General features: G+C 30.4%; 1 protein-coding gene across 1 annotated transcript; it reads left to right on the forward strand.

The window, feature by feature from the left end:
* Positions 1-31,679: 31,679 nt before the first annotated feature.
* On the forward strand, positions 31,680-32,195 carry LOC139841740 (uncharacterized). The gene has a single exon (XM_071831946.1). The coding sequence runs from the start codon at positions 31,680-31,682 to the stop codon at positions 32,193-32,195; it is 516 nt and encodes a 171-aa protein (XP_071688047.1).
* The last annotated feature ends 39,894 nt before the right edge of the window (positions 32,196-72,089 follow it).

The following is a 72,089-nucleotide window of genomic DNA, read 5'->3' on the forward strand; positions in this document are numbered from 1 at the left end:
ATGTAAATTACGATAATTAAATTGGGATAAATAAAATGTAATAAGTTAGCTAGGAACAATTAGCTAGGAACAGTTAGCGTGGATTCTTAACAAAATTTCTCATAGTTAATTTGTTTGTTTCTAACAAATTATTATTTTGTCAAATGTTTTCTTCATTATGCCACTTGTTAGATTCTGATAAATCAAAATCCAAATATGAAATTGGATGAATATGGTTATTCTATGGTGAACGCATACGTGTATCGGTGGATATAAATAGGATAGTAAATGATTGTTGAATCAGATTTGAAAGAATGTACAGTGTAACTTATTAATGTGAAATCTAAATATTCCTCGGGTATTACCTACCCGTTAAAATATTTTCACCATTAACAGTTTGTACAAAAGAATTTTTAATTACAATATTTATGAAAATATAGTTACATATATATTTTCTTCAGATGTAATCATGAATTTAATGAGTTAATATGATATTAATCTCATTTGATTTACCGTCAAAACTAGAATACATAATCTCTAAAACATTAGAGATTACATAATTGCCATGAAGAACGAAGATAATTGATGTAGGACGATACGTAGAACAATGATTATACTCGAGGTACAAAATGAGATGTTGAGGCAAGGGTTGTTGATGGTACTGGTGCTGTTACTGATGGTACTGCTGGTGTCGGTGATGTTGTTAAAGCTAGTAAATTTTTCACCATATTCTCCAAATTGATTACTCGAGGGCGAAGTTCGTTGGCTTCTTCTATTATTCTGGGATGATTGTCGGTTGGAACGAGCGGATGAATAAGGTTTAGAATTTTAGATAGAATATAATTGTGACGAGATACTCTGGAAATGAGAGAGAAAATGGTGTCTCGAACAGGTTCGCCGGTAAGTGCTTCAGGTTCATCGTCAAGAGGGTAATTTGGTTGGTGGAAAAGATCACCTTCTTTGCGTCTTCATTGATTAAGTCAACTACGAACTCATCAAATGAATTGGGGATGGATGATTGGTTGATTCATTCTGGTGACGCTGCTTTCGGAGCTTAGGTGAACATCATGTCGGAATAGCTGTCGGAATCCGAGGAATGCGAACTGGTGGAGGAATCCATCTCGTACGATCAGATGAAAGATTTTTGATAAGAATTAGATTATAGGATGTAGATTAGTACCCTGCAATACATAATTTACATATGCATATATAATACTAAAATCCCATAAGTTACGGAGGAATCTATGGAAGCTGTCAGGCAAAGGTAACAATATCAGATACGCTAATATATGAATTTATCTATACACTGTCTATGCAATAGAGGCAGTAAGACGTGTCTAGACTTTAAGGATGATAAGAAAGTAATTTTTGACACGAAATGATAAGCATAAACTTTTGACATGCAGACACGGTCGAAGTCCAGACTCACTAATGCATCCTAACAACCATCAGCTAGACACACTAATGCAAGACCTGGTTCGCTAAGACCACCGTTCTGATACCAACTAAAATGCCCCATCCTAATCCATCTGGACGAATACATTACATTTGGTTACATCGCGAGGTACTTGACCTCTATATGATACATTTTACAAACATTGCATTCGTTTTTAAAAGACAAACTTTCATTACATCGAAAGTTGACAGACATGCATACCATTTCATAATATATCAAACTATCACTGACTTAATAATAATCTTGATGAACTCAATGACTCGAATGCAACGTCTTTTGAAATATGTCATGAATGACTCCAAGTAATATCTCTAAAATGAGCAAATGCACACCGGAAGATTTCTTTCATACCTGAGAATAAACATGCTTTAAAGTGTCAACCAAAAGGTTGGTGAGTTCATAGGTTTAACATAAAATAATAAAATTCAACATTTTGATAGACCACAAGATTTAAATGCTGCATGGTACAAATGGGCCCGAATCCTATACCCACCTGTAATGTACATGCGATATCTTTTAAATACAGTACACCTTTCTCGTGTGCGAAATCCTTTTTCATAAATCTTAATAACCGTACACATGTCTCGTGCACAAAAATAACATACACATAACCTGTGTATAAAATCATTCTCTCGATACATAACATTCATATCACTTGGTGGCAATTATCCTGTCCACATAATTCAATGGTGGCAATTATCATGTCCACATAATTCACTGGTGGCAATTATCATGTCCACATAATTCAATAATAATCCGCAGAACTTCTGTCTACATAATAATTCATTCGAGGAATGTTTTGCTTGTGTCTATCTCGTCAAACATTTATAAAAGCATTTCGTGTATTCGCAGTTCAAAATATATTTCAAAAGCATTTAGTAAAGCAGTTGTAAAAACAGCGCATGTATTCTCAGTCCCAAAAATGTAAAGAGTAAAAGGGAGCAAATGAACTTACGCATATTGTAGTGACCCGAACTTTTCCATGTTTATATATATTAATTTAGATTGATATTTAAATGATTAAATGTTTCCAACATGTTAAGCAATCAAACTTGTTAAGACTTGATTAATTGAAATATGTTTCATATAGACAATTGACCACCCAAGTTGACCGGTGATTCACGAATGTTAAAACTTGTAAAAACTATATGATGACATATATATGGATATATATATATAGTTAACATGATACTATGATAAGTAAACATATCATTAAGTATATTAACAATGAACTACATATGTAAAAACAAGACTACTAACTTAATAATTTTTAAACGAGACATATATGTAACGATTATCGTTGTAAAGACATTTAATGTATATATATCATATTAAGAGATATTCATACATGATAATATCATGATAATATAATAATTTAAAATCTCATTTGATATTATAAACATTGGGTTAACAACATTTAACAAGATCGTTAACCTAAAGGTTTCAAAACAACACTTACATGTAACGACTAACTATGACTTAACGACTCAGTTAAAATGTATATACATGTAGTGTTTTAATATGTATTTATACGCTTTTGAAAGACTTCAATACACTTATAAAAATACTTCTACTTAACAAAAATGCTTGCAATTACATCTTCGTTCAGTTTCATCAACAATTCTACTCGTATGCACCCGTATTCGTACTCGTACAATACACAGCTTTTAGATGTATGTACTATTGGTATATACACTCCAATGATCAGCTTTTAGCAGCCCATGTGAGTCACCTAACACATGTGGGAACCATCATTTGGCAACTAGCATGAAATATCTCATAAAATTACAAAAATATGAGTAATCATTCATGACTTATTTACATGGAAATAAAATTACATATCCTTTATATCTAATCCATACACCAACGACCAAAAATACCTACAAACACTTTCATTCTTTAATTTTCTTCATCTAATTGATCTCTCTCAAGTTCTATCTTCAAGTTCTAAGTGTTCTTCATAAATTCTACAAGTTCTAGTTACATAAAATCAAGAATACTTTCAAGTTTGCTAGCTCACTTCCAATCTTGTAAGGTGATCATCCAACCTCAAGAAATCTTTGTTTCTTACAGTAGGTTATCATTCTAATATAAGGTAATAATCATATTCAAACTTTGGTCCAATTTCTATAAGTATAACAATCTTATTTCAAGTGATGATCTTACTTGAACTTGTTTTCGTGTCATGATTCTGCTTCAAGAACTTCGAGCCATCCAAGGATCCGTTGAAGCTAGATCCATTTTTCTCTTTTCCAGTAGGTTTATCCAAGGAGCTTAAGGTAGTAATGATGTTCATAACATCATTCGATCCATACATATAAAGCTATCTTATTCGAAGGTTTAAACTTGTAATCACTAGAATATAGTTTAGTTAATTCTAAACTTGTTCGCAAACAAAAGTTAATCCTTCTAACTTGACTTTTAAAATAAACTAAACGCATGTTCTATATCTATATGATATGCTAACTTAATGATTTAAAACCTGGAAACACGAAAAACACCGTAAAACCGGATTTACCGTCGTAGTAACACCGCAGGCTGTTTTGGGTTAGTTAATTAAAAACTATGATAAACTTTTATTTAAAAGTTGTTATTCTGAGAAAATGATTTTTATTATGAATATGAAACTATATCCAAAAATTATGGTTAAACTCAAAGTGGAAGTATGTTTTCTAAAATGGTCATCTAGACGTCGTTCTTTCGACTGAAATGACTACCTTTACAAAAACGACTTGTAACTTATTTTTCTGACTATAAACCTATACTTTTTCTATTTATATTCATAAAATATAGTTCAATATGAAACCATAGCAATTTGATTCACTCAAAACGGATTTAAAATGAAGAAGTTATGGGTAAAACAAGATTGGATAATTTTTCTCATTTTAGCTACGTGAAAATTGGTAACAAATCTATTCCAACCATAACTTAATCAACTTGTATTGTATATTATGTAATCTTGAGATACCATAGACACGTATACAATGTTTCGACCTATCATGTCGACACATCTATATATATTTCGGAACAACCATAGACACTCTATATGTGAATGTTGGAGTTAGCTATACAGGGTTGAGGTTGATTCCAAAATATATATAGTTTGAGTTGTGATCAATACTGAGATACGTATACACTGGGTCGTGGATTGATTCAAGATAATATTTATCGATTTATTTCTGTACATCTAACTGTGGACAAATAGTTGTAGGTTACTAACGAGGACAGCTGACTTAATAAACTTAAAACATCAAAATATATTAAAAGTGTTGTAAATATATTTTAAACATACTTTGATATATATGTATATATTGTTATAGGTTCGTGAATCAACCAGTGGCCAAGTCTTACTTCCCGACGAAGTAAAAATCTGTGAAAGTGAGTTATAGTCCCACTTTTAAAATCTAATATTTTTGGGATGAGAATACATGCAGGTTTTATAAATGATTTACAAAATAGACACAAGTACGTGAAACTACATTCTATGGTTGAATTATCGAAATCAAATATGCCCCTTTTTATTAAGTCTGGTAATCTAAGAATTAGGGAACAGACACCCTAATTGACGCGAATCCTAAAGATAGATCTATTGGGCCTAACAAACCCCATCCAAAGTACTGGATGCTTTAGTACTTCGAAATTTATATCATATCCGAAGGGTGTCCAGGAATGATGGGGATATTCTTATATATGCATCTTGTTAATTTCGGTTACCAGGTGTTCACCATATGAATGATTTTTATCTCTATGTATGGGATGTGTATTGAAATATGAAATCTTGTGGTCTATTATTATGATTTGATATATATAGGTTAAACCTATAACTCACCAACATTTTTGTTGACGTTTTATGCATTTTATTCTCAGGTGATTATTAAGAGCTTCTGCTTTCGCATACTTAAATAAGGAGGAGATTTGGAGTCCATGCTTGTATGATATTGTGTAAAGACTGCATTCAAGAAACTTATTTTGTTGTAACATATTTGTATTGTAAAACAATTATGTAATGGTCGTGTGTAAACAGGATATTTTAGATTATCATTATTTGATAATCTACGTAAAGCTTTTTAAACCTTTATTGATGAAATAAAGGTTATGGTTTGTTTTAAAATGAATGCAGTCTTTGAAAAACGTCTCATATAGAGGTCAAAACCTCGCAACGAAATCAATTAATATGGAATGTTTTTAATCAATAAGAACGGGACATTTCAGTTGGTATCCGAGCGTTGGTCTTAGAGAACCAGAATTTTGCATTAGTGTGTCTTATCGAGTTTGTTAGGATGCATTAGTGAGTCTGGACTTCGACTGTGTTTACTTGAAAAATGATTGCTTAACAAATTTTGTTGAAAACTATATATTTTTAACATGTGAATATTATGTGATATATTAATCTCTTAACGCGTTTGATATTATGTGATAGATGTCTACCTCTAAAACAAGTCCCATTGACTCACCTAGTAATAATGAAGAGTCAAATGTAAATTGGAATGATTCGTGGACTGATTCACAAGTTCCCGAAGAGGAACCGGAAGAAGAGTCGGAACCGGAAGAAGAATCGGAACCGGAAGAAGAATCGGAAACGGATAAAGAAATAGAACCGGTGGGGGAAATAATAAAACGGTTAAGTAAAAGAAAATTCTCAACCAACCGACCAAGGTTAATTATGGTCAATGGTGTTTCCGCCAAGGAAGCAAAATATTGGGAGGATTACCAATTCTTCGATGAATCGGATTCCGACGAGAATTCCAATGATGTTATAGAAATTACCCCAACTGAATTTAAAAAGGCAAAAGAAAATAATAAGGGAAAGGACATAAAAATAGAGAAATCTAATTCCAACCCCGATGAACTTTATATGTATCGTCAACCCCCAAAGTCCTTAAGTTGTAACAATGACCCGGGAACCTCTAAACCACCAGGTTTTTCTAAACTAATGTGGAAAACGACGGCTCGTATTAGGGGAACATCATATATCCCTAGAAACTTGGCAAAACGAACCAAAACTGAAGAAGAAGAAACAAGCGAGTCGGAATAAGATAGTTGTATTGTGGTGTAATATATGTAATATAGTGTGCTTATGCTTTATGATATATGTAAAAATTGCTTGTATTAATAAGTATTTTTTTATGAATCTAACTCTTGTCTATTTTACAGTATAAAAACACAAAATGGATAGACAACCCAATATTTTAAGAGATCTACCCGGAGACATGATTGATGAAATCTTGTCTAGAGTCGGTCAGAATTCTTCGGCACAACTATTTAAGGCGAGATCAGTTTGTAAGACATTCGAAGAACGTTCCAAGAATGCCTTGGTTTATAAAAGGATTTTGTTCGAAAGATGGGGGATATCACATTGGGAAATCCATAAGTTACGATGTGTTTACTTTGACGCATATATTGCGGGGAACCCAAATGCTATTTTACGCAATGGGTTAAGAAATTATTTTGACTCAATATATCCGAATATTGGACTTCGTGATTTAGAAAAAGCGGCTAACATGCAACATAAAGAAGCATGTTATGCTTACGGATTAGTAATGTTCGCTTCTCACCAAAGTGAGAACAAGAACATCGGGCTACAACTATTAAACAAAACGTTCCCACAAGTGACGGAGTCAGTAATTGGGGTAAGAAATGAGGTTTTTAGATTGTTACGGGATTGTTGGACATTACGTAACCCTCGTCCCTTTGACGACGTTACAACACGCTGTCTTATCAACGGCCATAACGGTTATGTTCCACAAGACCAAGGATGGGAAGTAATCCTAGTAAAAGCAGAATGCATGACTTGTTTCTGGATGTAAGAAATACGTGTCTTTATTGCCTTTGCTGAACGACTTGTGTACTAGCTAGAATTATCTTCACAACCATCTTGTATCAAATTTATTGTGTGCTATATTTCATGCTATATGTAAAATAAGCGGTATTGTAAGTTTGTAAAATATTGTGTAAAAGTTTGAACGCGAAATATTATTATAATCAGTTTTCCATATAGAATTGTAGTAGTTGAATTGTATATTAGCTACTAAGTATGAACTTAACGGGTAGGTACTACCCGAATTTAAACTTATAAAACGCTAATATGAAGAAAAAGCTTTTATAAATGAGTTCATATTATGCTACGAAATACTATTAACTACTCTTAATATTCTGTATGATTAACTTGTTCCATTTGACTATTTTGAAAGAAATGGCACCGACTACTCGACACACCGTGAATATGAATGAAGAGGAATTCCGTACTTTTCTAGCTTCAAACATAGCCGCAGTACAGGCTGCGCTACATACCAACAATAACCTTGGATCTAGCAGTACAGGAAATCGTGTAGGATGCACCTACAAAGAATTCACTGCCTGCAAACCTTTGGAATTTGATGGAACCGAAGGACCGATCGGATTGAAACGGTGGACCGAGAAGGTCGAATCGGTGTTTGCCATAAGTAAGTGTACTGAAGAGGACAAAGTGAAGTACGCTACGCATACCTTCACAGGTTCTGCGTTAACATGGTGGAATACCTATCTAGAGCAAGTGGGACAAGACGATGCGTACGTACTACCGTGGTCAGCATTCAAGCACTTGATGAACGAGAAGTACCGTCCCAGAACCGAGGTCAATAAGCTCAAGACAGAACTTAGAGGGTTACGAACCCAAGGATTTGATATTACCACGTACGAAAGACAATTCACAAAATTGTGCCTATTGTGTCCGGGAGCATTCGAAGATGAGGAAGAGAAGATCGACGCATTTATGAAAGGATTACCGGAAAGAATCTAAGAAGATATAAGTTCACACGAGCCCGCCTCCATACAACAGGCATGTAGAATGGCTCACAAACTAGTGAACCAGATTGAAGAAAGAATTAAAGAACAGACTGCTGAAGAGGCTAATATGAAGCAAGTCAAAAGAAAGTGGGAGGAAAACGGTGATAAGAATCACCAATACAACAACAACAGCAATTGCAACAATAATCGCAACAATTATCCCAACAATCGCAACATCAATCGCAACTACAACAAACGGCCCAACAACAACAACAACAACAACAACAACAGCAACTACAACAATCATCCCAACAACAATAATAACCGCAACAACAACAACAATCAGAAGCAGCTATATCAAAGGTGTGAAAAGTATCACTCGGGGTTCTGCACCAAATTTTGCAACAAGTGTAAAAGAAATGGTCATAGCGCGGCGAAGTGTGAGGTCTACGGACCAGGGGTTAATAGAACGAAAGGAACAAATGGTGTCGGAACGAGTAATGGCGGAGCAAGTAGTGTCGGAGCAAGTTATGCCAATGTAGTTTGTTATAAATGTGGAAAACCGGGCCACATTATTAGAAATTGCCCGAACCAGGAGAACACGAATGGACAAGGCCGCGGAAGAGTTTTCAATATTAATGCGGCAGAGGCACAGGAAGACCCGGAGCTTGTTACGGGTACGTTTCTTATTGACAATAAATCTGCTTACGTTTTATTTGATTCGGGTGCGGATAGAAGCTATATGAGTAGAGATTTTTGTGCTAAATTAATTTGTCCATTGACGCCTTTGGATAGTAAATTTTTACTCGAATTAGCAAATGGTAAATTAATTTCAGCAGATAATATATGTCAGAATCGAGAAATTAAACTGGTTAGCGAAACATTTAAGATTGATTTGATACCAGTAGAGTTAGGGAGTTTTGATGTGATAATCGGTATGGACTGGTTGAAAGAAGTGAAAGCAGAGATCGTTTGTTACAAAAATGCAATTCGCATTATACGAGAAAAAGGAAAACCCTTAATGGTGTACGGAGAAAAGGGCAACACGAAGCTACATCTTATTAGTAATTTGAAGGCACAAAAACTAATAAGAAAAGGTTGCTATGCTGTTCTAGCACACGTCGAGAAAGTACAAACTGAAGAAAAGAGCATCAATGATGTTCCCATTGCAAAAGAATTTCCCGATGTATTTTCGAAAGAATTACCGGGATTACCCCCACATCGATCCGTTGAATTTCAAATAGATCTTGTACCAGGAGCTGCACCAATAGCTCGTGCTCCTTACAGACTCGCACCCAGCGAGATGAAAGAGCTGCAAAGCCAATTACAAGAACTTTTAGAGCGTGGTTTCATTCGACCAAGCACATCACCGTGGGGAGCTCCTGTTTTGTTTGTCAAGAAGAAAGATGGTACATTCAGGTTGTGTATCGACTATCGAGAGTTGAACAAACTTACTATCAAGAACCGCTACCCACTACCGAGAATCGACGACTTATTTGATCAACTACAAGGCTAGTCTGTTTATTCAAATATTGACTTACGTTCCGGGTATCATCAAATGCGGGTGAAAGAAGATGATATTCCAAAGACTGCTTTTAGAACACGTTACGGTCATTACGAGTTTATGGTCATGCCGTTTGGTTTAACTAATGCACCAGCTGTGTTCATGGACCTTATGAACCGAGTGTGCCGACCATACCTTGACAAGTTTGTCATTGTTTTCATTGATGACATACTTATTTACTCAAAGAATGACCAAGAACACGGTGAACATTTGAGAAAGGTGTTAGAAGTATTGAGGAAGGAAGAATTGTACGCTAAGTTTTCAAAGTGTGCATTTTGGTTGGAAGAAGTTCAATTCCTCGGTCACATAGTGAACAAAGAAGGTATTAAGGTGGATCCGGCAAAGATAGAAACTGTTGAAAAGTGGGAAACCCCGAAAACTCCAAAACACATACGCCAGTTTTTAGGACTAGCTGGTTACTACAGAAGGTTCATCCAAGACTTTTCCAGAATAGAAAAACCCTTGACTGCATTAACGCATAAAGGGAAGAAATTTGAATGGAATGATGAACAAGAGAAAGCGTTTCAGTTATTGAAGAAAAAGCTAACTACGACACCTATATTGTCATTGCCTGAAGGGAATGATGATTTTGTGATTTATTGTGACACATCAAAGCAAGGTCTCGGTTGTGTATTAATTCAACGAACGAAGGTGATTACTTATGCGTCTAGACAATTGAAGATTCACGAACAAAATTATACGACGCATGATTTGGAATTAGGCGCGGTTGTTTTTGCATTAAAGACTTGGAGGCACTACTTATATGGGGTCAAAAGTATTATATATACCGACCACAAAAGTCTTCAACGCATATTTAATCAGAAACAACTGAATATGAGGCAGCGTAGGTGGATTGAATTGTTGAATGATTACGACTTTGAGATTCGTTACCACCCGGGGAAGGCAAATGTGGTAGCCGATGCCTTGAGCAGGAAGGACAGAGAACTCATTCGAGTAAAATCTATGAATATAATGATTCATAATAACCTTACTACTCAAATAAAGGAGGCGTAACAAGGAGTTCTAAAAGAGGGAAATTTAAAGGATGAAATACCCAAAGGATCGGAGAAGCATCTTAATATTCGGGAAGACGGAACCCGGTATAGGGCTGAAAGGATTTGGGTACCAAAATTTGGAGATATGAAAGAAATGGTACTTAGAGAAGCTCATAAAACCAGATACTCAATACATCCTGGAACGGGGAAGATGTACAAGGATCTCAAGAAACATTTTTGGTGGCCGGGTATGAAAGCTGATGTTGCTAAATATGTAGGAGAATGTTTGACGTGTTCTAAGGTCAAAGCTGAGCATCAGAAACCATCAGGTCTACTTCAACAACCCGAAATCCCGGAATGGAAATGGGAAAACATTACCATGGATTTCATCACTAAATTGCCAAGGACTGCAAGTGGTTTTGATACTATTTGGGTAATAGTTGATCTTCTCACTAAATCAGCACACTTCCTACCAATAAGAGAAGATGACAAGATGGAGAAGTTAGCACGACTGTATTTGAAGGAAGTTGTCTCCAGACATGGAATACCAATCTCTATTATCTCTGATAGGGATGGCAGATTTATTTCAAGATTCTGGCAGACATTACAGCAAGCATTAGGAACTCGTCTAGACATGAGTACTACCTATCATCCACAAACTGATGGGCAGAGCGAAAGGACGATACAAACACTTGAAGACATGCTACGAGCATGTGTTATTGATTTCGGAAACAGTTGGGATCGACATCTACCGTTAGCAGAATTTTCCTACAACAACAGCTACCATTCAAGCATTGAGATGGCGCCGTTTAAAGCACTTTATGGTAGAAAGTGCAGGTCTCCGATTTGTTGGAGTGAAGTGGGGGATAGACAGGTTACGGGTCCGGGGATTATACAAGAAACTACCGAGAAGATCATCCAAATTCAACAACGGTTGAAAACCGCCCAAAGTCGACAAAAGAGCTACGCTGACATTAAAAGAAAAGTTATAGAATTTGAAATTAGAGAGATGGTCATGCTTAAAGTTGCACCTTGGAAAGGCGTTGTTCGATTTGGTAAACGAGGGAAATTAAATCCAAGGTATATTGGACCATTCAAGATTATTGATCGTGTCGGACCAGTAGCTTACCGACTTGAGTTACCTCAACAACTCGCGGCTGTACATAACACTTTCCACGTCTCGAATTTGAAGAAATGTTTTTCTAAAGAAGATCTCACTATTCCGTTAGATGAAATCCAAATCAACGAAAAACTTCAATTCATCGAAGAACCCGTCGAAATAATGGATCGTGAGGTTAAAAGACTTAAGCAAAACAAGATACCAATTGTTAAGGTTCGATGGAATGCTCGTAGAGGACCTGAGTTCACCTGGGAGCGTGAAGATCATATGAAGAAGAAATACCCGGATCTATTTCCAGAAGATTCGTCAACACCTTCAACAGCTTAAAATTTCGGGACGAAATTTATTTAACGGGTAGGTACTGTAGTGACCCGAACTTTTCCATGTTTATATATATTAATTTAGATTGATATTTACATGATTAAATGTTTCCAACATGTTAAGCAATCAAACTTGTTAAGACTTGATTAATTGAAATATGTTTCATATAGACAATTGACCATCCAAGTTGACCGGTGATTCACGAACGTTAAAACTTGTAAAAACTATATGATGACATATATATGGATATATATATAGTTAACATGATACTATGATAAGTAAACATATCATTAAGTATATTAACAATGAACTACATATGTAAAAACAAGACTACTAACTTAATGATTTTTAAACGAGACATATATGTAACGATTATCGTTGTAAAGACATTTAATGTATATATATCATATTAAGAGATATTCATACATGATAATATCATGATAATATAAAAATTTAAAATCTCATTTGATATTATAAACATTGGGTTAACAACATTTAACAAGATCGTTAACCTAAAGGTTTCAAAACAACACTTACATGTAACGACTAACGATGACTTAACGACTCAGTTAAAATGTATATACATGTAGTGTTTTAATATGTATTTATACGCTTTTGAAAGACTTCAATACACTTATCAAAATACTTCTACTTAACAAAAATGCTTACAATTACATCCTCATTCAGTTTCATCAACAATTCTACTCGTATGCACCCGTATTCGTACTCGTACAATACACAGCTTTTAGATGTATGTACTATTGGTATATACACTCCAATGATCAGCTCTTAGCAGCCCATGTGAGTCACCTAACATATGTGGGAACCATCATTTGGCAACTAGCATGAAATATCTCATAAAATTACAAAAATATGAGTAATCATTCATGACTTATTTACATGAAAATAAAATTACATATCCTTTATATCTAATCCATACACCAACGACCAAAAACACCTAAAAACACTTTCATTCTTTAATTTTATTCATCTAATTGATCTCTCTCAAGTTCTATCTTCAAGTTCTAAGTGTTCTTCATAAATTCTACATGTTCTAGTTACATAAAATCAAGAATACTTTCAAGTTTGCTAGCTCACTTCCAATCTTGTAAGGTGATCATCCAACCTCAAGAAATCTTTGTTTCTTACAGTAGGTTATCATTCTAATACAAGGTAATAATCATATTCAAACTTTGGTTCAATTTCTATAACTATAACAATCTTATTTCAAGTGATGATCTTACTTGAACTTGTTTTCGTGTCATGATTCTGCTTCAAGAACTTCGAGCCATCCAAGGATCCGTTGAAGCTAGATCCATTTTTCTCTTTTCCAGTAGGTTTATCCAAGGAACTTAAGGTAGTAATGATGTTCATAACATCATTCGATCCATACATATAAAGCTATCTTATTCGAAGGTTTAAACTTGTAATCACTAGAACATAGTTTAGTTAATTCTAAACTTGTTCGCAAACAAAAGTTAATCCTTCTAACTTGACTTTTAAAATAAACTAAATACATGTTCTATATCTATATGATATGCTAAATTAATGATTTAAAACCTGGAAACACGAAAAACACCGTAAAACCGGATTTACCGCCGTAGTAACACCGCGGGCTGTTTTGGGTTAGTTAATTAAAAACTATGATAAACTTTGATTTAAAAGTTGTTATTCTGAGAAAATGATTTTTATTATGAATATGAAACTATATCCAAAAATTATAGTTAAACTCAAAGTGGAAGTATGTTTTCTAAAATGGTCATCTAGACGTCGTTCTTTCGACTGAAATGACTACCTTTACAAAAACGACTTGTAACTTATTTTTCTGACTATAAACCTATACTTTTCCTGTTTAGATTCATAAAATAAAGTTCAATATGAAACCATAGCAATTTGATTCACTCAAAACGGATTTAAAATGAAGAAGTTATGGGTAAAACAAGATTGGATAATTTTTCTCATTTTAGCTACGTGAAAATTGGTAACAAATCTATTCCAACCATAACTTAATCAACTTGTATTGTATATTATGTAATCTTGAGATACCATAGACACGTATAAAATGTTTCGACCTATCATGTCGACACATCTATATATATTTCGGAACAACCATAGACACTCTATATGTGAATGTTGGAGTTAGCTATACAGTGTTGAGGTTGATTCCAAAATATATATAGTTTGAGTTGTGATCAATACTGAGATACGTATACACTAGGTCGTGGATTGATTCAAGATAATATTTATCGATTTATTTCTGTACATCTAACTGTGGACAAATAGTTGTAGGTTACTAACGAGGACAGCTGACTTAATAAACTTAAAACATCAAAATATATTAAAAGTGTTGTAAATATATTTTGAACATACTTTGATATATATGTATATATTGTTATAGGTTCGTGAATCAACCAGTGGCCAAGTCTTACTTCCCGACGAAGTAAAAATCTGTAAAAGTAAGTTATAGTCCCACTTTTAAAATCTAATATTTTTGGGATGAGAATACATGCAGGTTTTATAAATGATTTACAAAATAGACACAAGTACGTGAAACTACATTCTATGGTTGAATTATCGAAATCGAATATGCCCCTTTTTATTAAGTCTGGTAATCTAAGAATTAGGGAACAGACACCCTAATTGACGCGAATCCTAAAGATAGATCTATTGGGCCTAACAAACCCCATCCAAAGTACCGGATGCTTTAGTACTTCGAAATTTATATCATATCCAAAGGGTGTCCCGGAATGATGGGGATATTCTTATATATGCATCTTGTTAATTTCGGTTTCCAGGTGTTCACCATATGAATGATTTTTATCTCTATGTATGGGATGTGTATTGAAATATGAAATCTTGTGGTCTATTATTATGATTTGATATATAGGTTAAACCTATAACTCACCAACATTTTTGTTGACGTTTTAAGCATGTTTATTCTCATGTGATTATTAAGAGCTTTCGCTGTCGCATACTTAAATAAGGACGAGATTTGGAGTCCATGCTTGTATGATATTGTGTAAAAACTGCATTCAAGAAACTTATTTTGTTGTAACATATTTGTATTGTAAACCATTATGTAATGGTCGTGTGTAAACAGGATATTTTAGATTATCATTATTTGATAATCTACGTAAAGCTTTTTAAACCTTTATTGATGAAATAAAGGTTATGGTTTGTTTTAAAATGAATGCAGTCTTTGAAAAACGTCTCATATAGAGGTCAAAACCTCGCAACGAAATCAATTAATATGGAACGTTTTTAATCAATAAGAACGGGACATTTCACATATAAATATTGAAAAACAGTTAATAAAGGATTTGCATGTATTCTCAGCCGAAAAATGTAAAGAGTAAAAGGGAGCAAATGAAACTCACGCATATAAATATTGAAAAACAGTTAATAAAGCATTTTCATGTATTCTCAGTCCAAAAATATAAAGAGTAAAAGGGAGCAAATGAAACTCACCATACTGTATTTTGTAGTAAAAATACATATTACGACATTAAACAAGTGTAGGGTTGGCCTCGGATTCACGAACCTATATCAATTGTATATCTTATTAAAATCTATAGTCGTAATCGAACAAATATATATTTATTATTATTAGTGATGTAATTTATATATATATATATATATATATATATATATATATATATATATATATATATATATATATATATATATATATATATATATATATATATAAATTAATAAGTTTCATTATATATATATTTTTTTCATTTTTATATGTAAAAATATTATTATAGTTAGGTTATATGTAGTGAATATGGGTTATTTATAACTAATAGTCATTTGATAAGATAATATTGGTAGTAATAAATAAAAGTCGTTTCATCCTATAATAATAATAATAATACTAGTACTAGTTATAATAATAAAAATGGTAAGTTTTATAAAAATGATACTTTTAATAATAATGAATGCTAATAATAATAACTATAAGATATAAAATAATGCTTTTACTAAAAATGATAATTTTTAACAATCTTGATAATTTTTATATTTCTACAAATGATAATATTGATGATAATAATAATAATACTCATATTAATAATAATGATAATAATATAATTCGTATAAATGATAATAATAATAATAATAATAATAATAATAATCATGTTATTAGTATTAGTAATAATAATAAGTAATCTAAAATAATAACAACAACAATAATAATAAGAAGAATGCTACCTCAAAAGGACTGGTCAAAAAAAAAAATTATGCCACTGCCCGGGCTAGAACCCAAGACCTCTCGCTTAAACTGATACAACCTAACCATTCATCCATTTTCTCTATTCTATTTGATATATAACTTATATTTCTATAACCCGTATTTGTTGCTTCTTCTTCTTCTTCTTCATTTTCAAAACAAAAAAATGAAAACCCCACAGGTCAGGATTGAACCCGTGACCTCCTGGAAACCCCACAACACCTCTTAACCGTCTAATCCATCTCACTTCTTAGATATTATTCAGATCAAAATTTATTTAACCCAAGTAAGGTTCTCTTGTCTGTTTAAGATTAATGGCCCAAATTGTGACGACCCGGAAATTTCCGAACAAATTTAAACTTTAATCTTTATATTATTCCGACACGATAAGCAAAGTTTGTTAAGTTAAATCTCAAACATTTTAAATTATGTTCATACATTCATTCAACCTCAACTAAGTTCCAACGATTCACGAACCATTAAACGAATATGATTATATATGTATATGTGTATATATATTATAATTTGAAACGTAAACAAAATATTAGATTACATGATTACAATTGTTTCAAAATGTTTATCGATGGACTTAGAAGATAAGATCAAATGATTGAATTATCAGATACATTGAATTATGATTTAGGATTCTCTGTTGAGAGGTCCACATTGATTTGAGAAATCATTCATTTTTAACCATATTTGGAAAATGGTAAAGTGATTTACGAGTAAGAACAAATTGTCAATCATTGAGAGTTAGATAAAGGATAGTGGAAGATTGAATTTCATAAAACTTGATCGATCTATTTTCAAATATACAAAAACGCTTTACGATATAATAGAACTCGAATATTTAAGATGTCTTTGATTGAATAATGTGAGATGGTATATTGATTGTTAAATATATAGATAACCTACAACGTGTATTAAAAACGTATTTAAGAATATTGAAGATACATATATAGTTTCAAATTAAGTAACACTTGATTCAATTGATATTTAGATATGTCAGCTAGGACGTTTGATAAATGTTGGCGCATAAATAGATTACGCCAAATTAAGTTTTAAAAGTATAAACGATACGTGTTATATTATTTTCTAAACGAAATTTAAAACGAACTTTGAAATATAATTAAGTTTTGAAAAATTAAATATTATATCATTACATAAATATTTTTTTCATTACTTATGATATGTACAAAATTATATTTTAAAATGAAAATATATATATTTTTTAATTTAGTCATAAAGTGTCCCGATTTAAAATAATATATATTGATAAACAACGAGTCACTGATTTATAGAAGCAAATGACCACAACGCTCAATTTTATAAAGTTACATTTTTATAAAGTAATTTATTAATGAAGAAGTCTAATTTTTGTATAAGGTACACGTCGCGTAACGTAAAAGGCTAGTTTTCTAAACGTACGAAAGTGCGCTCGAAAAATCGAAAGTGGTACATGAGTCGTGAGACCACGTCCGTGTCATTTTTGTAAAAATTATATTTTTACCATGAGCGTAAATATAATATAATATTTAATTAATTCTAAAGATTAAATATATTATATATTAAATAATATATAAAGTTATATATCATATGTGATAAATGAGTGATATGTATTAGGTGAAACGATGTGTCCGCAGAAAGAAAAGTGGTGGTTGGTGTCATGTATCTTTAAAACGAACGCTTTGCATTTGTGTTATTCATTTTCAGTTTTCATTCTCATCTATCTCTCGCATATATCCTCTCAATATATATATTATAATTATTATTATTATTATTATTATTATTATTATTATTATTATTATTATTATTATTATTATTATTATTATTATTATTATTATTTTTATTATTATTAAGATTAATATTATTAATCTTATAATTAGGAGTATTATTATTATTAGTATTATACATAAAATACTACGACGGAGTGATCTTAAATGGGTTTTCAAAACTGGTTATCGAGTAGGATAGGGCTAAGAAAATTATGGGTTATAGCTATGGAGGTGATGGGTAATGTTCGAGGGTATGCTTGTTAGGTCAAACTAGTGTTTATCGTCACCGTTGCGTCTACGTACATTTCCTACAATATTGAATCTCAATATTGATACGTGAGCACTCATAACTTAACTTTTATATATTAATAGCGTATCCCTGACTAGTGCTCGAGTATATAGGATTATGCATGCTTGTACTTTTGATATCGCCCTTAGATAGGTTATATTGAATCTTAAATTAGTTACCTATATGATTGAGATAAGATATATGATATGCATGTCGTTGGAAAGCTGACGAAAAAATTATAAACTTTTCATTTAGATATCGTATGATTTCGATGAACGAATTTAAATATATAGTCAACTGAATTATCTACATTTTATGTAATATTGTTAAAAATGATTATTATTAATATGTCGTCGTTATTATCATCGTTATTATTACCTGATTATCATTATTATCGTTATCATTATCGTTATTATTATATTTCAATAATCTATATTATTATTATTATTATTAGTATTATTATTATTATTATTATTATTATTATTATTATTATTATTATTATTATTATTATTATTATTATTGTTAAAATAATTACTATTTTTTATCAACACTGTCAAGTTATTATTTTTATCAATATCATTAACATTGAAACTATTATTTTTGTTAAATGTAACATTTCAAATGAAAATATCGTTGTTAATATAAAATATCATTTTTATTATCATTTTAGAATAGAATTATTATTTTTATATGAAATATTATTATTAAAATAGGGTATCTTTATTATTAAATTTATAATTCGTAAAATTTTCATTTTATTGGTAAATAAATATTTTTATCATATTTATTATAAAATAATACAACTCTTACTTATTATTATTATCAATATTATTTTATCAAATAAATATATGATATAAAGATATTTTTACCACATGTAATATAATTACATTAACAATACATGCCACTATATTTTTATGATAATAAGTGAACTTTATAAATTTTATTACTTAAGATATATAAAAGTATATTTTTATCATAATTGAGTTTCAATATAAATTTTTTCTTATTAATAAAGGACTTGTATTATTTATTCTATTAAAATCTGATTTAAATATATAAAATGACTACGTTTAAGTTATATAATAAACATGTATAAAATTTTAGAACTCATTTTGAGTCAAATTAACTTTTATTGACTTTTGTATATTAGACTCGAGCATTAGGATTGTGGTACACTATGACTTAATTTAATTTGTTAGACAAATATTGACCAACATATATATATACATATATATAATTAATATAGGTTAGTGAATCCGAGGCCAAACCCTGCATTGTTCAATGTCGTCATATGTATTTTTACTACAAAATACAGTATTGTGAGTTTCATTTGCCCTTTTTACTCTTTATGTTTTTGGGCTGAGAATACATGCAAATGCTTTATTAAATGTTTTACAATATTTATATGTGTGAGTTTCATTTGCTCCCTTTTACTCTTTACATTTTTGGGACTGAGAATACATGCGCAGATTTTATAAATGTTTGACGAAATAGACACAAGTAATTGAAACTACATTCTATGGTTGAATTATTGAAATCGAATATGCCCCTTGTTATTAAGTTTGGTAATCTAAGAATTCGGGAACAGACACCCTAATTGACGTGAATCCTAAAGATAGATCTGTCGGGCCCAACAAGCCCCATCCAAAGTACCGGATGCTTTAGTACTTCGAAATTTATATCATGTCCGAAGGAGGATCTCGGAATGATGGAGATATTCTTATATGCATCTTGTTAATGTCGGTTACCAGGTGTTCACCATATGAATGATTATTTTTGTCTCTATGCATGGGACGTATATTTATGAGAACTGGAAATGAAATTCTTTTGGTCTATTAAAATGATGGAAATGATTATTTATATTAAACTAATGAACTCACCAACCTTTTGGCTGACACTTTAAAGCATGTTTATTCTCAGGTATTAAAGAAATCTTTCGCTGTGCATTAGCTCATTTTAAGGATATTTCCTGGAGTCATTCATGACATACTTTGAAAGATGTTGCATTCGAGTCGTTGAGTTCATCAAGATTAATATTAAGTCAATTATAGTTGAATGTAATATGAAATGGTATGCATGCCGTCAATTTTTTGATGTAAAGAAAGTTTGTCTTTTAAAAATGAATGCCATGTTTGTAAAACGTATCATATAGAGGTCAAATACCTCGCGATGTAATCAACTATTGTGAATCGTTTATAATGTATATGAACGGGTCCTTTCACAAATAATAACTTAAGTTTATCAACCCAATTATAAACTGAAACCCAGCTAGCGATTTTAATAAGTTCAAACACGGTCCAATGTTAAAATTATATCACTTTGTCCAGGTAATTCGTGAATCAGGTAGCAGTCGACATCCCAAAAATTTTGATGTTTGTTTCGTATATATATATATATATATATATATATATATATATATATATATATATATATATATATATATATATATATATATATATTTTATATATATAACCCAACTTTACACCTAAACACCACTCATCACTTTTATCATTCTTTTTATATCATCACCGACACTTTCTTTTCTTCTTAAACAATCCTGGTCCTTACAGCTAATCAAACACCATCTTTGTTCTTTATATCCTTATCATAATACATCACATCTTTGTTTTCATCAGAGAACTATCTTACATCTTGTAATCTTCAACGAAAAATAGTAGAAACAGAAACGGTTATGCAACAGCAGCAGTAGCAGGTAACAACAATATAGTTTACATAAAATTACGTGAAAAGTGAAGTAGTGTTACCAAAATACCCGGATCGTGTGCATCCCATACGGATCGCGAAGTTTTCTATTATCCCTAATTATTTGTTGTTGCAGGTAGTAGAAAGACGTTTGGTTGGGTGGTCTTTTACAACATACAAGGTGTTGTGGCAGTCAACGGTGGTGTGGGTGGCTTGCTGTGATGTTGGGTGGCACGAAACAATAGCCAAAAAAATAGAAGAATGGTGGTGATCATGGGTGGGTTTGTTGAACAATAATTATACAAGTCTTGATTCTTGTTCAAGCATAATGAAAACAAGAATTGTTAATCGATCAATGGTTCTTGTTGATAATAGGTGACGATTGTGGTGGTGATTCCATGGTGAAGGTGGCAGTTGATGGTAGTAGGGTGTCGTGGTGGATGAAGCTAGGTGGTGAGAGTGGTTTATGGCCAAAGATTTGTAGTTCAAAAGGTAATCGATTAAAAACACACACAAAGAAGTTGAAGGTGGTCATGGTTGTTATGGTGAATAAGATGGTGGATACGTAGCAGTACAACAACGGTATCACGATAGTGATTCATCGGACTTGTATAGGAGAGAGAATAGAGAGTGAAATGATGGTCTTACAACTTCATACATGTGTGTATGTATGAGTAGATATGATGCTGTTTGTGTGATTCCAATCCAAAAGGAAATGACAAAAGTGTTGTTTAAAAGAATCAAACAAAGATTACATTTTGACATAATCTTCAATCAAGAAAAATTAAATAAAAATAAAAATAAAAGTAAAAGTTGAGTATGACTCTCAACTGAATTTGGATATGTGTGTGTGTGATTAGTGTTATTACATGAGACTAGAAACAAGATGGGTAAAGTTTGATTGTGATATTAATCAGATTTTGGATTCAATTCCCAGATTACATACATAATTAATATTTATAATTAGTGCATATAAATATAAATATAATAATAATAATAATAATAATAATAATAATAATAATAATAATAATAATAATAATAATAATAATAATAATAATAATAATAATAATAATAATAATAATAATAGAAGAAATAATAATAATATTAATAATAGTATAACAATAATAATTGTTTATAGAATTCATACACATTTATATAGTTTTATTTCTTAATAACTAATTTATTACCTTGTATAGTATTTTACATACTTAATCTTAATGACCTATTGTATTTTATGATTTAAATTTATTATACATACTTTTATATATATATATATATATATATATATATATATATATATATATATATATATATATATATATATATATATATATATATATATATATATATATATATTTACAACCATTTGTTCGTGAATCGTCGGGAATAGCCAAATGTTATTGATTACATGAATATAGTTTCCAAACTTTTGAGACTCAATATTACAGACTTTGCTTATCGAGTCGATTATAGATTAAGATTAAGTTTAAATTTAGTCGGAAATTTCCGGGTCATCACAACGGGAAGGTACTGTAACAACCCTACTTTTTCCGTTATCTTTTACCGTTAACTATCTAACGACCGTTAACTGTTATTCGTGCCACGTCATTCCTATGACCTATATTATTATTTTTGTAATAATATATTAATTATTATGTGTTATATGAATATTTGTATTCATATTTCAAGTTGTACGTTTCTTCGTGTCGTGGATTTCTATCCGGCGAATCTTTTCGGTTTTCAAACAAACGGTTAAACTTTTGGGATTTTTAAATCCAAATTATTTTAAATATGATATTTTGATGTCATATGAATATATATAGTGTTTATATATTTTATTTTTCGCGTGTGCGTAATTCCTCCAAAGATTTAATCGCGTAACGGTATTTTCGCGAATCGGGCTTCTTTCGGGCTTTCGGACCAAACAAGAAAATTAAGGAATAAAAATTTGGGTTGTATGGGCCCATCCAACAGCCATTTTGGCTAAAAACATGCCCATGGCCCAACCCTTTTCATTTTATTACTTACATTCTTTTTGAAAATCAATTTTTCACATTCATTTCACCAAAATAAACCCTAGCAACTTCTCTCTTCCATTTCTTTCACCCTAGGCCGACTCCTAGCTCATTAATACACCAAAAATCTGCCACTACAATATCATATACATTTGTTCATCATTTCTCAAGGTTGCTTACATATTCGGGTGTCTTATTTCACGATCTTTAAGCGTCTTCTTCTCGATTTTTGATTTGGGTATGAACATGAGCCCTAGATTTTCAATTTTCATTTACTTTTACTCTTTTTAATCTTATGTTGATGCTATAGTAATTGTATGTTGTTGGATTAATGATTGTATGCATAGAATCACTCGTTATCGCATGTTTTCAGTTTGATTAAATTGGGACAGCAGCTTATTGGTTAAAATTAGTGAACTTAACTGTAATTTTTGACAAAACAAAGTGTATATATGAGTCTCTATCATTTAGTACATAATTTTAGGCTTTTAATTCACCTCTTTTCGAGTTCCGGATCAAAAGTTATGCTTAAATTGGTGTTTTGATGAGATTAAAATATAAAAACGAATGTAATCAGTTGGGGTCTGACTTTGTGACCATTTTTTAAGGCTCTAGGGTGTACTAGTGAGTTAGGATTGATGATTGAGTGAACATTCATGTTAGGGTCATCGAAATCCGAGCCACGGATCACCCGGAATGGCCAAAACTAGATTTTGAGCGGATTGAAGTTCCAAGTTGCTTCATCGCTGTAGGTCATGACTTGAGGACTGATCTTAGGGTGTTCTTGAGTTCACTAATATGTCGGGTAGTTTGGTTAGATGAGGATATATATATAAGACTCGTCAAAAACCGACACCCGAGGCTCAAGTTATGACCCGGCGAACGTTTTAATTAAAACTTATGGTTATAAATTAAACTTATGATATAAATAATGATTTTCATTATTATTAAATTACTTATGATATAAAAGTAATTAAATTAATTTAAGACTTATTATATATATATATATATATATATATATATATATATATATATATATATATATATATATATATATATATATATATATATATATATATTATATCATTTATTAATTACTTATGATTTAATTAAACTTTTAATTAAACTTATGATTAATAATACATTTGTTATTAATGGAAAATACTTATGATAAGTATTAAACTTATATTATGGGATTATTATAATAAGACTTATAATAAGGATTAAATGATTATTTAATTATTATAAGGCTTAGTTATTATTTAATTATAATTTAATTATTAAATACTTATGATTTAATAATTATAATTAGAAACTTATGATATGATTAATAATTCATTATTAATAAATAATATTTATGATATGATTAAAAATCTATTATTAATTAATAATACTTATCTTATGACTAATATTTAATTAATCGATTAAATACTTATGTTATATTAATTATATCATTTAAACTTATGTTAACTTTAATAATTCATTTTAATTTAATTAAACTTATGTTATGACATAATTATACATATTTAACTTTAGTTAACATTATAACTTATATTATTATTACAACTTACATTTTTAAAATTAATGTTGACTAGGTTTGACCAAGGTTGACTTTTGAGTTGACTTTCATTGACTTTGACTTTCAGTTGACTTTTGTTGATTTTATAAATAAGGAAACTTTCCTAACTTAAAACTTTCTAAAAATAGAAACTTTTCTAAAATAGAAACTTTTCAAAAATAGAAACTTTCCAAAAATAGAAACTTTCCAAAAATGGAAACCTACTAAAAATAGAAACTTTCTAAAAATAGAAAGTGTGTGTCCGTATGCTGTTCTGATCAAACCTATGCATGTTGAGTATTGTTCTATGTCTACTTGCAACATGTACAATAGCTATCATACTAAGACTTGACCTAAGTTAGTTATTTATATCGACCTGCTATATTTATAGGTCGGCGTTGTGATCATTCTTGATCTCTTTACTTCGTATGCTGTTCGCATTCTTGTGTGGTTACTTCTTTTGCTTTAAGGTGAGTTATAGTCCCATTTTTCTATTTCAACTCTTTTGGGATGAGAATACATGCAATTTATTTTATATTTTGGACACAAGTAGAAGTTGATTTAAATTATTCATTGTGAGTTGAACAAAAATATTCCCTAGTCTGGTAACTGTAATCACTGGTTTCTACTGGTGAACGCGAATCCTATGGATAGATCTATCGGGTTTGACAACCCCATTTTGAGCTAGTCGCGCTAGCAATTTATAATCGGAATGTTTAGTACTTCGTATTTAGTTGAAGATACACTTGTTCAGTGTATATTATTTATTGTGTTTGGCAAGGGTAAATAAAGGGTTAAGTGGTTACCAGGTGGCTCACGGAAAATGGAATAATGTTTTTATATGTTTTCTAGCATATAATTTTGTGGTCCAAAAAGGAGTTTTTATGTTTTCAAACATAAATTTTTATGGTTTAAATTAAATATTGTTTGTAATATTAAACCTATAATTCACTCAACATTTTTGTTGACAGTTACTCGCATGTTTTATTCTCAGGTTCATGATAGATTGCTTCCGCTGTGCTTAGAGAGTCTGCATATTTATCATGGCAGCTTTTGTTAAACATTAACTTGCATTCTATTTTGATACATTTAATAGTGGATGTTGTTGACTTTGTTTTGGTCAACTTTTGGTTAAGTAATAATGTACGGTTTTTCTAATCTTACATATTTTGGTAGGTTTCCTTTATAGGAAATCATTTTTAAATAAAGAATACAAGGTTATTTATTAAATTCATATAGAGTTGTGATCAAGCTGTGGGACCAAGATAACGATGGTCGTCAAGTGTACTTTGACGGGTCGTTAAACTTAGTTATGCTTGGATTGCGGTATGTGATTACTATTTGTATGTTGGCGATGCGTATTTATTTTATGCATATATATATATGTATGTAGTATATTCTCACTCACTAAGCTTTAGCTTACCCTCTCATTGTTGACCTTTTTATAGATTTGCACGGATGCGGTGGCTCGGGTAAGCGTGGGGACTAGTGGACTTGCGTAGTTGCTTTAGAAGATCTTGCTTTTGGATTGATTAGGATTGGGTAGCGTATCCCCAATCGCCATGCTCGGTCTTTATTTCTTGTTAAAAATCATATGGTTGAAAACTTGTATTTTGTACGAAAGTCGTAAAACGGCCGATGTGGGCCCGGTCTCGTAAAACTCTTTTTATTATTGGAACGTGTTAGTTTTGACTAATATAAAAGGTTGTGAAAAGCATTTCGTCTATAAGTGTCGGGAAGCAAGAGATCTTTTCACGAAAATTGGAAAAACTGGACACCGGGCTGCCAGGCCCTGTGCGCGCAGCGTACAGTTGGGATTGCGCGCCGCGCACTGAATCTGGTCAGCTCAGTTTTAAATTTTTTTTATGCTGCGTTTTTGGTTGGTTAATGGGTTGGGTTGTTACAATGAACTCAACAACTCGAATGCAACGTCTTTTGAAATATGCCATGAATGACTCCAAGTAATATCTCTACAATGAGCAAATGCACAGCGGAACATTTCTTTCATACCTGAGAATAAACATGCTTTAAAGTGTCAACTAAAAGGTTGGTGAGTTCATTAGTTTATCATAAACAATCATTTCCAATAATATAATAGACCACAAGATACTCATATTTTGAAAACAATCTGTGCAGGTCTGCTCACTGCTGTAAAATCATTCATACGATATATAAACACCTGGTAATCGACCTTAACAAGATGCATATAGAATATCGCCCGCATACCAGCATTCCACACGGTCATGTAAAAAGCATACAAACAGGCCACTCTTTTAAATATGATTGTTGTGTACACCTCACAAACAGATCATATATTTTAAAGCTGGCGGTTGTATACCTATATCGAATTACTAAAGCAGTTCAAATTCTCTAACTGGACTTGCCAAGGCCCATAGATATATCTTTAGGATTTGCGTCAATTAGGGGCTCGGTTCCCTAATTCTTAGATTACCAGACTATAAAGGGGTGATATCCGGTATATTCGTAACTCAATCGTAGAATGTTCTTAAGTACTTGTGTCTATTCTGTCAAACATTTATAAAAATAGCGCATGTATTCTCAGTCCCAAAAATATATATTGCAAAAGCATTTAAAAAGAGAGTAATGAAACTCACGATACGATATTTTGTAGTAAAAATATGCATACGACGATACCGAACAATTCAGGGTTGGCCTCGGATTCACAAACCTATATCAATTATGTATATTATCACATATAATTGTAATCAAACAAATATATTCTTAATTTATATATCTTATATAGTTAATTTGTAATAAATGTATTTTTTATATACTTTAAATAGATAATTAATATTTATCACAAAAATATTAACACAATTATGTTTTATGTCATAAATATATTTTTATATAGAAAATCTTTATTTAAATAATTAATATTACTAATAATAATAATGATTAAAATAATACAACTTTTAATAAAAATGATAAATTTAGAAATAATAATACTTTTAGTAATGATGATAATAATAATAATTCCACTAATATTTAATGATAATACTAATGATAGTAATAATAATGATAATACTAATATTACTAAAAATTATAAGATGATACTAATAATACTTAATACTAGTAATAATAATAATAATGATACTAATAATAATATTAATAATAATAATAATAATAATAATAATAATAATAATAATAATAATAATAATAATAATAATAATAATAATAATAATAATAATAATAATAATAATGAGTGGTAAGTAAACTACCTCAGGGAAGTAGTCCTAAAAAAAATGCCCAAGTCCGGGTTTGAACCCGCGACGTCCCGCTAACCCGAAAACAACCTTAACCATTCATTTATGTCTGTTTTTCCCTGATAAATATGATACTTATATTTATATAACCCCTTTTCTTCCTGTTTCCCTTTCTTCTTCTTTTTCTAAAAAAAATTCCCCAACCGGGGCTCGAACCCGCTACCTCTCGGTTATACCCGACGCATCACCAACCATTCTTCTATTTTGAAATCCATTAGTATAACGCTAAAGCTCGTGTAGTAATTCATTTAAATGAGACCTAATTGCAACTAGATCAAAAATACACTAGCCCAATATCCTCATTCAACATGTCCAAGCCTAATTAACCAATAGATCAAACATAACAGTCCACGTAGTAGTCTTCTATAGCAATCAAATATTATGGCATCAGATACAAGTTCAAATAAATAGGGTTTCGGTTTATTATCTAGTTCCTCACCGTATCAAAGTCCAAGAAAGACAAATCCCAAAAGAATTTCATGGGATATAGTTTGTTAACATGAAACTTCGAATGGCAATAGGAGCAAGAAAAAAATAATATGCAGTCTCCTTATTTATACCTCACCTTCACGGTTCATCAAGTAAAGCTTTTACATTTTAGTCAACAACAATAATCACCAAAAAGGGGTTGGACACCTTCCGCTACACAACAAATTGAGCTCTTTCTTCTTCGTGACTAATCACAAAAATCCCACAAGAGGGGGTCCCGTAGCAAAAGAAAAAAAATATTTGCACCTTTTGTTTCCATCAGTGACATCATCATCATATCATTTATCTTTTTTTAACATTATTTTATTTGATCAACTTGGGCTTCTTCTTAGGACTAGTCTATATCACACTAACTTACTATCACTTTTCGCTGGGTACACAATAGATGAAAGCAAATAGTAATAGTTGATCTTTTGTTTTTGATGAAACCGGTTGAAGTATAAATAGAAACATTTAGCTTAGCAACAACAATAATCTTGTTCGATTAATTAGCGGTAGGTTCAAAATTTTTTTGAGGGTTTGTGCAAGGTGAACATATACCATGTAATGAAATAGCAGCATTAAATGATGGTTCCTGTGGTGTTCAGTTATAGTGGCATGAAGGTATTTAAATAGGATCAATAGCAAACTGATGACAGAAGATTTACAACGGTGGTGATCGAATGGTATTAAGGTGCAGTTATAGGGTGATTTTATGGTTAATTGGTGGCGATAAGTGGTGGATGAAGGATGGTTCCATTTAATGAAGAATATGGGTTGTATGGTGTTTTTGCATGAAAGAAAGGAACCAACAAACAAAATATGGTGGTGGTGTTTATAAAAAAACTGAAACAGAAAATAAATAAGATCGTATGGATTTGTGATGGAGTTGTTGTTAAGGTGGTTAATCGTTGGTGGTGGTGTTCATGGATTTCGTGGCTACCGTGGTGATCATCAGATTAGTAAGCATATCAAGTGATATGAGATGAAGTGGGTTATGTTTCAAAGATATAGAAAAGAGAAAGATGTGTTTGTAAGTTTCTGCATAATATATATCAATAAATGTGGGAAATTAAATAAAATAGAATCTTAAATCACAGAATGCATAGTAATTCAATTAAGTACAGTAACAATAATTGAAACAAGTAGGTTAATAATATCAATCAGTTAACGGATTCAATTAATTTCGAATATAAATATATAATAAAATAATATTAATAATAATAAACGTGTAGGTTGTTAGCCGTCGTCTACTATTTCATTCGCGGACTAAAATTCGTGCTCCGTTGATAAATCAGTGGCGGATAAAAAGTCTTCAGAAAAATCCCATATTTTTAAATTAACTATATTTATTTATTTTGGTCATTATGGTATAAAATTCGATCCCTAATTTGTTAAATAAAAATTACATCAACTGTCCCTCTCAATTCTGGGTAAAATATAAAAAGTGCTAAAATCTAATAACTAGATTTTAAATACATTTTTAGTAAGCCTAAAATTTATAGAACTCATTTTCGGATCACGATTTATTTTAAAATCATATAAGTTCGAATTAAACTTCTCTAAATAATAATCGAAACATCCAATGAGTATTACAATCATTAAATAATTATTTTTAATATACTCTATACATATATTTATATTTATTTTTTATATGTATACACATTTATTTACAAATAATGGTTCGTGAATCGTCGGGAATAGTCGAAGGGTAATTAATTACATGAACACAGTTCAAAGTTTTTGAAACATCAGCATTACAGACTTTGCTTATCGTGTCGAAACTATATAAAGATTAAGTTTAAATTTGGTCGGAAATTTCCGGATCGTCACACATGCTAATTTAAGGACAAGAATTGGAGTCAGCATGCTTGTAATATATTGTTTAAAAACTGCATTCGGAGATTTAAATCGATGTGTAATATTGTTGTAAACCAAAATGTAATATTCGTGTGTAAAATGTTATCTTTTAGATTATAATTACTTGGTAATCTACGTTATGGTTCTTGAACCTTTATTGATAAAATAAAGGTATTGGTTTGTTTTTAAATAAAACGAATGCAGTCTATGAAAAACGTCTCATATAGAGGTCAAACCTCGCAACGAAATCAATTAATATGAAACGTTTATAATCGATATGAACGGGACATTTTAGGTTGAATACATTTCAAGATGTAACTACATTTTATAAAGGTTGTGACATAGCTACTAGGAGAGAGATTGACACCCATGCTGAAGGTAATATCATGAGTAAGACTGCCGAAGAAGCCAAATCATTGATTAATAAGTTAGCTGCCCATTCCCATAAATGGCATCAAGACTTAGATATTTCTCGTTTTATCAAATATGTAACTTATGATTCCGAGGATGTGATTAAAGTTATGAATGTGCAGTTGGGTAATTTGGGGAGACAAATAGAGAAGCTTGCCAAGGAGATGCATGTAATTATGGTAGGTTGTGAAAAATTCCATGGTCCTCATGCTACGAAGGATTATGTTGTTAACCTAACCACGGAGCAGGTAGAAAATGGGGAAGTCCAAATTATTGTAAAAACTATAATGCACCCTTTCCTAATAATTAAAATCCACATGGTTATATCCCGTTAGAGCACCCTTCATTCCAAATTAGTCTCCGAATGCTCAACCCGAAAAGAAATCCAATCTTGAAGAAAGCATTCTAAATTTCATCAAGAATCAAAATGAAGCCAATGATACCATAAAAGCTCAACTTTCCCAAGGTCAAAATAATCATTAAGCTTCTATTCAAAATTTAGAGCACAATGTTACTAAGTTGTTACAACTTGTTGAAGGTAAAGTTCCAGCTGAATATGAAACAATGGTTTGTTTTGAGAAGGTGAACATGATAAGAGAGGTGAATAGTGTTGACGTTTATGAACCTGGTTTGAGATATCTGTAGGAGTTTGACATGGTAGAAGAGGAGTATGATCAAGAAATTAAGAAATTAACCAAAGATGAAGAAGATAAGTCATAAGATGCTAAGGTTCAAGGTCTTGATAGTGATGAGGTCATTTTTATACATGAGTTGTTTGATGAGGAAGAAGTAAGAGAAAAGGTCCGTGAAGAGGATGATGTTTCTAGTGAAAAGTATGAGTATCTTACCGATGAAGAGGAAGAAGAGTTGTTACCCCAAATTATGGAAAAGTTGAAGGAAAGAGAGAAAGAAAGTAACTTCTGCCCTCTTTATTCATTTGAGATTGATGAAACTCCGAATGAAAATCTTGAATTTCCTATGGTCCGTTCCGATCCAGGAGAATTTCATGTTCCTTGCAAAATTCGTGGTCCCATTCCTATCGTGGGATTAGCTGACACTGGTTCTTGCATTAATGCCATGCCATTTTATGTCTACAATCACCTAGGATTACCGTCTTTAGAGCCTATCCAGGAAATTGTTTGTTTTTCCGATAACCTTTTGCAAAAACCTTTAGGGATCATTAAAGATGTTGAAATCCAAGTGGGTTATGCTTTTTACAAAGTTTGTTTTGTGGTCATGGACATGGAGGAAGATCATATCACTCCTTTACTTATGGGATCTCCATTTCTCACCACCGCTCGAGCAACCATTGATTATGAAAACAATACTCTAGTGATTCATTATGGTGCGCTTATTGTGTTCATTCCAATAGTTCCTAGAGCTAGGATTCCAAGATAAAATGTGAAAATGGTTAGAGTTGAGAAAGAGAAGGACGATGAAGAGGTTACCGTTGAACAAGTAATGATGGAATTCTTGAAGGAGCAATTTAAGATTAGTGAAGAAGTGAGGAGACAAATCCATGATCTAGATGTTAAATTTGAAATGTCTTTTCGTATGGGTCTTAATACAACATTAAGTTTCTTAGAGCAAATAAAAATGTTTAACGAGATGGAGAGAAATAAGTGCGGGGAGAATAAGCCTATGTAATAATCTCGATGGAAGAACGAGTCGCGCAACTGACTCTATAATCAAAACTACATATCCATATATATCATATCAGGATTCTTGTTATCTACATGCTTTATTTAAATTTTAATTATAAATGTAAGAGCAATATAGCTCATATATGTTAAAGTGTTAAAGTGATAAAATGATTAATAAAAGATTATGTTTGTATTATATATTGTGTTTTTTAACAAAATTTTTGTTAAGTTGTCTTTTTTGAATCCAAAGATATCGATTCTGCGATTATTCTACGATCCTACAATCAAGTAACATCACTCTTTCTCTTATTTACAATTATGTCTTTTATTTATTAATATTTTGAATTATAAATGCAAGTGAGGATATTGCATAATCTAAGTGTGAGAGGGAAGTTATTACTCACTTAAATTCTAAATATATGTAAAAATTGTGTAAATTGCAAAGTTTATGAAGATTTTTAAATTTTTCAAGAAATAAAATTCCCAATAGAGATTAATGGTAAACTTGTGAAGATTAATCACCTTAAGATGTTAGGGTTCCTTGTTTAAATCATTACATAAGAGATGTATAAAAGACGTGTAATTTTTAAAATTGAATATATAGTCAATGTAAGATCATTCTAAATGATGTAAAATAGAATAGAATAAGAGAATTTTTAATTTTACTTTATTTTGTTTAGACTAAGTAATGAAGTACCTTATTTTTTTCTTAAAAATAATTTAAATTTAAATTATTAACCCAAGTATATTTAGCTTTTTAGATAGTGTTTGTGGCTTTTTACTTAGTTTCCACCCAAAGTGATTCCTAGGTTCCACATATGGACACCACGATTTACTTATTGATATTAAAAGTGCATAAATTAATAATAATAAAAACCATCATCCATTAATAAAAATGCTTATTTCATTTCCACCCATGACAAATCAAGAAAGTTATCATTACACTAATAATACTTTTAAGAGTTCATACATCATACATGAAACTCATGAAAAGAAAAGCTCGTTGTACATTATTTCATATCTTTAATTATTATACCAAAATTTGTGAAACGATTGGAAACTTATAGCCACTACCAAATGGCATCATAAGCATGGACCACTGGTATAAAGCTTATTCTTATTGCACTTAAACTCCAAATTCATGGAGATGATTGTCATAAAAACTTTATCCATCTATTATTCCACCATTTAATATTAACTTAACGTTTATGCACTTTAATATTAATATAGACAAGTGCATGGGTTTGGCTATTTGAAAAGTTAAAGTGGATAAATACACAAGCATATGTATGATTCTAAATATAATTAGATTCTTAAAAACATAACGTGTCTTGAAAAGAAAGGAAAACTTTACTGAAAGAAAGTTGATAGTAATTCCATTCTTGTCAAAGGATAGAAGTTTTATTAAACTTGACTTTTCCTTATAATTTAAAGTTATATGCTTAAACATCTGACGTACTGGCCATCTTTTGATTTATTTATGATTTTTCATATAATTTACTTGAGGACAAGTAAAAGCTTAAGTGTGGGGAATTTGATAACTCCTAAATTAAACATGTTTTTCATTACATTTTAAGGAGTTATCTTGGTATTTTAAAGATATTTTAATACTTAAACACACCAAAATGGGTAAAAATGAGAAAAAGGGTATTTTAATGTTTTTGTTTAGTTATGTATTAAACAGGATAAAAAATAGATAAAAGTTTGCAGAAAAGTAGATGAAGCCACCAGCATGAAGGCATGGAAGCCGCTGGCTTGGTGATAAAATCTAGAATATTCCAGAACATTGCAAACAAACACCAGAATTCGAGAAACAATATTGAAGCCGTCGGCTTGACACTGAAGCCCACAGCTTAGTTCCATTTTCGTGTACTTAAAGCCCAAGAAATAACTAAAAAAGGCAACAAAATCAGAAAGATTGCAGATCACTGAAGTCACCGGCTTGTCATTTAAGACGCCGGCTTGGCCATCACAGATACGCGTTTTCGGGCTTGAGGATTAAGTAAAACTTGGAGAAGGAGTAATTGACTAAGGGAAGCCGCCGTCTTCACCTTGAAGCCGCCGACTTAGGCCACCGAGTTTGAACAATATAAATATAGGCCATTTGTTACAGTTTTCAAGGTACTATTTTATTTATTTTCTAGGGTTTTCACCAAGGTTTTACGGTTTTTATTCAAGTTCCAACTTTGTAATCAAGTTCAAATTCATGTTTTATATTCAATTTACCATTAAGGTACATGTCTATCTTTTTTTACTTTCGTTCTTTCATTTTATTTATTGTTTTTATTCACTGTTCGTCTACCATTATGAACTAAACGTTCATAGTGGTTGCATTAACAAAAATCAAACTTTGTCTGGGAATCAGATGAAGCCGTCGGCTTCATCAGTCCAAGCCGCCGGCTTGGCTAAGACAAAGCTGCTGGCCTCGTGCTTAATTCTTTGCAATTTATGATTTTTCTAGATCTGTATAAACTGAGATTCTGTAATGATTATTTAAACTGTTTTGAATATGCATTGTTTTAAGATACTTGTTTGCCATGCTTAATGATTAAATAACAAGATTTTAGGATTGATTAACACTTAATCCAGATATTTATTATTCAATTCACTCTACTTGTTTATATTTAGTCAATCAAACTTGCTAATTGGATTGCATGCAATTAAGTTAAACAACGTTGGTAGTGATAAATTTTTTTTAACTTGAATCACACTTATCTAATAGAATACAATATTGATAGGCTTAGTTAAAGAACCTTCGATTGGATGTGTTTGGATAATGATTGCATGAAAACTGGGTAAAGATTAGCTTTCTGCTAGTAACTTGAGTTGATCTAGTTAAGTTTAATAGTATATTTATTTGTTAATCTATTTGCATTTTAATTGATCCTCATCATTGAAGGTATTTCGTATGCCCGAGAGACATATTAAATTAATGTGGTTAATATGTTTTGATCCAAGTCGGATCATACCCAATAACAAGCTTACCGACACCTTATTCGTATTTGATCTTAGCGATTGGATCGTTGATTAAAATAAGCAACACTTGGATTTTAGAAATATGGATTTCTAAAATAATATCACTTGATATGTATATAAATTATGGAATAATTTATATTATAAGGATTTAATTATTTATAGGTTAAATAATTAATTAAGTTATGTTACATTTTATAAACTTGGTTTTATAAATAAAATGTACATAACAATAATATGGAAGTGTATAAAATATATTTTATAAAATCTAATTTTATAAAATTATTTAAATAAAATGGGAAGTGGCATTGAGATTGTAAGTTCTTGTGCCCAAGACACCATTCATTGGCCATTTGGTTCCCATATCCATATGTATGTATCTAGTCCTCTTTGTGACAAGATACACATGGAAATACATATCAAGACTTAGCAAAAAAGCTCTCCCTCCTCCTGCTTTTGGGCTGCCGAAAGTTTCAAAAAAAAGGGGTGGGTTCTTTATTTTTTATTTTTTTGCAAGGTAAATCAAGTGCAAAAATCCTAACCAAAACAAAGAAGGTGTTGGTGTTCAAGCTTGGGGTATATCTACTTGAGACTTTACTTTTGAAGTTATATTCTTCATCATCGTCTTCAGCATCCACCTCCTAGATTGGAGAAGGTATAATCTCCTTTTATCTTGTAGTTTGTAAGTATATTTCACAACTTGATCCTATTTGGGATTTAACTTTAAATAGTTAAATAATAACATGTTTATAATGGTAATATACGCTTCAGTAATGTTTTTTTGAATGGTTTTACGTATTATGAACATGTTAAATCCCAACAATGGTATCTAGAGCCTAAGTTGTTGAAATATGCTTCGAGATGGTTATTAAACCCACTAATATTTTTTTTGCATTCTATGAATGCATTAATGTAAAATGAAATTTTTTTTTTGGGTTTTGGGTGGGTTGTCTTTTTTGGCCGAAAAATATGGGGACCCAAAAATGGGTTTTGGGTTTTTCCATTTTGTTCATATTTGGTTGTATGATGAAATTCACAATCTAAGCCTTGACCTTGTGTTTGGTTGGATGTTTGGTTGATTTGTAATTATTTATTAGGTTTGTAATAATATTTATTCATTTGGTTATGTAATTTATTTTATATTTGGTATGTAAAATAGATTAGGTTGTATTTTCATTTTCTAGAGAAAAATGTATTAGGATATATTTTTGTAACAAGATGAAGATACAAGATGGTGACAAGCAAGATCACAAGGAGGAAGCATTTGGATGCATGATTTAGTAGGAGATTTTGGAATCTCCAAATTTGTGTTTGTCCCCATTGACCAGTGACATTTGTTTTCGGCTAAACAAATATCTACCAAATTGGCTTGATTGTTAACATATTTTTTGCATGCTTGGTTGTTTTTTGATTGTATTATATGTTTGTATGCTACAAGTTTATCTTACATTATTAACAACATGCAAAGGATAAAACCCTTAATTTAATTGGTTAAATTAGAAATGGCAAAAAGGATTTTAATAATTGGTTATTAAAACATAATAACATGGTTTATTTTCAAGTAATAAAATTAGTTTTATTACATGACATGAAAATGGATTTCACGTGTACCACACACTAAATGCATGTTAGTGTATGGTATAAAAGTTTTCTTAAACTAGAAATAATGAAAACTTAAAATCCCTTTTACTTTCTAGGTTAACAAGTTTAACGCCATCATTTTGTGTGACACTTAGGAATATTAGGGAACTCATGATGGAATAAAGGTCACCTAACCGTTATGAGCAAACTAATATGATTAAGGTGAATTTCGCATGCTTGTGGGATAAAGGTCACCTAACCACTTGTGTGTTAAATTTACACATCTATACAAGTAGGACGACTTAATTTGGGAATCATGAACTTAGGGTCACCGAAGCATGAGGAACAAATAGGTGTTGATGGGATAAATATGCCATGCAAAAGGATTGCATGATCCTGTACCTTAGAAGTTGCAAAAGGATTGAAATTGTCATATAAATGACTAACTAGCTAAATCAAAATAACGGGATAAAGGTCACCTAACTGGAATTTGGTTTACCGTTGGTTTCTAAATTTTAATATATCAATTGGATTTAAAAGGGTATTGATTGTTAAATTAAAAATTGATACTTAAACAAACTTTATTAAATTTTGTAGATGGCTGCCAATAATAACAACATTCCAAACGTAGCAATCAACTTTTATAACCTATCATTGAGGTCCTTACTCGAAAAGGAAAAACTCAACCATACGAATTTCATGGATTGGTATTGCAATCTAAGAATTGTCATCAAGCTTGAGGATAGAGCGTATGTGTTGGAAGACCCCATTCCCGATCAACCCGAGGAGGATGATGTCGAGGGTATGGCATGTTGGGAGAAATATTGCGCCGATTAGGTGCAAGTTTCTTGCCTTATGCTTGGGACCATGATCCCCGAACTCCAAAAGGACTTTGAGAATCATGGAGCATACGAGATGATCACTCAGTTGAAGGAGATGTTCCTTCAACAAGCTTGTATTGAGCATTTCAAAACGGTTCGAGCGATTCATGCTTTTCGAATGGACGACTCCCAATCCGTCTCATCCTATGTTCTTAAGTTGAAAAGCCTAATTGATCGATTGCACCGTCTAAACTGTAACGTGTCTAATGAATTAGCCACAGACCTTATCCTCAACTCTTTGTCAAAAAGGTTTGATGTAATGACCCCGAAATTTTCGACTAATTTTAAACCAAACTCTCTATACGATTTAATATTTTTGACGCGATAAAAAAAGTCTGTTAGGTTAAGTCTCAAAATTTTTTTAACTGTTTCATATATGCAATTGATCTTCGACCACTCCCGACGATTCACGAACATTTGTGTGTAAATATATTTATATATATATATATATATATATATATATATATATATATATATATATATATATATATATATATATATATGAATTTTATACATAAGTAATATTATATATATATATATATATTGTAATATATAAAATTTATAAATATTAAATATATGTTATTATATGATATATATTATATAATTAGTAAATATAATATAATTAATTAATTGTAATATTAATATAGTAAATGTAATTACAAGTTAAAAAAAAAAAATAATAATAATAATAATAATAATAATAATTGTTATACTAATATTACTAATTACTTTCATTATGATTATCAATATTAATATTAATATTAAAATTAGTATTATTAATATTATTATTTTCAATATATAACATATAGATATTAAGTTTGATATATATAAATTGTTATAGTATCATTATAATTAATATTATTATTAATAATAATATTGTTATAAATTTTATAGTTATTATTATGATTATCCTTAATAATAATAATATTATTACTATTATATTATTATAAATTAGAATTATTAATTATAATGTTAAGAGTATTATTATTATAGTTAAATTTATTAATTAATAAGATTAATTATGATATATAAATACAAATATATATACAGATATATAAAAATATATATATATATATATATATATATATATATATATATATATATATATATATATATATATATATATATATATATATATATATATATATATATATATATATATATATATATATATATATATATATATATATATATATATATACAGATATATTATATGAATCGGTATTAAAATCACGGAATTATATACGGAATTATACAAACACAGAATCAAAATCAGATTCACGATACAATCATACTGTGTTTAATTTGTTCTTCCTGTCTCAAATTCGTACAAATAAAATATTCAATCTTAAGAACAAAACAAATTCAGTTGCACATCACAATCTGCTTTTATTTTTTTTCTTCTTCTTTTCTCTATTTTTGTTCTTCTCCTGCTCATGATTCTTCCTGTCTGCAATTGATACCAGACGAATTCACAAAATACAACAAAATCAGTTAAGTGTCCAAATCAAATTCTTAATGCAATTAAACTGATCAAATCACTTTTAATAACTTTAATTATTCAATTACCAGCTAGCTATATATGATGCTATTCCTTACTGAAATTCGAATAGAGGAGGAGAAAAAAATAATCAAACAGACAGATACAAAATTTGTTAGCTGTCAATAACAGTTAAATCGTATAAATCAAATCTTAAAAGGGAAATAAAATATTACATAGCTCGTACCTCTATTTATTCTTCAAATTTTCAAAATCTTGAAATTGTATCAATCGTACATGTGACGACCCGGAAATTTTCGATCAAATTTAAACTTAATCTTTATCTGAATTCGACACGATAAGCAAAGTTGTAAAGTGAGTCTCAAGAATTTTTGAACTGTTTACATGGATTAAATAGACCTTTGACTATTACCGACGATTCACGAACAATTGTTTTAAATAAATGTGTATATACATACATATAAATATAAGTATATGTGTATATAGAATAGTAAGAAATAATAAAATAATAATTAATCAGTAGAATTAAATATATAAAATAAGATATAAACTAATTAAAATAAATCTATACATATATATGACTTCAACACATAATTGACATTATATGTAAATTGTAATAAATATAAAATATATAAATATTAACAATTCAAATATGATATAAGTATTACATAATATAAAGTTTAATGTATAAAATGTAATCACAAGTTAAAATATTATTTTGTTATTACTTTCATTATTATTATTAATGTTAATATTAATATTAATATTTGTATTTCTAATATGAAATTTGAAATGTATAAGTTGTTATATTATTATTATTAATATTATTATTATAATTAATAAATATTAATATCATTATAACTAGTATTATTATTAATATCATTATATTATTATCATTATTTCAAAATTTATTATCATTAGTAAACTTATCATTTTTATTATCATTATTTATACTATCATATTATTAGTATTATCTTTATCAAAATTATTATTATTATAAATTTCATTATTATAATTGATGGTAAAATTATAATAAATATTATGACTATTATCTTTGTAATTATCGTATTATTATAAGTAATAAAAATTAATATTTTTATCATGAATAATAATATTATTATTATTATTTTTACATTATAAATATTATGAAAATAATTATTATTAATATTATTGTAAATAATATTATTATAAATAAAATTAGTATTATTATTATAATTATCATAAATAATATTGTTATTAATTACATTAAGATTAATATGACTTATTATTATTATTATTATTATTATTATTATTATTATTATTATTATTATTATTATTATTATTATTATTATTATTACTCTTATTATTATTATAAATATTAAAATTATTATTAATTGTATTTGGATTATTATTAATATAATTATAAATATTAATAATAATTATATAGTTGATACGTACGATTTCAGGACCCAATTCAGTTTCCAATCACTTTCGTCCTGTTAAATTTGTTGACTTCAAATCATAAACTATTCAAAAATCTGTTGCACGTCGATATCTGCTTTATTTATTTTATTTTTTTCGTTGTTTTCTTCTTCTACTATACTTTAGCTGTCGAACCATTTTTTATTCTGTGTTATTGACAACCTCATTCCACTTTACACTCTCCATATCAATTACAATCACCTTTAACAGCTATTCACTGATGAATTACACAGAAAACCCATAACCACTGCTCGACACTCTGTTCTTGAACTCAGATGAACAAAACTTCGAATTCGAAACAATTTTCAAAAAGTAATAATGCAATTGTGTTGGAAATCCTTTAATGAATCTTTCTGCAAAATTCCAACTTCCAATTCTTTTTATTGAGAATGAATTTTAGAGTCAAAGTTCAAATTGAAAAAGTCAAACGAAGTGTTCATCCTAAAATTTGGATTCGTTTTAATGTTTATGGTCAAATTGATTATCCAGAAAGTTTATAGGCTTGATTTAGGATCTTTTTCATGAAGTAATCTAGGTTTAAAAACCTTCTAATTTCAAAATCTGATTTTTGAGTTCATCCTTAAATATTTCGAGAACCAGGATGCCTGTTTTAATTTTTCTTGTTACCTGCTAAATTACAATCAAAATTTTAAATCGTTTATGTACTAATTTCACATTTTAAAACAAAAAATTTATAACTTTGTTTGATTAATTGTAGCCCTGGTCAATTTAAATTTTGTAATATTTAAAAAAAAAATGAACAACTGCTATTTCTGTTTAATTAAATTTTTCCTGTTAAATTCAAATCACCAACAACGATCATATCTGTTTTTATTTTAATACCTAAACCCAATAAAAAAATCCCAAGTATGATTATAAAGTGACCTGGTCGATTTCCAATTTTGAAGAAGGAGGGAATTAGGGATAATTAATAGTACGGGTTATAAACAAATGGTTTCATAATTAATCAGAAAATGAGCAACAGCTCAACTGGTTAGGGTGAGTGTCGGGTGTGCGAGAGGTCACGGGTTCGAGCCTGGTTCAGGGCAATTTTTTTTATAAAGGCTATTAGAAGGTAGTTCTCCCCACAAAACTTTTATTATTATTATTATTGTTATTATTATTATTGTTATAATTATTATCATTATTATTATCATTATTTTCATTATTATTAGTATTAGTATTATAAATACTAGTATTATAAATTAACACTTGTTATTATTATTAAAGAAAGTAAATTATTACTAATATTATGATTACCAATATTATTATCATTATAAAGTATTTACATTTAGTATTATTATTATCATTATAACTAATATATATAGATATATTATAATTATTATCATGATTATAATAATTATTATTATCATAACTGTCAGTAACGGAAAAATTGATATTTTTACAAGTATTATTATTAATATCACTATACTTATTATTAATATAATTATAATTATTAATAGCATTATTACTTTATTTAGTAATATCAAGTATTATTATTAATATTATTTTTACCAAAATTAATATAGCTTTTGTATCATTATAATTACTATTAGTAACAAACAAATAGTGTATATATATATAAAACATATTTAATACATATAACATAACGAAAAAATAAATATATTCATATACAAGAAGAATATATGAGACATATATATATTATTAAACTTATTCAATTACGGTTGTGTGTATTAATAGATATACAATTGATATAGGTTCGTGAATTCGAGGCCAACCCTGCATTGTTCAGTATCGTCGTATGAATATTTTTACTACAAAATATTGTATTGTGAGTTTCATTTGCTCCCTTTTTAAAGGCTTTTGCAATATATATTTTTGGGACTGAGATTACATGCGCTACTTTTATAAATGTTTGACGAAATAGACACAAATAATCGAAACTACATTATATGTTGGATTATTGAACCGAATATGCCCCTTTAAGCTTGGTAGCCTAAGAATTAGTGTTTATTATAATTGCCACTAATTGACGCAAATCCTAAAGATAGATCTATGGGCACTAACAAGCCCCAGTCAGAGAATTTGAACGGCTTTAGTACTTCGATTTTATCATGTCCGAAGGATGTCCTGGAATGATGGGGATATTCTATATGCATCTTGTTAATGTTGGTTATCAGGTGTTTACCATATGAATGATCTATATCTCTATGGAAGAGATGTATATTTATGAGAAATGGAAATGAAAATCTTGTGGTATATAAAAATGATGGAAATGAATATTGATGATAAACTAATGAACTCACCAACCTTTTGGTTGACACTTTTAAGCATGTTTATTCTCAGGTATGAAAGAAATCTTCCGCTGTGCATTTGCTCATTTTAAAGATATTACTTGGAGTCATTCATGGCGTATTTCAAAAGACGTTGCATTCGAGTCGTTGAGTTCATCAAGAATATTATTAAGTCATTTATAGTTGGATATATTATGAAATGGTATGCATGCCGTCAACTTTCGATGTGATGAAAGTTTATCTTTTAAAAACGAATGCAATGTTTGTAAAATGTATCATTTAGAGGTCAAATACATCGCAATGAAATCAACTATTGTGAATCGTTTATAATCGGTATGAACGGGTCCTTTCAGTTGGTATCAGAGACGTAGTCATAGTGAACCCGGTATTGCATTAGTGTGTCTAACTAGTAGTTGTTAGGATGCATTAATGAGTCTGGACTTCGGCCTAGTATTTGTTAGGATACATTATTAAGTCTGGACTTGAATGAAATGCCCCGTTCCTATTAATTATAAACGTTTCATATTAATTGGTTTCGTTGCGAGGTTTTGACCTCTATATGAGACGTTTTTCAAATCTTGCATTCGTTTTTAAAAACAACCATAACCTTTATTATTGAATAAGGGTCTTAATGACATAATTTAGATTGTCTATCAAAGACAATATTCTCAAATAAATAAGCTTTTACACAACCCATTACAACATGATCAAATATATTACAACAAACACTCCGAATGCAAGTTTAAACAATATAAACAATTATGCCAACTCCAAATCTTGACCTTGGATTGGCATACGACAGCGGAAGCATTTTTAATATTCACCTGAGAATAAACATGCTTAAAATGTCAACAAAAATGTTGGTGAGTGATAGGTTTAATTTCTAATTAATAATCATAATATTTAATAAGCCACAAGATTTCATTTAATTAAATGCGCAGGATCATTACAACTGCAAAAATCATTCATACGATGAGTCGACTGGTAACCGACCTTAACATAGAGCACTTAAGATATCTGGCATCATATATTCCACTATTCAAATGTATGACAAGAACCCTTCGAAGTACTAAAGCATTTACACTATTCGAAAATGGGGGTCGTTGGTGCCCGTAGATCTACCTTTAGGATTCGCGTCAATTAGTATTTTTCACTAATTCTTAGGTTATCAAGCATAATAATAAGTACAGATATCCGGTATAACAAAACAATCGTAGAATGTAGTTTCATGAACTTGTGCTTATTTTGTAAAACATTTATAAATTTTGCATGTATTCTCATCCCAAAATAATTTAGATAGTAAAAATGGGACTATAACTCACTTGTGATGATTTCTGAATAGATGGTGGTAAAACTTGGCCTTTGACAAATTCACGAACCTAATAATAATATTCTTGTGTCAAGATATATATATATATATATATATATATATATATATATATATATATATATATATATATATATATATATATATAATTAATATTCCATACTTATGATACTTGTGATAATTTTAATTGTCCATTGTTGGTAGTCCAATGTTCGTAGTCCAATAGTCTAATAGTCCAACAGTATAAATATATATATAAATATAAATGCGTATATTGTGTTAGAATTCACTAACACTATAATATATTGTCTTAATATAATAAGACACATAATATGTATATTGTCTGAAGCAATCCGCGACCCATTGTATACATATCTCAGGCTCGATCACAACTCAAAGTATATAATATTTTGGAATCCACTTCGACCCACAGCTAACTCGAAATTACTGCCAATGGTGTCTTATAGTTCGTTCCAATAATATATATAGAAGAAATCAAAATGATATGTCAAAACGCTGTATACGGATCCACGGTGATCAAGTCATATATATATATATATATATATATATATATATATATATATATATATATATATATATATATATATATATATATATATATATATATATATATATATATATATATATGGTGCCTTACGATCTTTATTAAGACTATAATATATTATCGTAGAACTTAATCACGACTATTATAAATTATATTTCCATAAGTTCGGGAACAAAACATGTATAAATACATGTAGGATACAAGGTAAGTTAATTAGGATAAGGTTAGCATCAATTTTTATGAATCATGTCCGTAGCTAAAAATTAAGAAAAATATCTAATTTTGTTTTTCCCATAATTTCTTTGTTACAAATCCGTTTTGAGTGATTCGAGTTGCCATGATTTCGTATTGAACTCAAAATTATTAATCTTAATAGAAAAAGAATAGGTTTATAGTCAAAAATAAAGCTTAGGTGTCAAATAAGAGAAGATAGTCATATCCGTCGTAAGAACGACATCTTGATGACCCTTTTGAAAAACATACTTCCACTTAGAGTTTAACCATGGATTTTGGATATATTTCATATCCATATAAAATAAGATTTTTCACCATAGGAAATCTTTTATTTCAAAGCTTAAGATAGGTTTTTAAAATTAAACCCAAAACAGCCCCCGTTCGACTAAGACGGCGTATATTCGATTTTAAGGTGTTCTTCGTGTTTACAAGTTTTATATCCCTATGTTACTTGACATATAATCATAATACATGTGTTGAAGTATTTTAAAAGTCAAGTTAGAAGGATTAAGTTTATTTGCAAACAAGTTTAGAAATAATCTAAACTATGTTCTTGTTGTTATTAATTATAACTTAAAATAAGATAGCTATATGAATATGAATCGAACGAGATTTTGAACAAAGCTATTACCTCAACTTACTAGGGTAAAGCTACTGGAAAAGATAGTAAATAATATTTAGCTCAAAGGTAGATTTGATGGCTTGAAATTCTTGAAGTAGAATCATGGAATCAACAAAAGTTTCAAGTAAATCCGGTATTTTAATGGTATTTTAATAAATTTAGGTTGGTTTTAAAGGTACCTCAACTTACTATTGTATATATGGTATTTTAATGAATTTAGGTTGGTTTCAAACATATATAGGCAACTAGTCCTATCCGTGTAGTTTAGTTTGTTGGTAAATCCGGTTCGTTCCACAGGGAGACAGTGTTCAAATTATTTTTTTAATAGTCTTTGAGGTTAAACTTATTTAAAGGGGGTTTTGGATTAGGATTTTATAATACTATATAATAATAATAAAATATAACTTAATCCTAATTTAATTGAACTACTTATTAATTTATACGAATACATTATTAATAATTATTAACTTAAAAGTGAATTAATTGAAATTATACTAATAAGTTTATTACTAAATGATAATTAATAAAATAATAACTTTTAATAAAACTAATTGATTAGAATTTTGTTTTGAGCAATTATAATATAAATTTATTTAAATTAACTAAATAACATATTTTAATTAAATTAATATAAATTAATAGGAATTATAATAATTAACTAATTATAAACTAATTACTAATTATAAATTATTATCTTAAATACTAGTTATAAATTAATAACTTAAATATAATAATAAAATATTTAAAACCCTATATTTTAACCTAATTGCTACAGTACTCGTATTAATACTTATGCGTTTCGCGTAATGATATACGCGTTCCGCGTATGTTTTAAAACGTACGCGTATCGTATAGAATTATACACGATCCACGTATGTTATAGTCCAGGTGACAAACAGTGCTGGTACAGATTTGAATATTTTGATGTAATTTTTATATTTTAATGTGTAATAATAATAATAATAATACGTAAATAATAATAATAATAATTTTACAATAAATAAATGGGAATGGTTACTTAAATGTGTCACCTCTAGATCCATGGATTGTTTTAAGTTTAAGCTCGTATTAAAATGTTTAGTATAAAACTTATATTTTCCTTTCGAATAAATATAAGGTTTTAACTAACTAAATTAAATCTAATTTTCATTGGATTATATTTAGATAGTTAATAGTCCTTAAGTATTTAAATTGAGACCCAACCCAGTTTTGACCTTCGCCAAAACCCAAATCATAACGGTTTCCCTTTTTACAATTTCACTATTATATGACTCGTGATATTACCCAAACCACCGAACTTTATTTCTAATTTAGTGTTAGTAAATTATTCATAAATTCGTCTAGATCACTTTTAATGTTGAAGCTTAATTTATATAGATAAAAATAACTTTCGTTATTTTAATCTAACAAATTGAGTGACAGGGGTTAAATATCCAAATACATAATAATGGTTCTTTTAATTAGGCTCAATGTTAAAAATACTACAGTTACATTTTAATTTTTTTAAATGATAACAATCCATTTCACTAGGGGCTCTACATCTAAGCAAACACCAGGGAAATTTGGCTACTCATTATACTAGGGTAAACATGAAAATATAAATATACAAACATAATAATAACGATAAAAATTGATAACGATAATTTTAATGGGATATACTTACGAATATCTTCACTCTCATTTACTTTAAACGGTAGAAAATTATAATAACAACACCCCTTTAGCGCGTACAATAATACCCTTAATCACGAACAATACACCCTCAAAACTGGAACTATCCAAAATATTGAATCTTGAAACTGAAATTAATATTGGTACTTGAAAATAAAATACAGTAGCTAAAAAATGATGTAAATGTTGTTGTATATATTTTTGGAGCTGTATAAAATGTGTTCTCTATCTCTCCTTGTGTCCCTTATGGTGATAATAGTACTCCGTATTATAAGAGTTGAGATTTAAGTAGTAGGTCAAAAGGACTACCATTCATCTGTAAAGCCTGAAAAAGTAATACTAATATACTCAAAAGCAACCGTCCCATGTTCATTTCAGATCTGAAGCTGGATAGGAGATTACGCGTTTTGCGTAGACATCCACACGATTCTCGTAGGAACAAATTACTACGCGTTTCGCGTAGGTAAGTACGCGATACGCGTGAGAGTATTCGACAGTTTTCTAATTTTTATTTTTCGTTTGTTCTTTGTTGATCCCGTGTTGACGTATATCGACTTGGAACTTTTCAATTTGAGCTCTTTCTCTTCGATCATCTTGGACTTGCATTCGAGTAACGTTATCTTTGATATATATTTGGTTTAAATTCGTCGTTTATTATCATTTCTTCAAACTTCAAGCTAACGTTTACTTTTGTCGTTTTTCTCGTGAATTATGCATTTGAATGTCTTCGTTTCGGTAAAAGCTGATGAAATATAAATGATATTGCGTCAAAATATATGTATGTTTAAAGCAATATCAAAATACCCCACACTTGAACATTGCTTGTCCTCAAGCAATTACATCTTTTAAATAGAATCGGAACATTACATATTTTTCCATATCGAACATTAAATCACACAACACACGCTACACGAAATGAAACACACGCTATATGGAATAAGTTGGAAACACTACACAATATTTATTGGATCACACGCACACCACACGAAATGAAATTCTGATAACAGAAACAAAGTAGAAACTCGTGATTAAGATTTAAAAATTTGGATCCTTAGGGAAGATTGGACCTTGTGAAAACGTTTTATGATTTTATAAAATGGCATGCTAGTTTTTACACTAGACACGTTTTCCAGTTTTAACCTCAAATTCCGGTCGAGGGTATCTGAAAACCGAAGTCTCAGTCAGCGATTAGCAAGCTATCCGCCCCCATAATTGAAGTATCATGGAACTTGAAACCGAATGTTATAAAAATGGTTTTACACAATATAATTCATAAAATAGCATAAGTTTTAGAGTAAAATTATATCGTGTCCAAATATCATCGGCGAACCATGAGTTTGCACACCTCAATTTGTTATGGCATATGTTTGTTGACCGCGGTCAAACATAGATGCAGTTGATCTTTACGGAGATCATCCATCTGGGGATTAGATTCATTAGTCTTAAAAGTTAATTTGCAATGTGCCCCCCATTGTACGAGACAGATCCATCTCATGGTTAGGATAAGTCTGACCACCAAAAACCCTGTTTGATGCTGAGGTGAGGTGGATTTCCATCCGATGACAGAGATGACTTTTCAAGATTTTTCGTCAACTTACAGCTGTTCTGGACTACATCTTCTAACATAAGTTAGCAAGTGTGTCATTTTGGAAGACTTTACTTCCTTAATGAGATTTTCAGGTTTATACATTCCAAAGCAATGATATCTGCAGTAAACTTCGTAGAAACATGTCATAAATGGTTCTAAACATATGGGTTTATAAATTCCTTTATACTTGGTTTTCTTTTATATATTTTAATCAAATAAACTTATGTATTTTTAATGTATGGAGACAATAATTTCGATTTTTGACACCTAATCTTTAATTGCTCGATATTACCTTAAAAATTGATTAGTTATATTTGTTTAAAAATTGTAAAAATTTTCATAAAAACCACTAAATTATAAGTTCTCGAGAATTTATATACTCCCACCCCACACTTAAGATTATGTAATGCCCTCATTACATAAAATCAGATTAAATGTATAAATTTGAGAAGACAAAAAGTGTAAAGTGTTTAGAACTTCCTTTGTTAAGCAATTGGAGATTGTAAAATGCTTATTCTATGAACATATCCAATCCTTTTTATCACAATAATGCTTTTGTGTTTCGCTATGTCGAATCTCATCATCATAAGTACCTGTCAACAAATATGTCAAACACAAACGAGATGGGGTTGTACTTTAGTAGTACCAAAATTTTACCCCACACTAAAAGTTTTTATAAATATAAAATATATAAAAGTAAATTAACACACCATATAAAAAAATCATTTTATACAAACAAATACAAATAAATAGTTCTAAAACTAAAAAGAAACTAGAAAAATGACCACGCAGGGCCTCCCTGTTCTTCCTGTTCCCGCTGTTGTTGCTGCCGTTGTTCATTTAGGCATTGTTCCTCGTAAAAATGCCTATAGGCTTCCTGAATTGCGGCTAAGGCAGCGTTGGGGTCATAATGTGGAGGTAGAGGGTCATCGTGTGCTTGCCAGTAGGGGTATGATGGAAAGGCTGAGGGTGTGTAAGCCTGTGGGTTAGCTGCGTATAAATATGCCTGATGATGTGCCCACTCTAACTGCGCACCCTGGCCCCTCTGATCGTAGCGGATGTTTTCTAGAATATTACCCTAATCTAATTGGGTTGCCCTTACATCCCCTAACTGTCGAGACAAACTAGTGTATTGGTCTTCTGATCTCCGTCCCCATGTTTCATATGAGTTTCTTATGTCTAAACTCAATGAATTTAAATGAATTTTGTAGCATATTGAAATCAGACATATCTGCATTAGACGAACTAGCCTGATCTGGCTGTCTGCGTCTCCTCCTAGTTTCCCTCGCAGGTTCCTCATCCTCCTCCATAGGAGCGGGAGCAACAACTTCCTGTCGTCTTAAACTAATTACCCCGCCCCTCACGTGTATAGCCTTTGCCGTTCTATATACATCCAATCCTAAGGTTTTAACAGCTTGATCTACTGGTTGGATTGGAGGTTCTGATTCACTTGGGTCGAGTTCGAACCAGTTTCCTAGACACGTGATGTAGTGACCCCCCGACATGTCACTTGTTCCTCTAGCCCCTTTACCAACATGGGCCAAAAAGTAAGCAACTCCATAGGGTATACTAACAAATGTATCCCTATCTCTGATCACATCTAAGTACCAAAGGTCAAAATAATTAATTTTATCTGTATTAGTAAATGACCTTTGGTTTATTGTGTTCGCTATAAACTTATGAATTATTCTAAAGCGAACATCAGTGATCTTTAGGTATGATTCTTGGCCTGGCTCATATGTATTTCTATTAGTGAAAGAATGTCAGACTCTCGAAGAATCATAATTTCCTGTATATCTAGCCCCTGTAAAAATATACTCCCTAAAACCGGGAGCCAACATCTCCTCAACGGTGTAAATCCCGAATGCGTCAGTCAAGTTACTTAGGGACATACTTCTATCTACCCCACCCAGTCGAAATTGTAGAAAATTACGGTCATTGATAGTTTCTGGGTGTAAACTCATTCTAACGGTAGAATAGAACTCTAAACACCATTCTCTATATACAGGGCTATTTAAACTAAACAATCTCTCAAAATCATTAAAACCCAAAGTCATTCCAAATTCGTTTGTAAAACTTTGGTTTAAAATTCCCCTTATTTGTTCATCTAGGTTGACTCGGAGTCCTAAAGGAGCCCAATCTACTACGTATACTGGAGAGATGTTTCTATTGACCAGAGAAAGTAAGTCCTTAACCTTTTGTAATCGGTTAGGTAAATCATAAGGAAATCTCAGGTTCGGGTGCAGATTCTGAAGTTGTTGTTCCATTTTCGGTGTTACTTGTTCTTCCCCTTACTATTGGTTAACAGCTCTCATTCTAAATAATCCCTGCATAACATTTTAAAACAAGAGAATCGTCCCAATTGGGTATGTTAATGTTAGCAAAGAATTCATTCTTGACATACAAGCTTGTTTCAACACCATGGGAATCAATAATTCAACAACAGTTTACTTCTAAAAATTAAAACAAACAACAATAAAACAAAATTTTAAAATCATAAATCAAGTTTCAATCAACAAGGTTTAATTCACAAGTGGAAACACGCAATGAGCTAAGCATATATAATCCAATTCAATTACATTGTGTATAATCCAGCTCCTAATCATCATTACAATCCATACTTGATTCATGACAATTACAAAAAATTATGAAATTTAGACGAAAATTAAAATCACAAAATCAATCAATCAAACTTATATCCAATGGTTCTACTACTATCAAAACATCTAAAAACATCTAATTAGACCCAAAATAACATAATTCAATAGCAATTCCTCAATTTCCCCAATTTACATAAACCCTAACTTTTCAATAATCAATTAAAAATTAAATTTTCATGCTAATCGGGTTTAATAACATACTAACAACATAGCCATAGCAATAATCAAGCAAAATTTAACAATAACAAGCTCCAAATTCGGATTAAAGCTAAACAAATAATTAATGAAAAACTTGAAGAACAAGGGGTAAATTGGGTTTAGGACCCTTACCAATCTTGGCATGCTGAAAGATGGATGAATTGGAGGAGATTGATAGTGTTAATTTAGTGTTTGGGTGTGATTTTTGGGGTTTTTGCTCCTTCCTCTCGTCCACAGCAACAAAAAAAAAATAAAAAAAAAATGTGAAGAGGTAGCTGCTAGTCGATCTGATATGTTTATAATTTTGACCTTACGCGTTTCGCGTAGGAGTACACGTTTCGCGTAGTTTTTAATTCTACGAGTTTCGTGTGGAAAGCCACACGTTTCGCGTAAGCTTTAGGACCCCCCCTTTTTTTTCAACTTTATAAGTACTTAAATTTCCAAAATATCAATTTTAAATTTATATTTGTTGTAACGGAAATTTCGGTTGGTATACCTAGTTTTTATCCGTTTATAAATTTTAATTTCAATTTATAAAATTTAATACTTTAAAAGTTAAAGTTTTTAATATTTTTCAAAAACAACTTAAAAACACTCTATTTTTTAAAATATTTAAATTAAAAGAAAATTAATATTTTAAAATTACAAACAAGTACATGAAAAATAAAAATTAAATGAATTTAAAATACACTCTATTTTTAAATTTTAATATATACTTTCAAACCAACTAATTTTTAAACTTAAAACTTTGTTTCCAATCAACTAGGTAGAGACAATCTCGGTTGTTACACCTATCATTACCCACGACAAAAGTTTACAAGTTATATAACTTTACGGTTATTGATAAAAAAGTATATTTTTAGTAGTTTTAAATTTCCTTCTGTTTTTTTTTTTTTTTGTGGTTTACCATTTAAAAGATATATTATGAATCCAACAATAAATTTCGTGCAATTTGAAAAACGACAATTCAGTTATTACACTTAGCATTATCGTTTTCAATGAAAACAGGTTAAACTCGAGGTTTATCAATTTTAAATGGTAGACCTTTTTTTATAAAAACACAACAAACAAATACCAACTAAAACACACAAAAACATAAATACACAAAAATGTACAAAATTACAAAAATTCACAAACACACAATTTGCGATAAAAAGAATTAGATTGTGAAACCGCGTTGACTCGCCTCGTAGTGGAGTCGCATCATTTCGCCCCCCATGGCTTTGTAGGCGTAACCTCGTTGGTTTAAGAGGTTTTCCTTTGAACATTTAAAAGGCCCTTCTCGGCATAAGGTTACGTACTCGTAATTAGAGTCCGTCTGGTTCTTTGGGCAATTTCCGTAATGAGCTGGTTTTCCACATTTTACACATTTGCCCAAATGACGCGTTCGACGTTTCTTAGCTGATTTTGATTTTCCTTTGGCATAATTTTTCTCGTTAAGTTTTTGCCTTATTTCTTTACTCGCCTGATCGCATTTATTCTTTATATCTAATACCACGTCCCTCGGTAAAATTTTATCGCACATCAAAAGGAAATGGTTGTAGACATATTAATTGCGCATTTTGAAAATATACAATAAATAAAAATGAAAAGAAAAAAAAATAAAAAGGTAGAATGGAGGGAGAAGACTAGTTCTTTAGTGTCTGCTAGGGAAAGACCAAACAAACCCCACTCTTAAAGATGAAAATAAAGTTCGAGAATGGAGTTGAAAAACCTTAAAGTTACCCTGAATTTACTTGTTCTTAGTGTAGAAGGTGATCTCGTCTCTTTCCGTAGTATTGATTCCTTCAAAGTATAATTTGAGTCGATGACCGTTCACTTTGAAAGTTCCACTGTCTTTGCTATATAATTCTGCATATCCAGATGGAAAAACTTGTTTTATTATATATGGCCCAGTCCATTGGGATCTAAGTTTCCCAGGTGAAAACTTAAAACGTGATTGGAATACTAATACTTTATCTCCTTGTTCAAATTCTTTCTTTTCTTTTAACCGTGCATCGTGCCATCTTTTAGTTTTCTCCTTGTATGTTTTAGAGTTTTCATACGCTTGTAGCCTTAATTCATCTAATTCATTCAGTTGCAAGAATCGGTGTTCTCCGGCTTCCACAAGGTCGGTATTACATTCTCTCAGAGCCCAGTATGCCTTGTGTTCAACTTCGACAGGTAGATGACACGCCTTACCGTAAATTAATCGGAAAGGTGTAGTACTGATGGGAGTTTTGAATGCAGTTCTAAAAGCCCAAAGCACATCATCTAGCTTTCGATGCCAGATTTTTGGATTATTTTTAACCGTTCTTTCTAAAATTCGTTTAAGACCTCTGTTTGTGTTTTCAACTTTGCCACTCGTTTGAGGGTGGTAAGAAGTTGAAAAATGATGATTAACTCCGTACTTTTTAAGCACTTTCTCGAGTAATTGATTTGTAAAATGAGTTCCACGATCACTGATTAATACTTTTGGAATCCCAAAACGTGAGAAAAGATTTTGAAGAAAGTTGACAAAAACTCGAGCATCGTTAGTGGGTAGGGCTTTTGCTTCAGCCCATTTAGAAACGTAATCGACTGCCACGAGAATGTATTTGCATTTGTTAGAAGCGGGGAATGGACCCATGAAGTCAATACCCGAAATGTCTAATACTTCGCATACTAGGATGCTTTGTTGTGGCATTTCGTCTCTCTTGGAGATATTTCCAGATATTTGACAAGCATCACCAGTTTTTACCATATTGTATGCATCTTTAAAAATTGTAGGCCAGTAAAAACCTGAGTCAAAAACCTTTTTGGCTGCTTGGTCCGAAATGTCCACCAGCTGGTCCTTCATGACAGTGCTCTAGAATTTGTTGCGCTTCTTTGCCGTATACACATCGACGAATAACTTGGTCAGCCCCTATATGAAAGAGGTTAGGGCTTTCCCAGAAGTAAAACTTCAGATCAGCAAAGAATTTTTTCTTTTGCTGATAAGTTTGATTTTTAACGAGAATTCCCGCGGCTAGATAATTAGCATAGCCCGCAAACCATGGAATTTCTTCTTCCGTTTCAATTCTCATAAGGAACTCGTCCGGAAAAGTATCGTGAATAACAGATTCGTTGATTGTTTCTAAGTTAGGATTTTCAAGACGGGATAAGTGATCCGCTGCGAGATTTTCAGCACCTTTTTTATCCTTAATTTCAATGTCGAATTCTTGTAGGAGAAGAATCCAACGAATTAGTCTAGGTTTAGCATCTTGCTTTTTGAATAAGTACTTTAGGGCTGAATGATCAGTATAAACAACTGTTTTAGATAACACTAAGTAAGATCTAAACTTATCGAAAGAAAAAACTACTGCAAGAAGCTCCTTCTCAGTAGTTGTGTAATTCAACTGAGCTCCTGTAAGTGTTTTACTTGCATAGTAGATTGGTTGAAATTTGTTATCTTGACGTTGACCTAAAACAGCTCCCATCGCGAAATCACTAGCATCACACATTAGTTCGAAAGGTTTGGACCAGTCGGGTGATACCATAATGGGTGCATTCGTTAGTTTATTTTTTAGAATGGAGAAAGCTTGTAAGAATTCATCATTGAAGTCGAATGTACTGTCTTTCTCGAGAAGTTTAGTCATGGGTCGAGCGATTTTGGAAAAATCCTTTATGAATCGTCGATAGAATCCTGCATGACCTAAGAAACTTCGAATTCCTTTAACGTTAGTTGGAGGAGGAAGCTTTGAGATTACATCGATCTTAGATTTGTCTACTTCCATTCCATCTCGAGAAATCTTGTGTCCTAAAACAATGCCTTCCTTCACCATGAAGTGGCATTTTTCCCAATTTAAAACAAGATTTGATTCCTCACAAAGAATTAACATTCGCTCAAGGTTTGAAAGGCATGAATCGAAGGAGTCTCCAAAAACAGAGAAATCATCCATAAAGACTTCCATACTTCCTTCTATCATGTCATGAAATATTGCCATCATACACCTTTAAAAGGTGTCTGGCGCGTTGCATAATCCGAACGGTATTCGTCGGTATGCGAATGTACCAAATGGACAAGTAAAAGTTGTCTTGTCTTGGTCTTTTGGATCAATGGGAATTTGAAAATAACCGGAGAATCCATCAAGGAAACAATAGTACTCTTTTCCCGCTAAACTTTCTAGCATTTGGTCAATATAAGGGAGTGGGAAATGATCTTTCCTTGTGGCGTCGTTTAAACAACGGTAGTCTATACAGACTCTCCAACCAGTGGCTGTTCTTGTAGGAACAGGTTCATTATCATCATTAAGAACAACAGTTGTACCTCCTTTCTAAGGTACCACTTGAACAGGACTAACCCATGGGCTATCGGATATAGGGTATATTAACACGGCATCAAGTAACTTGATAATCTCCTTTTTGACAACTTCTTTCATGTTAGGGTTTAACCTTCGTTGTCTTTGTACCACGGGTTTAAAATCTTCTTCCATTAGAATCTTATGAGTACAATAAGCAGGGTTAATCCCTGGAATATCAGTTATTTTCCAAGCAATTGCTTTCTTATGAGTTTTTAGAACGGACATTAACCTACTCTTTTCGTCATTGGAAAGTTTTGATGAAATTATAACAGGTAATTGTGATGTACCTTGGAGATAAGCATACTTCAAATGTTCCGGGAGTTCTTTAAGCTCCAAGGTTGGTATTTCTTCCAAGGAAGATTTTATTCCGAACCTGTTACCATCGGTAATTTCTTCAAAGGGTTCATCTTCCTTGGGAATTTCTTCCTCACAGCAATCTTCATCGATGACTACTTTCAACAATTCGTCAAGTTCAAGTTCTACATCGAATTCATCACCTTCACTAATTGGGGTGAAGTTCGAGGTGTCTATATTTAGTAATTCTTGCAATTCTTTTTCAACACAACAATCAACAATGTCTAACTTATAACATTCGTCATCGGAGGAGATAGGTTGTTTCATAGCTTTGTCTATGTTTAAGGTAACTCTATCTTCCCCTACACCTAGACTAAGCTTTTTATCTTTAACACACACAATCGCGTTAGCGGTATTTAGAAATGGTCGCCCTAGAATTAGGGGAACCTTGCTATCTTCTTCCATTTCAAGGACAACGAAGTCGGCAGGAAAGATTAAATGATTGACTTTAACTGGTAGATTTTCGGCAATACCAATAGGATAGTTAAACGTTCTATCTGCTAGGTGTATACACATCCTAGTTGGTTTTAGATCACCTAGGTTTAGTTTTAAGTATAAGGAGTGTGACATAAGATTGATACTTTTGCCTAAGTCAGCTAATGCATCGTACATTACTGAATCTCCCATCAGACAAGGAATAATGAAACTACCAAGATCTCCGAGTTTCGGTGGCATCTTTTGCTTTTGCAAAATTGCTGAGCATTCCTCATTGAGGAATGTGGTTGAAACCTCTTCATATTTACCTTTGTCGGCTATGAGATCCTTGATAAACCTTCCATAATTTGGCATACCCCTAAGAACTTCCGCGAGTGGCATGTTAATGCTAATTTGCTTGATCATATCTGAAAATTTTTGATATTGGCTCGCGAGTTTGTCCTTTTTTAATGCCTTCGGGTATGGAATAGGTGCCTTGTGCACCTTTATAGGTGTTTCTTCAATTTTCTTTGATATGACCTTTGGTGGATCATCTTTTTCTTGTTCTTTCTCAACATGTTCATCTATATCAACAGGTTCTTGTAAACTAAAAGAAGATAAAGGAACTTCTGAGGTCTTACTAGTTTCTGGGTTAACAGTTAAACCACTTCTAGTAGTTATAACATTTACATGCTCATTTCTTGTTTGATTGTTGTTGGGATTCACTTGAGTATTTGAGGGGAGAGCGCCTGTTGGCCTCTCTGATAGTAATTGTGAGATTCTTCCAACATCTCTTTCTAAATTCTGAATCGTAGCTTGTTAATTTCGAATTTGTTGAGTTTGAATTTCCACAGTTTGCTCGTGCTTAACCATAAAATCTCTTAAGAGATCTTCTAAACCGGATTTCTTCTCGGGTTGTGGTTGTGTAAGTGGTTGTGGTTGATTGTGTTGGAAATTATTTTGATAAATTCATTGAGGTTGATTTCGATTGTTTAGGTTATTATAACCTGGTGGTGGATTTCTTTGATTTTGATTTTGATTTTGGAAATTTTGGTTATTTTGGTAAACCGGATTTCCTCCTTGATAGTTATTATTATTTAAACCTGAAGGTCCTCCTATTTTATAGTTGTTAATTGGAGGATATTTTCGGTTATTTGCTTCTATCGCTGGAAAATTATTGAAATTCATTTCACCTTTTCGCAAGTAACCTAGGAAATTTGCTTGCTCTTCCATCGTTGTTTTATTACAATCTCTAGTAAGATGGGGGCCTTGGAACATTTCACATCCTACCCTGATAGCATGCATTTCCTTGGTTACTTTCTCAATTTGTCTTGCTTGATTTGCCATTTGAACTTTTAAAGAAGCAATTTCATCATTGCTTTCGATATTAGCAACGGTTGATGATCTAGAGAATTCTATCTCTTGATGCCAATTATGGGAATGTGCTGCTATATCGGCAATGATTGTGTGAGTGTCTTCTGGTGTTTTCTTCATTATCGAACCTCCAGCTGCAACATCGATATCTTTTCTAGTAGCAACATTTACTCTTTTATAGAATATTTGGACTTTTTGGAATGTATTCAACCCGTGTTGAGGACATACCCTAAGCATTTTGTTGAATCGGGTCCAAGCTTCATTTAAACTTTTGCTTGAAGTGATTTATATCACTTTGCAATTATGCTGCTTTTGAAGCAGGGAAGAACTCTGATAAGAATTTGTCCATCATGTCATTCCAGTTTTCGATATAATCTTCTGGTAATGAGTCTAGCCAATCTCTTGCATCATCCTTTAGGGACCATGGAAAGATTTTTAAACATGCGACTTCATCAGAGACATCCTTAATTTTGAATAGCTTGCAAATGCTTACAAACTTACGAAGATGCTCGTTAGCATCCTCATTTGGAGCTCCACTGAATTGGCATGTATTAGTCACCATGTGAAGGAATTGACCTTTTATTTCAAAGCCGTCAGTCATCGTAGGTTGGATAATTGCATGGCCTTGACCTGTTCTTGTCGCCTTCATTAATGCTTCCATCGTTTGATTTGTAACAGCCATCTCTTCTTCTTCCTTAATAACTGGCTCTAGGATTGGTTGAATATCTGGTTCAGAGTAAAAATCCAATGAAAGAGATTCTAAATCCTCGGCGAGAGACTCTACTTCTTGAGCTCTTAAACGTTCGTGAAATTCTCTTTCAGGTTCAGGATATGGAGGAGTTAATTCAGTGTTTGAGGAACTTAAATTCATGCATTAATTTCTATTATGAAATCATAACACTAAAAGCTTTTCTAGGAATGAATTCCTACAAAAGGATCGAATTACCTAAAGTCTATTAAAATCTTTTAAACAAAACCGCTCCCCGGCAGCGGCGCCAAAAAGTTGATGTGTTGAAACATTACCTTTATTTATGAACGGATTTGAGTTGTTTTGTTACACGAATTGATTTATTGTATATATGGTATTTTAATGAATTTAGGTTGGTTTCAAACATATATAGGCAACTAGTCCTATCCGTGTAGTTTAGTTTGTTGGTAAATCACGTTCGTTCCACAGGGAGACAGTGTTTAAATTATTTTTTTAATAGTCTTTGAGGTTAAACTTATTTAAAGGGGGTTTTGGATTAGGATTTTATAATACTACATAATAATAATAAAATATAACTTAATCCTAATTTAATTGAACTACTTATTAATTTATACGAATACATTATTAATAATTATTAACTTAAAAGTGAATTAATTGAAATTATACTAATAAGTTTATTACTAAATGATAATTAATAAAATAATAACTTTTAATAAAACTAATTGATTAAAATTTTGTTTTGAGCAATTATAATATAAATTTATTTAAATTAACTAAATAACATATTTTAATTAAATTAATATAAATTAATAGGATATATAATAATTAACTAATTATAAACTAATTACTAATTATAAATTATTATCTTAAATACTAGTTATAAATTAATAACTTAAATATAATAATAAAATATTTAAAACCCTAGATTTTAACCTAATTGCTACAGTACTCGTATTAATACTTACGCGTTTCGCGTAATGATATACGCGTTCCGCGTATGTTTTAAAACGTACGCGTATCGTATAGAATTATACACGATCCGCGTGTGTTATAGTCCAGGTGACAAATAGTGCTGGTACAGATTTGAATATTTTGATGTAATTTTTATATTTTAGTGTGTAATAATAATAATAATACGTAAATAATAATAATAATAATAATAATAATTTTACAATATATAAATGGGAGTGGTTACTTAAATGTGTCACCTCTAGATCCATGGATTATTTTAAGTTTAAGCTCGTATTAAAATGTTTAGTATAAAACTTATATTTTCCTTTCGAATAAATATAAAGTTTTAACTAACTAAATTAAATCTAATTTTCATTGGATTATATTTAGATAGTTACTAGTCCTTAAGTATTTAAATTGAGACCCAACCCAGTTTTGACCTTCGCCAAAACCCAAATCATAACGGTTTCCCTTTTTACAATTTCACTATTATATGACTCGTGATATTACCCAAACCACAGAACTTTATTTCTAATTTATTGTTAGTAAATTATTCATAAATTCGTCTAGATCACTTTTAATGTTGAAGCTTAATTTATATAGATAAAAATAACTTTCGTTATTTTAATCTAACAAATTGAGTGACAGGGGTTAAATATCCAAATACATAATAATGGTTCTTTTAATTAGGCTCAATGTTAAAATTACTACAGTTACATTTTAATTTTTACAAATGATAACAATCAATTTCACTAGGAGCTCTACATCTAAGCAAACACTAGGGAAATTTAGCTACTCATTATACTAGGGTAAACATGAAAATATAAATATACAAACATAATAATAACGATAAAAATTGATAACGATAATTTTAATAGGATATACTTACGAAAATCTTCACTCTCATTTACTTTAAACGGTAGAATATTATAATAACAACACCCCTTTAGCGCGTACAATAATACCCTTAATCACTAACAATACACCCTCAAAACTGGAACTTTCCTAAAAATTGAATCTTGAAACTGAAATTAATATTGGTACTTGAAAATAAAATACAGTAGCTAAAAAATGATGTAAATGTTGTTGTATATATTTTTGGAGTTGTATCAAATGTGTTCTCTATCTCTCCTTGTGTCCCTTCTGGTGATAATAGTACTCCGTATTATAAGAGTTGAGATTTAAGTAGCAGGTCAAAAGGACTACCATTCATCTGTAAAGCCTGAAAAAGTAATACTAATATACTCAAAAGCAACCGTCCCATGTTCATTTCAGATCTGAATCTGGACAGGAGATTACGCGTTTCGCGTAGACATCCATACGATTCTCGTAGGAACAAATTACTATGCATTTCGCGTAGGTAAGTACGCGATACGCGTAAGAGTATTCGACAGTTTTCTAGTTTTTATTTTTCGTTTGTTCTTTGTTGATCCCGTGTTGACGTATATCGACTTGGAACTTTTCAATTTGAGCTCTTTCTCTTCGATTATCTTGGACTTGCATTCGAGTAACTTTATCTTTGATATATATTTGGTTTAAATTCGTCGTTTATTATCATTTCTTCAAACTTCAAGCTCGCGTTTACTTTTGTCGTTTTTCTCGTGAATTATGCATTTGAATGTCTTCGTTTCGGTAGAAGCTGATGAAATATAAATGATATTGCGTCGAAATATATGTATGTTTAAAGCAATATCATTAAATAACTCTTTCATTCTGCTTAACTTTTGAACATATCAAGAAAATATATTCTTGATAGTTCCATTCTAAGTGATTCTGGTAAATTGACAAATCAAATCGTGCTATTACGTTCTTTCTTGTTTAGAACATGAAGTTCATTCGAAACTCCATACTTACGAAATCTGGACCATTACTCGCCTTACTAGAGGTCGAGAAGAGAATAAAAAGGCAAAGAGCTCCAAAAAATAAGAGAAAATATAAAGCCCAATAACAACACGGAGGTTACAAACCGTGGATATTAATACGAATATCAATATAAAGACACGGTAGAATTAAGAATAGTTTCACCCCAAAGTAATAGAAGAAGTAAACAGATTTTTCTGGTGAAAGATTGAAAAGAAGGATGACAGAAATGATAATTAGGAAAATATCAAGGATTAGAACGGGATTAAGCATTTTCACAATCTTTTGGATTTATGAACTGAGAAAGAAAGTATAGGAATGGTGAGAATAATGGAACGGAAAAGTTTAATTTATAATGGAAATATCAGACAGAGTAATTGAGGCTGATCACCGTATTTAATTATAGAGATCTTAATTTCCTTACTCGCCGAAGAATCAAATCTTTTAGATTTCGTAGATTTTTTTTAAATCCCTTGAATTCCGGAAATCAGCCATGACTACGTCATCGGTTAAGACGAACCTGCATTATTTCATATCACTCTTTTGTGATAGCTTCACTCGTACTCTTCACATAAAAGAATTATTTTATCCATATTACTCACTGATGATAAAACTATAATTTTAGCTCGTATGCGTCATAAAAACATATTTATTGTCCGCCATGACCATCCCAATCAAATTTCGGGACGAAATTTCTTTAACGGCTAGGTACTGTGATGACCCGGAAATTTCTAATCAAATTTAAACATAATCTTTATATGAATTCGACACGATAAGCAAAGTTGTAAAGTGAGTCTCAAGATTTTTTAAGCTGTTTACATGGATTCAATAGACCTTTGACTATTACCGACGATTCACGAACAATTGTTTTAAATAAATGTGTATATACATACATATAAATATAAGTATATGTGTATATAGAATAGTAAGAAATAATAAAATAACAATTAATCAGTAGAATTAAATATGTAAAATAAGATATAAAATAATTAAAATAAATCTATACATATATATGACTTCAACACATAATTGACATTATATGTAATTTGTAATAAATATAAAATATATAAGTATTAACAATTCAAATATGATATAACTATTACATAATATTAAAGATTAATGTATAAAATGTAATCACAAGTTAAAATATAATTTTGTTATTACTTTCATTATTATTATTATTAATGTTAATATTAATATTAATATTTGTATTTCTAATATGAAATTTGAAATGTATAAGTTATTATATTATTATTATTAATATTATTATTATAATTAATAAATATTAATATTATTATAACTATTATTATTATTAATATCATCATATTATTATCATTATTTCTAAATTTATTATCATTAGTAAACTTATCATTTTTATTATCATTATTGTTACTATCATATTATTAGTATTATCTTTATCAAAATTATTATTATTATTATAAATATCATTATTATAATTAATGGTAAAATTATAATAAATATTATGACTATTATCTTTGTAATTATCGTATTATTATAAGTAATAAAAATTAATATTTTTATCATGAATAATAATATTATTATTATTATTATTATTTACATTATAAATATTATGAAAATAATTATTATTAATATTATTGTAACTAATATTATTATAAATAAAATTAGTATTATTATTATAATTATCATAAATAATATTGTTATTAATTACATTAAGATTAATATGACTTATTATTATTATTATTATTATTATTACCCTTATTATTATTATAAATATTAAAATTATTATTATTTGTATTTAGATTATTATTAATATAATTATAAATATTAATAATAATTATATGGTTCATACGTACGATTTCAGGACCCAATTCAGTTTCCAATCACTTTTGTCCTATTAAATTTGTCGACTTCAAATCATAAACCATTCCAAAATCTGTTGCACGTCGATATCTGCTTTATTTATTTTGTTGTTTTCTTTTTCTGCTATACTCTAGCTGTCGAACCATTTTCTGTATAAAACAAGTAATTATTCTGTGTTATTGACAACCTCATTCCACTTTACACTCTCCATATCAATTACAATCACCTTTAACAGCTATTCACTGATGAATTACACAGAAAACCCATAGCCACTATTCGACACTCTGTTCTTGAACTCAGATGAACAAAACTTCGAATTCGAAACAATTTTCAAAAAGTAATAATGAAATTGTGTTAGAAATCCTTTAATGAATCTTTCTGCAAAATTCCAACTTCCAATTCTTTTTATCGAGAACGAATTTTAGAGTCAAAGTTCAATTTGAAAAAGTCAAACGAAGTATTCATCCTAAAATTTGGATTCGTTTTAATGTTGTAAATCAAATTGATTATCCAGAACATTTATAGGCTTGATTTAAGATCTTTTTCATGAAGGAATCTAGGTCTAAAAACCTTAAAATTTCAAAATCTGATTTTTGAGTTCATCCTTAAATATTTCGAGAACCAGGAGGCCTGTTTTAATTTTTCTTGTTACCTGCTAAATTACAATCAAAATTTTAAATCATTTATGTAACAATTTCACATTTTAAAACAAACAATTTATAACTTTATTTGATTAATTGTAGCCCTGGTCAATTTAAGTTTTGTAATAATTTTTTTAAAAAAATTAACAACTGCTATTTCTGTTTGATTAAATTGTTCCTGTTAAATTCAAATCACCAACAATGATCATATTTTTTTTATTTTAATACCTAAACCCAATAACTAAATCCCAAGTATGATTATAAAGTGACCTGGTCGATTTCCAATTTTGAAGAAGGAGGGAATTAGGGATAATTAATAGTACGGGTTATAAACAAATGGTTTCGTAATTAATCAGAAAATGAGCAACAACTCAACTGGTTAGGGTGAGTGTCAGGTGTGCGAGAGGTCACGGGTTCGAGCCTGGCTCATGGTAATTTTTTTTATAAAGGCTATTGGAAGGTAGTTCTCCCTACAAAACTTTTATTATTATTATTATTATTGTTAATATTATTATTGTTATAATTATTATCATTATTATTATCATTATTTTCATTATTATTAGTATTAGTATTATAAATACCAGTATTATAAATTAACACTTATTATTATTATTAAAGAAAGTAAATTATTACTAATATTATGATTACCAATATTATTATCATTATAAAGTATTAACATTTAGTATTATTATTACATTATAACTAATATATATAGATATATTATAATTATAATTATTATCATGATTATATTTATTATTATTATCATAACTATCAGTAATGGAAAAATTGATATTTTTTACAAGTATTATTATTAATATCACTATACTTATTATTAATATAAATATTAATAGCATTATTACTTTAATTAGTAATATCAAGTATTATTATTAATATTATTTTTACCAAAATTAATATAACTTTTGTATCATTATAATTACTATTAGTAACAAACAAATAGTATATATATATATATATATAAAACATATTTAATACATATAACATAACGAAAAAATAAATATTTTCATATACAAAAAGAATATATGAGAAATATATATATTATTAATATAAAAATGATATAATTAATAAATTAAATATATATAAACTTATTCGATTACGGTTGTGTGTATTAATAGATATACAATTGATGTTGGTTCGTGAATCCGAGACCAACCTTGCATTGTTCAGTATCATCGTATGAATATTTTTACTACAAAATATCGTATTGTGAGTTTCATTTGCTTCCTTTTAAATGCTTTTTCAATATATATTTTTGGGACTGAGAATACATGCGCTGCTTTTATAAATGTTTGACGAAATAGACACAAGTAATCGAAACTACATTCTATGTTGGATTATCAAACCGAATATGCCCCTTTTAGCTTGGTAGCCTAAGAATTAGTGTTTATTATAATTGCCACTAATTGACGCGAATCCTAAAGATAGATCTATGGGCAATGTGCAAGCCCCAGTCAGAGAATTTGAACTGCTTTAGTACTTCAATTTTATCATGTCCGAAGGATGTCCCAGAATGATGGGGATATTCTATATACATCTTATTAATGTCGGTTACCAGGTGCTCACCATATGAATGATTTTTATCCCTATTGAAGAGATGTATATTTATGAGAAATGGAAATGAAAATATTGTGGTCTATAAAAATGATGGAAATAAATATTGATGATAAACTAATGAACTCACCAACCTTTTGGTTGACACTTTTAAGCATGTTTATTCTCAGGTATGAAAGAAATCTCCTGCTGTGCATTTGCTCATTTTAAAGATATTACTTGGAGTCATTCATGGCATATTTCAAAAGACGTTGCATTCGAGTCGTTGAGTTCATTAAGAATATTATTAAGTCATTTATAGTTGGATATATTATAAAATGGTATACATGCTGTCAACTTTCGATGTAATGAAAGTTTGTCTTTTAAAAATGAATGCAATGTTTGTAAAATGTATCATTTAGAGGTCAAATACCTCACAATTAAATCAACTATTTTGAATCGTTTATAATCGGTATGAATGGGTCCTTTCAGTACAAATCAAATCCCTATCAATATCAATTAAGTGTACAAATTTGTTACAGGTCGATCTCAATTCACAGATGCAAACAAAATTCAGTTGCAAGTCTCATTCTGCTTTCATTTTTTTTGTTATTTTCTTCCAGGCTCGAATATTACCTGCCAACACCATCTCACTATATAACAATTGATTCTCAATGCAATTGATCAATTCATCTGTTTCCACCACCACACTCCACAACCGCCAACCTTATCATTTTTATCAATTTTTTTCTCTTTTGGATCATGAACCCAAAACACCAACACCTTGATCACGAACACAAACACCTGCATTCTTTTCTTTCCTGTTTCTTTATTTTTTTTTTTCTTTTCATGACGAGCTACACACCCATCATCATCTCCGACAAACTACCACACGTTGTTGTTGCTACGAAATCTTGCAGCCTAAACAGCCAGAAAACAAGCAGCTCCTGCTGCTATATACATACACGTTTCATTCAGACCCCAACCTCCTATTCTTTTGCTGTTTCAATTGAAGTAAAGCACCACCAAAAACCATCTCCGATCACCATGACAACCACCACCTTCGGTGGTTGGAGCCAAGAAAAACCTGCAACCATTCGATCACCCCCCTTCTTCTTCTTTCTTTTCTTCAACCTGATCCTTGTTACTATTATTTGTTAACAATTCTCACACACACAACCATTATATATTGATTATGCAGTCTACAAAAGGGATATAATTCAACTACTTTTGCGGAACTTTATTCACTCTCTTTTCTTCATTATAGCCGACATAATTAATAAGTATATAGCCGCTTGTTTAATTTTATTTCTTGTTCGTTTATTTTAACTGAAGGACAACCTCTTTACAGCCACTAAATATTTTCTTTATTTCATGTTATTCAAGTACTTCTACTGTATGCTTTCCAATCCCACTACTAAAGAAGTAATATAGATTATAAAGTGGGAACCTAAGGTGTCGGTGGAAAAATGGGAAACATGTAGACCGCTTTATTTATTTTTTTGTTACCGGTATCTGATGGAATTGAGAACACGCTGATTATTAAATAGGCTTCCCTTTTATATTGGGTTGTAGTATTAGGCATGAGGTTTAGTAAATTGTAAAGCTAATTACATGGAAATGGAAGTTAGGCCGTGACCCAACTCTTGCTTCTTGATGGGCTACTGTTGCACTGTGCCATCTGTTTAAATTGCCAACTAGAAATATGATGATAGATGTAAGTTATGATGTAGATGATGATGAGTTCCATGATAATGATAACTATGATGAAATAAGGTTGTTTATGAGATGATGGTGATACGGTGGAGATATACAATAATGGAGCTGATTAAGATCATGTTATGATTATGATTATGAAGATTAGATGAAGTTATAGATGGTGAGATATATCTGATACATAAAATAATAAAGGTTATGAGAGTAATGATAAAAGAAATAAACGATGGTAATGATAATGAGTTTTTGTAGAAGATGAAGGAAAACTGAAGCACGAGTTAAATAGTTTTAGGTTATGAATTAATACAGAAAGAAACAGATGGAGGAGTGGTTTGGGGAAATGTTGGGTTAACAGGAGGTCACAGGTTCAATCCTGGTCTGTAGCATATTTTTTTTTAGATGAAGGAGAAGAAGAAAAAGGCTGTTAATGGGTTAAATATATATAGGTACGCTTATAATAAAGAAAAATAGATTAGCTGAGATGGTTTGGGTGTGTGTCAGTTTAACGAGAGGTCGCGGGTTCAAGCCCGGGCAGGGGCATTTTTATTTTGGAAACCTATTCTTCAAAGGTAGTATTATTATTATTATTATTATTATTATTATTATTATTATTATTATTATTATTATTATTATTATTATTATTATTATTATTATTATTATTATTATTATTATTATTATTATTATTATTATTATTATTATTATTATTGTAATCATCATTATTATTATTATCAATATTATTATTATAAGTATTATTATTTTTAGTATCATAATTATATTTATTATCATTATTAAGTATATTTACTAATATTATTATAAAATAATACAACTTTTATTTATTATTATTAATATTATTTTATCAAATGATTTTTAGTTATATAACACTACAGTTAATACATATAACATATCTATATTATATATTTTATAATAGACAAAATCGCTGAAATGGTCCCTGTGGTTTGTACCAAAATGCTGGTTTCGTCCCTGTGCTTTTTTTTGATGGATTTGGTCCCGGTGGTTTGTAAAAGTTGCTAATTTAGTCCCTCTGACCGACGGCCGTCAAAAAAGGCCGTTAAGTCCAGTCACATGCCAGACATGTGAGGGTATTTTCATCAGTTTCTTTCATTTATTAGCAAAATTGCTGAAATGGTCCCTGTGATTTGTACCAAAATTGCTGGAATAGTCCCTGTAGTTTGTAAAAATATTCCTGAAATCTTTATCTCAAAATATTTTGTCTTCTTCACCTTCATCTTTATCCCCAGAAAATATGAACAAACCCTAATTTTTTTTCATTTTCTTCAAACATTTCAACTAACATGATAAAATCAAACCCACCAAACAAACATATGCTTTAGATCTGCAAAACACCCTTATAATTAATACCCATTTATTCCATCTTCAACCACCAAACATATGCAGCACCACCATTTCCCATAAAAAACCTTTTCTTCCGTCTCCCATAAATCCATCACCACCGCCAATCTTCAAGCACCACCACCACCACCAAATTCAATCTTTAATTAAAAACCATCGATTGAAAATCCTAAATTAAATTAAACTTTATAATCTCAAACCAAATCTAAAAGCCCCTTCTAAATAAGTTTATTCATCATCATACCTGATGAATAGATGCACCTTCAAATCCAAGAATAGCAGCAGAAAACGGTGAACAGTAGCACCGGTAATCGATAATTAAAAGTAGCAGACACACCCAGATCTAAAAGTTGGATGTTGATGATGATGATATAAGAATTGGAATTAACAGCACCTTTAGATCTCGCCTATTCATATCGGTATCTGATTCTGATTCGTTCCGGTGGTTTCACAGGTAACCCGATTGCAGGTGGTTTTAAATCATTTACATAAGCACAAGTGGAGGTGGTTTTATATCTGTTGTTGTTTCCATTTTGGTAAACCCATATGGGAAATTGCTATTGCAATCCACTATGAATCTATAATTTTAATAATTAATCTAGTATGATTTGTGGTGCTTTTAAATCCACTGTTGCTGCTTTTTTTTAGTTCTAGTATGATATAGGCTTTAATTTGGTGTAATTATGGTTGAAGAATATGTGAAACAAATGATGTAATCGATGGATCTTGTTCAATTTTGTAATGTGTTTTTTTTTCTTCTTTAAATGACGTAATCGATGGATTTGTCTATTGGTGTTGAATCATGGTGTCTTGCAGATCTTGTCAATAATAAGGGTGTTAGGGATTTCTTATTTACGTAAAGGGTGTGGCAATTTTGTAATTATAAGGGTGTTTTGCAGATCTGAAGCATTGTTACAACTGCCACTTTGGTTTCAATTTTGTCTAAACTTGTTTCTTGTTTACTTGTTTATATGTAACTATGGATTAATGAAATGAATGAGATTTAATTCAAAAGTTGGGACGAAATCACTGGATTTAGGTTTAATTTTGGTGGGTTTGATTTTATCATGTTAGTTGAAATGTTTGAAGAAAATGAAAAAAAATTAGGGTTTGTTCATATTTTCTGGGGATAAAGATGAAGGTGAAGAAGACAAAATATTTTGAGATAAAGATTTCAGCAATTTTTTTACAAACCACAGGGACTATTCCAGCAATTTTGGTACAAATCACAGGGACCATTTCAGCAATTTTGCTAATAAATGAAAGAAACTGACGAAAATACCCTCACATGTCTGGCACGTGACTGGACTTAACGGCCTATTTTGACGGCCGTCAGTCAGAGGGACTAAATCAGCAACTTTTACAAACCACCGGGACCAAATCCATCAAAAAAAAAGCACAGGGACGAAACCAGCATTTTAGTACAAACCACAGGGACCATTTCAGCGATTTTGTCTTTATAATAAATACTAATTATTTATTTAAGGTATATAAAATAAAAATACTTAATTTATTTATTAATAAAACACATGATTTAAAATAAAAATTTAAAATCACTAATAATACATAAATTTGTTCGATTACCATTACATGTGTTAATATACATAATTGAATATAGGTTCGTAAATCCGAGGCCAACCCTACATTGTTCAGTTCTGTCGTATGCATATTTTTACTACAAAATATCGTATTGTGAGTTTCATATGATCCCTTTTACTCTTTACATTTTTGAGCTGAGAATACATGTGCTGTTTTATAACTGTTTTATAACTGTTTTATTTAAATGTTTTGCAATATATATTTTTGGACTGAGAATACATGAGATGCTTTTATAAATGGTTGACGAGATAGACACAAGCAAAATATTCCTCGAATGAATTATTAGACAGACGAGAGGTTCTGTTGATTATTATATCTGAATTAATTGGACGTTATAATTGCCACTAATTGATGTGAATTTTTTCCACTGATTATTATAGCTTGGTAACCTAAGAATTAGGAAACGGGTATGACCCCTAATTCACGAGAATCCTAAAGATAGCTACCGGGTTTAACACCCCCCCAGAATGTTCACTAGACGGAAGAGCTAGTGGACGTGGTGTTTAGTACTTCGAGGTTTATATATTTATTGCAGACTGAAAGTTCTATTTATTTTGGGGATATTATTGATGCAAATTATATGTTAAGGTCGGTTACCAAGCCAAGCAAGCAAAGCGAATGTTATGTATCGAGAGAATGATTTTTATACACAGGTTATGTGTATAATATTTTGTACACGAGATATGTGTACGGTTATAAAGAATTGTTGAAAAATGGTTTCGTACACGAGATATGTGTACTGTATTTAAAAGAAATCGCATGTACATTACAGGTGGGTATAGGATTCGGGCCCATTTGTACCATGCACATTTAAATCTTGTGGTCTATCAAAATTATGAATTTTATTGTTTATGATAAACCTATGAACTCACCAACCTTTTGGTTCACACTTTTTAAAACATGTTTATTCTCAGGTCTAAAAGAAATCTTCTGCTGTTCATTTGCTCATTTTAAAGATATTACATAGAGTCGTTCATGGCATATAGAGGTATGTACCTCGCAATGGGACCAGCTGTTGAAGGCTTCGTCCAGGTGGATTAAGACGGGTCATCTCAGGTGGTATCAGAGCAGTGGTATTAGCGAACCAGGTCTTGCATTAGTGAGTCTTGACTTCAACCTAATAATTGTTAAGATAAATTAATGAGTCTAGACTTGGACCTTGTCTGCATATCAAAAGTTTAGCATATCACTCCTTGTCAAAAAATATCTACTTATCATTTTCAGTCTCGACACGTCTTATTCCAATTATTGCATAGATGGTGTGACGACCCGGAAATTTCTATTCAAATTTAAACTTAATCTTTATATAATTCCGACACGATAAGCAAAGTCTGTAATATTAAGTCTAAAAAATTTTAGAACTGTGTTCATATATTCGAATACCCTTTGACTATTCCCGACGATTCACGAATAATGAATTTCAAATAGATATATATATATATATATATATAT

This window comes from Rutidosis leptorrhynchoides, chromosome 4, assembly GCF_046630445.1.
Source record: "Rutidosis leptorrhynchoides isolate AG116_Rl617_1_P2 chromosome 4, CSIRO_AGI_Rlap_v1, whole genome shotgun sequence".
Classification (NCBI taxonomy): Eukaryota; Viridiplantae; Streptophyta; class Magnoliopsida; order Asterales; family Asteraceae; genus Rutidosis; species Rutidosis leptorrhynchoides.

Bases quoted from the DNA above. Each gene is read 5' to 3' on its own strand.
- LOC139841740 (XM_071831946.1), top strand. From the start codon at position 31,680: ATGGAAAAGTTGAAGGAAAGAGAGAAAGAAAGTAACTTCTGCCCTCTT.